Source organism: Callorhinus ursinus, unplaced genomic scaffold, assembly GCF_003265705.2.
Source record: "Callorhinus ursinus isolate GAN/ISIS: 27379988/994484 unplaced genomic scaffold, GSC_fseal_2.0 scaffold95, whole genome shotgun sequence".
Taxonomy (NCBI): Eukaryota; Metazoa; Chordata; class Mammalia; order Carnivora; family Otariidae; genus Callorhinus; species Callorhinus ursinus.
In genome coordinates, this window is record NW_027397157.1 from 71,370 (window position 1) to 143,458 (window position 72,089).

The 72,089-nt window shown below is 37.5% G+C and overlaps 1 protein-coding gene and 1 pseudogene across 11 annotated transcripts; both read right to left on the reverse strand.

The window, feature by feature from the left end:
- Window positions 1-16,221: 16,221 nt before the first annotated feature.
- On the reverse strand, window positions 16,222-42,109 carry LOC112817836 (PWWP domain-containing DNA repair factor 3B). 11 transcript variants are annotated; one of them, XM_073888780.1, is made up of 7 exons: window positions 41,991-42,108; window positions 39,274-39,547; window positions 35,379-35,484; window positions 34,563-34,661; window positions 32,803-32,983; window positions 22,328-22,462; window positions 16,222-19,972 (listed from the first exon to the last, which is right to left on the reverse strand). In XM_073888780.1, the coding sequence occupies exon 7, from the start codon at window positions 19,750-19,752 to the stop codon at window positions 17,650-17,652; it is 2,103 nt and encodes a 700-aa protein (XP_073744881.1). In that variant the 5' UTR covers window positions 19,753-19,972; window positions 22,328-22,462; window positions 32,803-32,983; window positions 34,563-34,661; window positions 35,379-35,484; window positions 39,274-39,547; window positions 41,991-42,108; the 3' UTR covers window positions 16,222-17,649. The 11 variants fall into 11 exon arrangements, with proteins under 11 accessions (XP_073744881.1, XP_073744877.1, XP_073744879.1 ...); XM_073888776.1 differs by having other exon boundaries at window positions 32,803-32,988; XM_073888778.1 differs by having other exon boundaries at window positions 32,803-32,988; window positions 35,379-35,507.
- A 10,166-nt stretch (window positions 42,110-52,275) lies between these two features.
- LOC112817826 (histone acetyltransferase type B catalytic subunit-like) lies at window positions 52,276-53,758 on the reverse strand (annotated as a pseudogene).
- Window positions 53,759-72,089: the final 18,331 nt, after the last annotated feature.

Genomic DNA, 72,089 nt, shown 5'->3' on the forward strand with positions numbered 1-72,089 from the left:
TCTTTCATGTGTCTATTGTCCATCTGGATATCTTCTTTGGAAAAATGTCTGTTAATGTCTTCTGCCCATTTTTAAATTGGATTATTTGTGTGGGGTTTTTTGTTTGTTTTTTTGGTGTTGAGTTGTATAAGTTCTTTATATATTTTGGATGCTAACCCTTTATCAGATATGTCATTTGTAAATATCTTCTCCCATTCAGTAGGTTGCCTTTTAGTTTTATTGATTGTTTCTTTTGCTGTACAGAAATTTTTTTATTTGGATGTAGTTCCAATAGTTTATTTTTGCTTTTATTTTCCAGGGGACCTATCTAGAAAAAATTTGCTATGGCTGATGTCAGAGAAATTACTGCCTGTTCTCTCTTCTAAGACTTTTATGGTTTCAGGTCTCACATTTAGGTCTTTAAACCATTTTGAATTTATTTTTGTGTGTGGTGTAAGAAAATGGTCCAGTTTCATTATTTTGCATGTAGTTGTACAGTTTTCCCAACGCCATTTGTTGAAGAAACTGTCTTTTCCTCATTATATATTCTTGCTTCTTTTGTCAAAGATTAACTGACGATATAATTGTAGGCTTATTTCTGGGTTTTCTATTCTGTTCTGTTGATCTATATGCCTATTTTTGTGCCAGTACCATACTGTTTTGATGACTATAGCTTTGTAATATAACTTGAAGCCTGGAATTATGATGCCTCTAGTTTTGTTTTTCTTTTTCAAGATTGCTTTGGGTATTTGGGGTGTTTTGTGGTTCTATACAAATTTTAAGATTGTTCTAGTTCTGTGAAAAATGCTGGTGTATTTTCATAGTGATTGCATTAAATGTATAGATTGCTTTGGGTAGTATAGATATTTTAACAATATTCGTTCTTTCAATCCATGAGCATGGAATGTCTTTCCATTAGTTTGTGTCATCTTCAGTTTCCTTCATCAGTGTATTATAGTTTTCAGAGTACAGGTCTGCTTTAGGTGTAAGGTTAGGTTGTTGGAGATTTTTCTTGCTTCTTGAGGTATGTATGTATTGCTATAAACTTCCTTCTTAGAACCACTTTTGCTTAGAACCATTTTGGATCATGTGTTTTCATTTTCATTTCTCTCCATGTAATTTTTTTATTTCTTCTTTGATTTTTTGGTTGATTCATTCATTGTTGAGTAGCATGTTATTGAACCTCCATGTATTTCTACTCTTTCCAGATTATTTTTGTGGTTGATTTCTAGTTTTATGGTGTTGTGGTCAGAAAAGATGCATGGTACAATTTCAATCTTTTTTAATTTGTTGAGGATTTTTTCTGGATTAATCTGTGATGTATTCTGGAGAATGTTTCATGTTCACTTCAATAGAGTGTGTATTCTGCTGTTTAAGATGGAGTATTCTGAATATATCTCTTAAATCCATCTGGTCTAGTGTGTCATTCAATGTCACTGTTTCCTTGTTGATTTTCTGTTTGGATGATCTGTCTATTGATGTAAATGTGTTGTTAAAGTCCCCTACAGTTATTGTATTACTATTGATTAGTTCCTTAATATTCGATATTAACTGTTTTATATATTTGTGTGCTCCCATGTTGGGTGCATAAATATTTACAATTGTTATATCTTCTTGTTGGATTGTTCCCTTTATTATTATGCAGTGGCCTTCTTTATCACTTTGTACAGTCTTTGTTTTAAAGTAGTTTGTCTGATATAAGTATTGGTACCCCAGTTTTGTTTTGACAGCCATTCACATGAGAAATGTTTCTCCATCCTTCACTTCAATCTGCATGTGTCTTTAGGTCTGAAATGTGTCTCTTGTAGGCAGCACACACATGATTCTTGTTTTTTTATCCATTCCATCACCCTATGTCTTTTGCTTGGAGTGCTTCATCTATTTACATTCCAATAATTATTTATAGTTATGTATTTTTTCCATTTTGTTACTTTTTTGTGGTTGTTTTTGTAGTTCTTCTCTGATCCTTTCTTCTCTTGCTCTTTTCTCTCACAGTTTGCTGGCTTGCTTTAGTGATATACTTGGATTCCTTTCTCCTTGTTTTGGATATCTATTACTGGTTTTTGATTTGTGGTTACTATTAGGTTTGTATATAACATCTTCTAAATATAGCAGTTTATATTAAGTTGATGGTCGCTTAAGTTTGAACCCATTCATTTTTTTTTAGAGAGGTGGGGAGAGGGGGGAGGGGAAGGGGCAGAGGGAGAGGAAGAGGAAGAATCTTAATCAGGCTCCATGCTCAGTGTGGAGCCTGATGTGGGGTTCAATCTCACAACCCTGAGACCATGACCTGAGCCAAAATCAAGAGTCAGACGCTTAACTGACTGAGCCACTCAGGACCCCCTGGACATTATTCCTCTTCCTCCCAAGTTTTAGATACATGTTGTCATACTTTACATCCTTTTATTTTGGGAGACCCTTGACTAGTTTTTACAGATATACTTATTTTTAGCACTTTTTTTCCTTCCTACTTTTCTTACTCTTACTTATGGTCTTTCCTTTCCCCTCAAAGAATCCCCTTTAACATGTCTTAGAGGGCTGGTTTAGTGGTTATGATTTTCTTTAACCTTTGTTTGTCTGGGAACCTCTATCTCTCCTTCTATTCTGAATGATAGCTTTCCTGGATAGAGTATTTTTTGCTGCAGATTTTTTTCTTTCAGCACCTTGAATATATCATGCCACTTTCTTATGGCCTGCAAAGTTTTGCTGAAAAATCCACCAATAGTCTTATGGGGTTTCCTTTGTCTATAACTTCTCTTTTCTTTCTGCTTTTAAAATTCTCTCTTTATCATTACTTTTTGCCATTTTAATTACTATGTGTCTTGTTGTGCCCTCCTTGGGTTGATTTTGTTAGGAGAGCTGTCTCCTGGATCTGGGTATCTGTTTACTTCCCCAGATTATGGAATTTTTCAGCTATTACTTCTTCAAATAAATTTTCTGCTCCCTTCTCTCTCTCTTCCTCTTCTGGAATCCCTATAATGCAAATGTTATTATGATTGATAGAATTGCTGAGTTCCCTAAATCTATTCTCATTTTGCATATTTTTTTTCTCACCTGCTCAGCTTGATTATTTTCCATTACTCTGTCCTCCAGGTTGCTAATTTGTTCCTCTGCTTCCTCTAGCCAGTTATTTATTCCATCTATTATATTTTTAACTTCATTTATTGTGTTCATCTCTGTTTCTTGTTTATGTTCTCTGTTACCTTGATAAGGGTCTCACTGATGTCTTCCACACTTTTCTCAACTCCAGTGAGTAACTTTATGATCAGTACTTTATTTTTTTTTTTAATTTTTTTTATTGTTATGTTAATCACCATATATTACATCATTAGTTTTTGATGCAGTGTTCCATGATTCATTGTTTGTTCATAACACCCAGTGCACCATGCAAAACGTGCCCTCCTCAATACCCATCACCAGGCTAACCCATCCCGCCACCCCCCTACCCTCTAGAACCCTCAGTTTTTCAGAGTCCATCATCTCTCATGGTTCGTCTCCCCCTCTGACATACTCCCCTTTTCTTCCTCTCCTGTTATCTTCTTCTTTTCCTTTTTTCTTAAAATATGTTGCGTTATTTGTTTCAGAAGTACAGATCTGTGATTCAACAGTCTTGCACAATTCACAGCGCTCACCGTAGCACATACCCTCCCCAATGTCTATCACCCAGCCATCCCATCCCTCCCACCCCCAACCACTCCAGTAACACTCAGTTTGTTTCCTGAGATTAAGAATTCCTCATATCAGTGAGGTCATGTGATACATGTCTTTCTCTGATTGACTTATTTCACTCAGCATAACACCCTCCAGTTCCATCCACGTCGTTGCAAATGGCAAGATCTCATTCCTTTTGATGGCTGCATAATATTCCATTGTGTATATATACCACTTCTTCTTTATCCATTCATCTGTCGATGGGCATCTTGGCTCTTTCCACAGTTTGGCTATTGTGGACATTGCTGCTATAAACATTGGGGTACATGTACCCCTTCGGGTCCCTACATTTGTATCTTTGTGGTAAATACCCAGTAGTGCAATTGCTGGATCGAACGGTAGCTCTAATTTCAACTGTTTGAGGAACCTCCATACTGTTTTCCAGAGGGGTTGCACCAGCTTGCATTCCCACCAACAGTGTAGGAGGGTTCCCCTTTCTCCACATCCCCGCCAACATCTGTCGTTCCCTGACTTGTTAATTTTAGCCATTCTGACGGGTGTGAGGTGGTATCTCATTGAGATTTTGATTTGGATTTCCCTGATGCCGAGTGATGTTGAGCACTTTTTCATGTGCCTGTTGGCCATTTGGATGTCTTCTTTGGAGAAATGTCTGTTCATGTCTTCTGCCCATTTCTTGATTGGATTATTTGTTCTTTGGGTGTTGAGTTTGATAAGTTCTTTATAGATTTTGGATACTAGCCCTTTATCTGATATGTCATTTGCAAATATTTTCTCCCATTCTGTCGGTTGTCTTTTGGTTTTGTGGACTGTTTCTTTTGCTGTGCAAAAGCTTTTTATCTTGATGAAATCCCAATACTTCATTTTTGCCCTGGCTTCCCTTGCATTTGGCGATGTTTCTAGGAAGAAGTTGCTGCGGCTAAGGTCGAAAAGGTTGCTACCTGTGTTCTCCTTTAGGATTTGGATGGACTCCTGTCTCACGTTTAGGTCTTTCAACCATTTGGAGTCTATTCTTGTGTGTGGTGTAAGGAAATGGTCCAGTTTCATTCTTCTGCATGTGGCTGTCCAATTTTCCCAACACCATTTGTTGAAGAGACTGTCTTTTTTCCATTGGACATTCTTTCCTGCTTTGTCAAAGATAAGTTGACCATAGAATTGAGGGTCCATTTCTGGGCTCTCTATTTTGTTCCATTGAACTATGTGTCTGTTTTTGTGCCAGTACCATACTCTTTTCATGATGACAGCTTTGTAATAGAGCTGGAAGTCCGGAATTGTGATGCTGCCAGCTTTGCTTTTCTTTTTCAATATTCCTCTGGCTATTCGGGGTCTCTTCTGGTTTCATACACATTTTAGGATTATTTGTTCCATTTCTTTGAAAAAGGTGGATGGTATTTTGATGGGGATTGCTTTGAACGTGTAGATTGCTCTAGGTAGCACTGACATTTTCACAATGTTTGTTCTTCCAATCCATGAGCATGGAACGTTTTTCCATTTCTTTGTGTCATCTTCAATTTCTTTCATGAGTATTTTATAGTTTTCTGAGTACAGATCCTTTGCCTCTTTGGTTAAATTTATTCCTAGGTATCTTATAGTTTTGTGTGCAATTGTAAATGGGATCGACTCCTTGATTTGTCTCTCTTCTGTCTTGTTGGTGTATAGGAATGCCACTGATTTCTGTGCATTGATTTTATATCCTGCCATTTTACTGAATTCCTGTATGAGTTCTAGCAATTTTGGGGTGGAGTCTTTTGGGTTTTCCACATATAGTATCATATCATCTGCAAAGAGTGAGAGTTTGACTTCCTCTTTGCCGATTTGGATGCCTTTAATTTCTTTCTGTTTTCTGATTGCTGTGGCTAGGACTTCTACTACTATGTTGAATAGCAGTGGTGATAGTGGACATCCCTGCCGCGTTCCTGACCTTAGGGGAAAAGCTCTCAGCTTTTCCCAATTGAGAATGATATTTGCTGTTGGTTTTTCATAGATGGCTTTTATGATCTTGAGGTATGTACCCTCTATCCCTATACTCTGAAGAGTTTTGATCAAGAAAGGATGCTGTACTTTGTCAAATGCTTTTTCTGCATCTATTGAGAGGATCATATGATTCTTGTTCTTTCTTTTGTTAATGTATTGTATCATGTTGATTGATTTGCGGATGTTGAACCAGCCTTGCAGCCCAGGGATAAATCCCACTTGGTCATGGTGAATAATCCTTTTAATGTACTGTTGGATCCTATTGGCTAATGTTTTGGTGAGAATTTTTGCATCTATGTTCATCAAGGATATTGGTCTGTAATTCTCCTTTTTGATGTGGTCTTTGTCTGGTTTTGAGATCAAGGTAATGGTGGCCTCATAAAATGAGTTTGGAAGTTTTCCTTCCATTTCTGTTTTTGGAACAGTTTCAGGAGAATAGGTATTAATTCTTCTTTAAATGTCTGATAGAATTCCCCTGGGAAGCCATCTGGCCCTGAGCTTTTGTTTGTTGGGAGATTTTTGATGACTGCTTCAATTTCCATAGTGGTTGTAGGTCTGTTCAGGTTTTTTCTTTCTTCCTGGTTCAATTTTGGTAGTTGACACATCTCTAGGAATGCACCCATTGCTTCCAGGTTATCTAATTTGCTGGCACAGAGTTGCTCATAATATGTTCTTATAATTGTTTGTATTTCTTTGGTTTTGGTTGTGATCGCTCCTCTTTCATTCATGATTTTGTTGATTTGGGTCATTTCTCTTTCCTTTTTGATAAGTCTGGCCAGGGGTTTATCAATCTTGTTAATTCTTTCAAAGAACCAGCTCCTAGTTTCATTGATCTGTTCTACTGTTCTTTTGGTTTCTAGTTCATTGATTTCTGCTCTGATCTTTATTATTTCTCTTCTCCTGCTGGGTTTAGGCTTTATTTGCTGTTCTTTCTCCAGCTCCTTTAGTTGTACGGTTAGGTTGTGTATTTGAGACCTTTCTTGTTTCTTGAGAAAGGCTTGTATTGCTATATACTTTTCTCTTAGGGCTGCCTTTGCTGTATCCCAAAGATTTTGAACAGTTGTGTTTTCATTTTCATTGGTTTCCATGAATTTTTTTTAATTCTTCTTTAATTTCCTGGTTGACCCATTTATTCTTTAGTAGGATGCTCTTTAGCCTCCATGTATTTGAGTTCTTTCCGACTTTCCTCTTGTGATTGAGTTCTAGTTTCAAAGCATTGTGGCCTGAAAATATGCAGGGAATAATTCCAATCTTTTGGTACCAGTTGAGACCTGATTTGTGACCTAGGATGTGATCAATTCTGGAGAATGTTCCATGGGCACTAGAGAAGAATGTGTATTCCGTTGCTTTGGGATGGAATGTTCTGAATATGTCTGTAAAGTCCATTTGGTCCGATGTTTAATTTAAAGTCTTTATTTCCTTGTTGATCTTTTGCTTAGATGATCTGTCCATTTCAGTCAGGGGGTGTTAAAGTCCCCCACTATTATTGTATTGTTGTCAATGTGTTTCTTTGCTTTTGTTATTAATTGCCTTATATAATTGGCTGCTCCCATGTTCGGGGCATAGATATTTACAATTGTTCGATCTTCTTGTTGGATAGACCCTTTAAGTAGGATATAGTGTCCTTCTTCATCTCTTATTACAGGCTTTGTTTTAAAATCTAATTTGTCTGATATAAGGATTGCCACCCCAGCCTTCTTTTGGTGTCCATTAGCATGGTAAATGGTTTTCCACCCCCTCACTTTCAATCTGGGGGTGTCTTTGGGTCTAAAATGCATCTCTTGCAGACAGCATATTGATGGGTCTTGTTTTTTAATCCAATCTGATAGCCTGTGTCTTTTGATTGGGGCATTGAGCCCATTTACATTCAGGGTAACTATTGAAGGATAGGAATAGTGCCATTGTATTGCCTGTAAGGTGACTGTTACTGCATATTGTCTGTGTTCCTTTCTGATCTATGCTGCTTTTAGGCTCTCTTTTTGCTTAGAGGACCTCTTTCAATATTTCTTGTAGGGCTGGTTTTGTGTTTGCAAATTCCTTTAGGTTTTGTTTTTCCTGGAAGTTTTTAATCTCTCCTTCTATTTTCAATGATAGCCTAGCTGGATGTAGTATTCTTGGCTGCATATTTTTCTCGTTTAGTGCTCTGAAGATATCATGCCAGTCCTTTCCGGCCTGCCAGGTCTCTGTGGATAGGTCTGTTGCCAATCTAATGTTTCTACCATTGTAGGTTACAGATCTCTTCTCCCGAGCTGCTTTCAGGATTTTCTCTTTGTCTCTGAGACTCGTAAGTTTTACTATTAGATGTCGGGGTGTTGACCTATTTTTATTGATTTTGAGAGTGGTTCTCTGTGCCTCCTGGATTTTGATGCCTGTTTCCTTCCCCACATTAGGGTAGTTCTCTGCTATTATTTGCTCCAATATACCTTCTGCCCCTCTCTCTCTTTCTTCTTCTTCTGGGATCCCAATTATTCTATTGTTGTTTCGTCTTATCATATCGCTTATCTCTCGAATTCTGCCCTCGTGATCCTGTAGTTGTTTATCTCTCTTTTTCTCTGCTTCTTTATTTTCCATCATTTGGTCTTCTATATTGCTGATTCTTTCTTCTGCCTCATTTATCCTAGCAGTTAGTGCCCCCATTTTTGATTGCACCTCATTAATAGCCTTTTTGATTTCAACTTGGTTAGATTTTAGTTCTTTTATTTCTCCAGAAAGGGTTTCTCGAATAACTTCCACACTTTTTTCAAGCCCAGCTAGTATCTTTAAAGTCATGATTCTGAACTCTAGGTCCGACATCGTACTAATGTCAGTATTGAGTAGGTCCCTGGCAGACGGTACTACCTCTTGTTCTTTTTGCTGAGGTGATTTTTTTCGTCTTGTCATTTTGAAGAGGAGAACAGATGAATGAGAGAACAGAATGCTAACAGGTTAACAACGTCTCCAGCAAATATACTCTATACAAATCAGAAAAGATCTGAAACCAGGGGAAACGAAAGGGAAAGAAAGAAGAGAAAAAAAAAAAAAGGAAAAAGAAAAAGATAAAAACAAACAAAAACAGAACAAAACAATACAAAGAAACAGAATATGATCAAATATGATCAGGCCAGTGCATAGATCAGTGCCACACACTAGCTTTTGGGCATATTTTGGTCTGTTCGAAGAAAGTGTCTGCTAAAATTTTAAAGAAACAAAGATTTATATATATAAAATTAAGGGTTGATACAATGAAGGGATGGAAGATGACTGTAAAGATGACAATTATAAAAGATTTTATAAACGGAATTGATAAGATAAGAAGCTGTTCTTAAAAAGAAAGAAGAAGATTTGAAAAGAAAAAGAAAAAAGAAAAAAAAGAAAAAAAAAGGAGAGAATGCGATCAGGCAGGAGAATAGAACAAAGCCATACACTAGTGATTTAGGGTATATTTTGATCTGTTAGAAGAAATGGTATCTCAAAATTTTAAAGAGAGAACAACTTATATATATGCCAAAAATAAGGGTAACTACTATGAAGGGATAAAAATATGACTCTAAAAATGAAAAATAAAAAATATTTTTTTTAAAAAAGGATTGATAAGATGTTTGAAAAAGGGAAAAAGAGAAATTAAAAAAAAACAGTTAAAAAATTAACTTTGAAAAACTAATGAATTATGGTAGGAAAGCCATGAATTCTATGTGCAGTGTTCCCCTAGTGCTGGAGTTCTCCCTTTCTCCTTGATCGGTAAACTTGGTCTTGGCTTGCTGGCTGTTCTGCTGATCTTCTGGGGGAGGGGCCTGTTGCCGTGGTTCCCGAATGTCTTTGCCGGAGGCGGAATTGCCCCGCCTTTGTCGGTCCGGGCTAAGGAATCTGCTCGGGTTTGCTCTCAGGAGGTTTTGTTCCCTGCAAGCTCTCGGTACAGCTTTGGAGGACCAGGGTGAAAATGGTGGTCTCCCAATCTCTGTCCGAAGGAGCTGAGAACTCAGGGCCCCGCTCCTCAGTGTGCCCCCAGAGAAAAGCAGTCATTCCCATCTCCCTGGTCTCCGGCCGCACTCCGTGCTCACCCGGCCTGTGATCGAGCGTTTCTATGTCTGTCACCTGACCCCGTGTGGAGTCTCCAAAACCAGCAAATCCCTGCGGTGCAGTTCCGCTCTGCTCCTCCCAGGGGAGGAAGGGGAGTCTCCCTGGCTCCGCCGCTTGTTGGGTCCCTGCTGGAGGAGCAGTAGCCCGACTGGGCCGCGGATCACAGTTTATGGCCACCCCAAGCTGAGAGCCCGCGCCTCAGCTCCGTCTCTGCAGCCGGCTTCCCCGCTCCGATACCTGGGAGCTCGACCGCACTCACGCACCCCTAGTCTTTCTGTGATCCCAAGGGTCCTGAGTCCACACTGTCCTGTGAGGGTTCCACCCCCCGCTTAGCCACTGGAGCGACATCCCTCAGCGAAGCCGACTTCTAAAAGTTCCGATTTTGTGCTCCGCGGCTCTATCACTTGCCAGAAGTGGCCGACGGAGCCCCCTCCCCCCCCGCCATCTATCCTCCCGAATATCGCCTCGGATTCACTTCGCACGTCCTACCTTCCAGTAAGTGGTCGCTTCTCTGTTCACAGAGTTGTTGCTACTCTCTTCTTCGATCTCCTGTTGAGTTCGTAGGTGTTCAGAATGGTTTGATCCCTATTCAGCTGAATTTCTGAGACCAGACGAAATCCAGGTCTCCTACTCCTCCGCCATCTTGCTCCGCCCCCCCTCTTTCTGTGGTTTTGTCCTGTTCTTTCATTTGGGACATATTCCTCTGTCTCTTTTGTCTAAATCTATTTGTTTGTTTCTCTGTTTTAGTAAAGTTAGCTATGTCTCTTGCTCTTGAAAGTAATTACCTTATGACGATGAGGTCTTGTAGTGTCCTGCAATGCAGTGTCCCATTCACTAGAACTTGGCACCACATGAGTGTCTTCTATGTGTGTTGCATGTACCCTACTATTGTGTTTTGGCTGCTTTTTCCTTCAGTCTAGTCAGTTGTAGTGGCTCTCTTTGCCTGTGTGGGCAGTATTTGGTCCCTGTCATGTTAGTGGACAAGTCTGGGGTCACCTTGGGTTTGAGTTGAGTCAGACTAGACTCTTTTGGCAGAGATGCAATAGTACCAAACTGTAGGGCACTTTCCCTGTGTCGTTCCCTGAGAAGTTTTCACTGGTGGGTGGGACTTGCATTCAGACCAGCTGTCTACCTCCTTCCCACTACTGGGGCTATAGTGTGACTGATGTGTGTAGTAGTTATATTTCCTTCTTCCCTGGGCAAGAGTCACTTTGGAGTAGTGCTGGCCCCTGTTGGAGCTGCTTACACATTGCTAGTCTTATGGTACAGCTTTGAATGGGCTGCAGCTGAGCGTGTATTGGAGGGCATGTGCTGCTGCTACTGGGACTGGGCCAGAATGGGGCACACAGTTTTAGCCTGGTGACTGCTGGTCTGCTTACAAAATGATATCTGCCACTATGGTTCCCAGGACCAGGGCTGGCCTGGGCAGTTCTGCACAGCCCATGAGCTTGGGGCACACAATTTCAACAAGGTGCCCATTGGTCTTCAGCAAGACTGGCTTCTGCTGCCCCCACTGCCACCACTGGGACCAAGGCCCTGCAAAATGCATGGGCCAGGAGACATGGTGTCATGGGTCAGGAGACACGGCAAGGTTCGTACTGGTATTTTGGAGGAGGGGACCCACAGTGGTAGGACTGAGGTGAGCAGCACTAGGAAGGGCAGATGAGTGCAAACCGAGGGTGGGTGGGTGCGGCATACTGTTAGTAAGTTCAGTAGTGAATTCCAGTACTGTGCTGGTTCCCACGGGTGGTCATGGGTTTATGCTGGGAGGCAGGGGTGGGAGATGGTGCCTGCCAGCTACTTTTTTTCCTGGAGAGGCCTTCCTGTGATCCCTGGCCCTCTCAGATATGCTCTGGAATGAGTAAACTACTCTTCCTCCCGTATGGCCAGGTGTTTTTCAAACTGCTGTTTCTAGGCTGTATCTCTGTGGGCTATTTGTCCTGCTGTCTCTTTAAGGTTGGGGTCTCAGCTTCCTCTTGTCTTCTAGACTCTCCCAGAGCCAAGTCTGCTGGTTTTTAAAATTCCAGGTTTTAAGTCTTGCTGGTTTTAAGAACTCACGAAAATTTGGCCCCTTTCCCATGGAGATTTGTCTTCCCTGTGTGTGCCCCCTGGTGTGACAGTCTGTTTCTCCCCTTCTCCATGCTTGTGGCTCACTCCCATCACAGATGGCTATGGTCCGTTTAGCTCCCCATGAGTCTCGACCCTTCTTATTCTCTTTGATGTGGCCTCTTCTCTACCTTTAGTTGCGGAGTTTGTTCTGCCAGTCCTCAGATAGTTTTCTGGGTTATTTATACTGATCTGAGTGTTAACTAGTTGTATTCATGGGATGAGATTGGCTTAAAGTCCTCTTACTCTGCCATTTTCCCAGGCTCCCCTGGAACACTTACTTTTAAACTTATTTAATTTATGAATAAGTTTAAAATCTTTAACACATTTTGACATAGCAGCACCTACTTATATTTTATAAACTATATAAATAATTATTGCTGGTTATCTTAGTGTGAGCTCACATAAGAGACAGTGTGATACAACAGTTTCTGCATGAGTAGTTCATTTGGCAAATGGTTTTAGTGAGTCAGAGTGAGGAAAATGAGTGGCGAAACAAGGAGGCTGGAAAAGTCAAACAAAGATGTGTTTTGAAATTTCACACCACTACAGGCAAGTGGAGCTGATCCTATGGGTCCAAAGTTGGTATGCATTTTTGTGAGGATGAATAACTGCCACTACTTATTCTAAGATAGAATGAGTGAGTGCAGTGCATTCAACATGGAATGAGGTAACTGACTGATATCCTTGAAGGGAGGTGCGGAATTGAGGGCCCAGAATCAGATGTTGCTCTTGGGGAATTATACATTCAGCAGTGGCAGTAGCTTAATCACCCTTGGTGAGAGAGATCCAGTGCTATTGAGCTTAAGCTCAGTCTCCATCCCTGCCACCATGACAATTCATCATACCTTGTGCCAAAACTAAGATGACTGAGGACAGAAGCTGTTTCACATCCACAGCATGAGCCATCAGGACCACTTGGTTAAGTGTCTTCTCTACAGCCAATTCCACAGATGACCATTAATATGAGGCACTGAGATGCATATGCTTTGTTTCCATTCCCATAGTCCATCTACATGCCTCTTATCTAAATTTTCTTATCTTCAATTTCCAACTCTTCTCCTTCCAAGACCTTGACATACCAAATCATTCTTCACAGTTCAGGACATCACCTCAAGCTACTACTCCTAACATTCAAAGTGTAGGATCTCATGTAATGCTCACAGCTCTGCCAACTGGGAGGTTTTCCCTTCAACATTATTTTCAGGGCTATTCCAACTGAAGCTGAAGTATAGTGGCAGTTAATTTACAGCTATCATCAATATTTAATGTGCTGACACATCTGTACACTATGCTTGATAATTTCCTCTTCCATTGGCTGGTCATAGATCACCCTATAACTCATGAGAGACATCATTGCAACAGTGATCAATGGCATATTGGTTTGTGAAATCTGCTGATTTATTTGTGCCTTCTCAGGCTGGATCCTGAATGTAGCATTTCCATCATAGGGTGGACTGCTCTTAAACTTGCCAAACTTTATCACTTGGTGAATCTTATAATGTACCATTTATGGTGGGCAGCTCCTGTATATGTCATTTGTTGTCTCTTGGTTAGGCACTCTATAGATACTAAGTTTTTAATAGCATACAAGGAGCTGTTTTTTAAATAACAATAAATAATAAATAACAATAAATAAATAACTTTTTAAAATAACTGGTATAGGGTGTATGGCTTTTGTTCATAACCTCAGGATTCTGTGTTGCAACTCCCATATTATGGCTTAGAATGACTAGATAGCACATCCTTATCCACCATAGATACTGTAAGCACTATTGGATATGCTAAGTCATATGGCCTGAGTAGTGAGACAACTTGCACTATAGATCTGAAAACTTGGTGGGGGACCATGATATTCCACCACAGCTGTTAACATCAGGCTTTGACTTGTCAAGTCTCATGTTTTTCTTTTTATACAAAGGACATAATACCTCAGTCAGCTGTACATACATTTAGCCTTGGAATACTATCTGTAAGGCGTTGCCACAGATTTCTGTCAGTCAAAATAGCCCCACTCCACTCTGACCTTGTTTTCCATTATGGTAATGATACCCAACTTGCCCCTAAAGTTTTGTGTCACCACCTGGGCCCTGTCATTTTTGAATCTTATCGTCTTTATTGCAACATAGTTTACTTCTAATCATGGTTTGCAGAGGAGAGCCAACATTGAGCTTCTAAAAATGTGTTTCCCCAGGGTGCCTGGGTGGTTCAGTCAGTTAAGCATCTGACTCTTGATTTCAGCTCAGGTCATGATCTCAGGGTTGTGAGATGGAGCCCCATGTTGGGCTCCATGCTGAGCATGGCATCTGCTTGCGATTCTCCCCTCCCCTCCTCCCCACCGCTCATGCTCTCTCTCTAAATAAGAAATCTAAAAAATAAAATAAAAAATGTGTTTCCCTTCACCAACAGAGTCATTATAGTAGTCTCTCCTCTGCCCTTTCAAGGAAAATAGGTTAGAGATAGGTCCTCTTGTCTCACAATATAAATCATTTCTAATACCTTCACTCCCTTTGATCTTTTCACCAATTCTTCAGCATCTGTCAAGAAAGTTCCAGTATTACTACCTCATTTATGATAGGTTGTTGTCCACACTTAAAGATGTCACCTGAGTAGTATATTAAGGCAGCTCCAGATCACTGAATTCTGAGTTACAGTTTTGTGTTCCCAAGTCAGTAAGTACTCTCCTATATTTACTTATATTCTGCCTCCTTCCTTGCTAATTTGTCATCCTTAAAGGCAATTTTAAAATATATTATTCCAGTCCATGCTATTACATATTAGCCAGTCCATGTAGTTCATTCTGGATTTTCCACCTACACAGAGACTATTTTGCTCCTTGTGCTGTGTTATACCTTACTCTTCTGAGTTGGAAGCAATGAAAAATATGGATGTTGGGTAAGATTAAATAGTCTTTTGAGGTAGGTCCCTTAGATGAGGTTATTGCCTTGTCTTCATGAACAGGGAAGCTGCTCTCCAATAGCAAGTGTTAGGGGGCTGCTTTTGCCAAGCTGAGGGTTCAGGGGATTGTAGATATTCAAGATTCTCACACTTATTACCATTCCAGTTCTCAGAGTTCTACTCTTTATTAGAATACATACATTGATATAGAGACCTGTAAATGTGAATGGAGTTTCCATGCAGCTCTTCTAAACTTACAATTAGAATCTGTGCCTTATATTCAGCAGTCTGCCTTATGACTGAAGGAGATGAAGGTCTCTTTAACCTAATGGGTTAGCATAGATGACAGGTTGGGCATTTCCACCAGACATACAAACCTAGGTCAGATTCAGATTAACGGAGTCTTAGGGCCTGCCTCTGCAACCACTCAGGCTGAAAGGTAATTCAGAATCCACAGAGTTGGAAGCCAAGCTCATCCACTTCCACACCCCAAATGCCAATTCATTTAAAGAGAATATTCAGGGCGCCTGGGTGGCTCAGTCCATTAAGCGGCTGCCTTCGGCTCGGGTCATGATCTCAGGGTCCTGGGATCAAGCCCCAGGTGGGGCTCCCTGCTCAGTGGGGAGCCTGCTTCTCCCTCTTCTCCCCATTTGTGCTCTCTCACTCTCTCAAATAAATAAAATCTTTAAAAAACCCAAAGAGAATATAGATGCATGTCTGAGGCACATCTCCCTCACTTCAACATGAAATCCCAGGAATAATCATGTACCCCCCCTTTACCCCAAACCATATATCCAGGAACTCACAAATATGGGGAAGCTTCTGGCTCTGGTTTTCAAATACGAGCTGTCCACAAGATTAATAAATATTTCTATTATGATGTAATGCATCCTAGTCATTTTAGAAATTAGATTGTCATCTGGCTCACCCTAAATCTGACCCTGTCATTGGGGTCACCTTAAATGCTCAGACCTGGGCTTTAAACCACACATTGTTTGCTCTCTTGACTCACAATTGTATAAATGAATGAATGAGGTAGTAAAGAAAATATTAGAACCAAGTGATAGGGTTGGCTCCACTGAGAAAACTGAAGGTGGGTAACAGATTGGAATCAAGGGAACACAATTTTATAGAGTAAATACAGTGTTTTCCCAAGGTATAAGATCCACATATAGTGTGGTGATATCTGTTGTCAAATATATCTCAGGATCTTGAGGGAGCTATGTAGATTGGTATAGGCTGTATGCCCAAGGAGACTTGGTCTTTGTCAGGCAGGGTCCAAATAAGGTTCTGTGGAATCTGAAGCTTATACAATTTAGATGGCTCTCTTTTAAAATAATACAAAATCAATCATGGTAATGAATATTTATTTATAATGATAACATATAACAAGTGTTAAACTTATGACAACTACAGCAGGCAAAAATTTCAAACAAATTATAAATATATATATGTGTGTGTATATATATATTTTTTTCCCACAGAAACACCACTTATATAGCTGCACAATCTGAAGTATGACAAAGTGACCATCCAAGGTGAAAGATATAATAGCTTTATTGCAAATCAAAACATCAAACATTTGCAAATTTTACATAAACATGTGGCCATGTAACAAAACCCCAAGAGTGACACTTGCCTCAATCAGTAAAAATGCAGACAGGTTCATGTTAAGCCTTTAGCATTTATATTTATGTCAAGGTTTTAAAATAAAGTAGCTCTCCTAAAATTTATTCTCACTGAAGTCTTGTTTCAAGTTAGAATAAACACTTCATTGGCTTCAAACATTAACTTTTGTTTATTTTGAAACATTCAGATAATTGTCAACTTTGGACAAATGGAGGCTTTTTCTGTGACCCATTTCCAAATTCACAGATTCTGGTCTATCTACTCTTTCTAGTAGCCTGGAATAACTTACCAGTTGGCATTTATATTATTGGAACCAACTTGAACTATTTTACGAATAAGCCAGATGATAAAGATTGCTTGGTTTGAAACAAATGACTATGTATTCAGAGATACAAGACTCAGAACAAAGTGCTTGCATTTTCTATAGTTTATATCAAACTAGATGGGCTCTTAAGCAATCAGCCTGGACTCATCCATCTAGAGTAGCCAGACTGTGAATACAATGATTCTAGCTGCCTTCCACATGTGGTCAGAAGGCTATATTAAGATACAGTCACTGTTAGTAATGAAGACAGCCTGTTTTAAGAAACCATTCAGCTATTGAATAACAGACACTCTCATAAACGGAATTTCAGAGAAACGTAAAATGAACAATCCTGTTCAAGGCTGTCAAAATTATTTTCTGCATGCTGAGATGTTCTTCACACACATATAGACTGCATGCAGGTAATCTATTTATTTTTGAATTCCAGACTGTTTTCTTGCAAAAACAATTGCTGTTAAATATAATATATAGCAAAGCATCTCTCTATCTTTGGTTCCATGTTTCAGAGTTATTTTTTTTCCAAAAATAAATAGGCGTGGCAGGAAAAATAATTCAACTATCTTAAGAGAAAACCTAATATTTTATAAAAATTAAGCAAAAAATATATGTGATGTTCTTTAGACTAGTTTTCTAATTATCTCCCTTAATATCTAACACCAGTGCAATTTTAATATTAAAATGATTGTGCACACTGTATTTAACTATACAGCAGAGACACAAAAAAAGTCAAAAAACAAAACAGTACTTTCCCTTAAAAATAATTTAGGAATTATGCATTCTAAAAATGTATGGGAAAGTAGAACTGCTGATATGTTAATAAAACTGACTGAAGGAGCGTTAAGAAAAGGCAATCAAGATGTAGTAATACTCACAAATCCTAGAGATGGCAAAAAAAAGTGAACACAGTACCCAAACTCTCCCATTTCTGGAAAATATATGTTAGAATTGTTCAGCAACTTTTTAAAACTAATATCTATGAAAGTTTCCAGTTATGGTTTGGACTCTCAAGAGATTTAATGAGCTTCATTTGTTAATGGTTTCCGTCTCTTTTCAAATAAGATTTTTGCATCAAATAATTCTCTTTCCCTGTATCCTAGGGATGGTCCCTTTAGATACTTTGCTTCAGCTGCCTTGTAATCTAATCCATCAACAGCAGAAATTGAACAAATGATTGCTTCTGGCAGAAGAACTTCCAGGATAAATTTAATTTTATCATCTCTTATCAGAGTCAGCATTTTTTTATCTATTTGTTTGTAGATTTCTTGTAAATATTTCACCACCTCATCCAACTGATCTTCATCCTCAAAGTATGTTTCAATACAGGGAGTGAACCTATTTGCATTCAAAAATGACTTCAGCCACCTGGACCCTTTTGTGCCTTTTAAAATGGCTAGAAGATGGTTCTCTGTTCCCTTTGCATTCACAATGAAGTCCACTAGGTTCTTGTTGGCTCGGTCCCGAGCAGCCTTCATTCGGTCAGGAAGAATTTTCTGGAAGGACATTTTCTTGGTCTGGGAAGTCACAACCATCTGTTCTGCAGAATTCTCATTATGCAGCTTTGGGAATAAGTTCCTAAAGGTGTCCTGTTTGATTACTTTTCTAAGTGGATAACTAATATCAGCAGCATAATACTCAAGGAAAGAACCCGCAAAAGAACCACAACCTAGTCTAACTCTGTAGTCACAAATCAGCGAGATGCACCAGTCAATACTTTCACTGTATTCCTCCCTGGCTTTCTCCACTAGTGCTTGTTTCTCTTTACAATCAAATTTCTTTAATCTTCTAAAAGGCACCCTAATGCCTCTCTTTTCAGGATTCATGCTTGCCTCAACAAAAAGCACACTTGCTTTTCTTTCTTTTCGCCTGATGCTTTTCACCACTGCTGGCCAAAATGGATATTTCTGATATTTAAACCAGACTATCATTCCTGTTTCAAATGAACGAGGCTCATAATTAAAAACAAAGCGTGGAAGTTCTTCATCTTCGTCGTTGTCATCTAATACGGAAGTATCAATAGGATTTAGCTGTGCTGACTTATCAGAAGCCTGAAGTTCTTCCCCAAGTTCTTCGAAATCCAGTCTCTGAAGATCTCTTTCATTATTCATAAGAAGGAGTGAATAATCCAGGACACGGTTAGAGGCACTAAGTGAAACCTGACATTCCCATGAACAATGCCTGGGCAATGCCGCAGCACCTGCTTCTGATTCTACAGGTTGATTCTGGCTGGTACTTGAGCACGGATTTGAAGGGCCTTCTCCAGGATCTTCAACATTCTCTGAGAAGGTAGAGCATTCAGAGGAAACACCCAGGGTCTCTGGGCAAATATCCTGTGCCTCCTCTTTCACAGCTTTGGGCACAGTGAAGGTGTCTGATGGCCAAGTTGGAGTGAACTTTTCATCTTTAACGCATACATCCTCTTTTTTGATTGTGGAATACAGAGGCATAACTGCTGAGATATCAATCTTTTTCTTGCTTTCCTTTTCATCCTCATCTTCTGAAAGGGAAGGAAAAGTTTCATACCAGCTGGAGTTTTCTGATGACTTTGTTTCCATTTCAGTTGCAAGAGTATCAATGGTTGCATGCACCTGTGATTTATCATCACACAGGGAATCATTATTCTCTAAATTAGCTCCTAACAGGGATGTTGCGGTTTCACTTTCCTCAAGACACTTTGATAGGTCTCCTTCATCTCCGTCATCTCCTTCATGCTTCCGATACTTTTTATGAGGGGGTGAATCAGAAAGCTTTTGTGGATCATTTTGAGACAGAGTAGTGGTTGCTTCTTCATCTGAACTGCTTGCTTGACTCAAATTTGTTCTTTCATTCAGAATATCCAGTGCCACTTTTAGTGACCTTTCATAGGCTGTTTCCTCTTTAGGTGGAGCACTGACTTCTGACTGTGCTGCTAGTGAGGAGGCAATGGCTTCAATTCGAGATTTACTTAGAATCTTTGTTTCTGTGCTTTCCACTTTAATTTTTTCATCCAGTGAGAGTATTTGAACTTCCAGGGAAAATGTCTTTTTTCTCTTACTGTTTGATGACATCTCAGATCTAGACAAAACTTTTGCTGGCCATAACTGGTCTTTCCAATTGCACAGGACATACCCAGCATCCATTACGATTTAGATATGTGTGCCAAGAGGTTACTATCAGAACTTGAGGTGTCTGGCTATTCTTGACACTGCTAAGGCAGTTTCTACCAAAAGCAATACTCTGACAAAGCCTCTTTTGTCTTAGAACTACAAAAGGTATAAAGCCTGTGTGGCCTGTTCTTCTCCAGCTGAATTTCCCAAGGATGTGTGAACACGTTGTTTGAATGGGACAATATGGAGGATACTAGAATAGGGAAAAGGAAAGAAGAAAAGTATCAGCAAATAAAATTGTTTTGCCAAGGCTGAAGTGAGCAGTTGCAAACAGAGAAGAGAGAAAAGAAAGAACAATGTTTGGTGAGGAGAAAAATGCAACGTAATGTAAGGTGGGGCATGAGAAGTGGAGAAATGGCTTTATAATATCTCAAATTCAAGAACATGCCCTTATTATTGCACATGAGTACTAAGGAGTAAATTTATGTACATACTGACAGAGGTGGAAGAGGCTGCAGTGGTGTGTCAGGGACTCTATGTTATTAGATACCGTGGGACTTTGGTGCCCCTAATGTTTTCCCTAGGGCAGTGGAATTCTACACTAAGATAAAATCTTATCTGCAATTTAGATATCATGTTTTATTTTCCCTTCTTGTTCTTATTATTTTAAATTCTCTGTCTGTGATACTGTTATGCTATCTGGTTCATGTTGAAATAATTGCTCTCAGGAAAACTGTGAGGTGGGGACAAGAGGAAAGAAAATAACAAGTACCCTGTGTCTACTCTGAGCCAGACCGTAGACCTTTGTTTGAATCCTCACATCATCATGTGGATTTTTCCTTCTTTAAATATATAATTTTTCAACAGAATTTCAATTACATTCGATATGCTGTCTCATAGTTCACAAATACAAAATATGTTTCATTGCTTTGTTTGCCTACTTCATAAAAATGGTTGTCTGGAGAAATTCAGGAAACCTGGCAAGTGCCATCTTGTGACCAAGACCAGAACTGCAGCCTCCCCAAGAAGTACGGATGGCCTCAATCAGGATCAGATCCTTCTCAAGGGAGAAGGAAGGGTGGCAACTACATTTAGCCAGCTAGGAGTTGTCCCAGACTTCTATAATAATCTAAGCTCGAGGGTTTTGTTGTGTGGGATTATAACAGGATTATAATGTCTTCAACTACAATATTTCTGGTTATTTTTTACATGTATAAATGAATGCATATCACTTCAAACCAACGTCAGATCTCAAAAGAAGAGTTTGAACATCATTCCACACAAAAAAAGTATTTTCCACATGATTTTTTATGAATTACTTTAAATGAGGTTTTTCCCACATTTGCAACATTTTATGTCAGTATTTTCCCTGGTGATGTAAACCAAGTAAATGAATAAATATATAGTAACAGTATTTTAAAAAGAGAGCCTGTCTCTCCAACCACACAAATAATCCCATTAATACTGTGGCAGACATGTTTTTCCCAGACTTGTTGCAAGTCCAGTAGTAGCATACATATGTGTCACTAACATACATATTTAATTTTAAGAGAGATCATATGATAAATGCTATGCTATAATTTGCTTTGCTCACTTCATCTTATTTCTCACACATTTCAAATCACTAGATGTAGAAGTTCATGTTTCTATTCTCCAGTATTTAATTGTATGATTACACCAAGCTGGATTATCATTTTAAGAAGTGCTTATAGAAACAAACCACTCTATCTCACTGTCAGACCACAGCCCTGCTGACCACAGCCATACCTGTGGTCTGGAAGAATGTGTTGCAAGGAGAACACATGCAGGACTGTAGCCAACACAGCAACCAGGTTACATGGATTTGATCAGGTCTAGGAAAATTTCCACTATTGGCAAAAAACAAGGTATGTTTGCACGTCTGCATGTGTCTATGAATTCTTATGTGTTTGAAACAGAATGGGCATCTTGTTTCAGCTTTATTTTTCTTTCATGATTATAAAAATAATCATGGGGAAATCTCTAAAGAGATGGAAACAGACTGAAAAATAACACTAAAATAGTAACCTGACCACCCAGAAATGCTAATATAGCAGTTTATTTTCTCCCAATTTTTTTTTCTAACCACACATATATATACATGCATGGGGTGTGCAAATGACTTCACTCAACTACATACATGTTCCCCTTTCCATATGCATGTGCAGATGACACATACATAATCTCTCTATATGGCAATCAATTTACAGTATTTTCCCCCAAGCTGTCAAATATTTTTATCTATCATTTTTGTGTATAAATAAATGAATGCTTAAAAAGTCAAAGAGTAACAGAATGTCTAACAATATAAACATGGGATGCCAAGTCAATAAATTAGCATGAACAGCCATGCTGCACAGAAGCCTTAATATAGAGGCTGTAATCTGATCACCCCTTCTCTTATTGTGGACTTTTAAAGCATTGGGAGATACAAAATTTCCAAAGGATCAATTCCTTCAAAACATCAGCAATTCTCTCAAAAGCACACACCCTTCCCACCACTCTAAGACCACCCTCCCTATTTTCCTCATCTATACTCTAGGGCCCTGAGAAGCCCCTAGGAAATAATTAGCTTTCAGACAGCCATTACCTTGAAGCTTCTTGTCAGCTGCAGACTGGTGAAATGCAGCTCCTCCCCCAAGACTGGCCAGGCACAGCTCACTTCCAAGCTTCTCAGAGAACGCTCCACCCCCTCCCTGTGATGGGGATGACAGAAGGCGCCTCCCTGAATTGGGGAAGGGAGAACTGCTAAATTAAACTGCTGAAGTATGAAAGGGTAGAAATGGTTTATTTTCCCAAAAAAGTTTAAAGTGAATGGCAACAAGTGTCTATTTAATTTCCATTCAAGTCTGAGGGAGTGTGATTTTTTGATAAAAAGAGGTTAGCAAACCACTCTATTAAAAAACAAAAATCTAGTTTAAAATATTCCTAACATATTTTTTTCCTTACCTTCTCTGGCACCTTACCTTTGCAGGTAAATTTTACAACCCAGCTGATAAACCTCCATTAAGATAGCTCATTAAGATCTTGATTGGCAATGCACTAAAACTGCACATTATTTTAGAGAGAATGGCTTCTATATAATTTTTTTTCTGTTTCTAGGACATGGTAAGTCTTTCCTTTTATTCAGTTCTTCTAAATACTTTAGGAAAGTTTCAGAGAATTCTTCACAAACATGGATATTTTTGACTAAAGGCAGAAAAATCCCTGGTTTGGCCGGAAAGTACCCATTTCACATACCCTCATCAATAACTGGAAATTCCTCCTTCTTATATTTTGTCGGTGTTTTTCAATTCAGGCAATTCAATGTGGTGATAATTAATTTTTAAGAAAAATTTACATGTCTTTGTTTATTTGTATGTCTGAAATGTATTTTGTAGATTTTGTTCATTAAAATTCTCCTGTCTGAATTTAAATTTGGATTTCTGACTTAACTTAGAAAGCCAATTTTTATATCATTAGTGATAATTTTGGGAATGAAGATATTTAAGGATGAAGTGTTTTATTTGGCCTCTGTATCATGTAGCATAAAACATATATGTTAAAAAATCCACCTTTATATAAGCTTTAATACTGGAACAATAAGTACCAATAAATTAATGAAGATCATCTCTAGACTGGCATATTATTGAGGGCTCTAATAATTAGAATATGTAATGTTCTATACTATAAACAACCCCTAAATCTCTGTGGCTTAGCCACAGAAGTTTATTTTCCTGATGTCAAAGTACAACGTAGGTCATCAAGTGGCTAGAATGGGGAGGGATCGCCATTCCTATCAGTCATTAAGAGATTCAAACTTCTTCCATCTATGACTGTACCATCTTCTTTAGCCTTGAAGTCCTCCACTGCGTTTTTTGCACCTGGCTAGCAATCTTCTGAAGAGGGTGGCTGGAGAATCCTGTGGCAGGTTTTAGGGGCAGGGCTGGCAAACATGACTGCTGGTTGCAGTCAACTAGATAAAACTGCCATAGAGGCCAGGGAAAGCAGTTTCCCTGTGTCCCAGGAGGAAAATGAAACAGTTTGGTGAACCCCGTAGCATTCTCTCTGCCACAGGAAGTTTTCCCTTTCAATCTTTTATAGATTTCCTTTATTCGTTTAATATTTTTTTTTTTTACAACCATGTATCATAGTTATAATGACTGGGACAGAAACTTGAGTTGCTCACCCTAAGTCTACTGTTTCCTCATTAGCAGAACCCCAGTTGCATTCAAGGTGCAGTATAAACTCTTAAAATACTACTTTTCCCAGACTCCTTTACCATATAAGCCACTGTCATATGGAATTTCTTGCCAAAGAATATAAGCAGAAATACTTGTAAAGATTCCAGAGAAGGTACCTCCAAACGGGGTAAAGAACCAACTAGGCCTTTTTTCACTTTGCCTCTCTCTCTTGCTTCCCCCTTAGAATTTGACCATGATAGAATTCAGATAGTCATTCTGGACCAAGTGACTTAGAAAAAGGATGCAACTCACTAGGGATGGAAGATCCTGAACCCCTGAGTGGAGCCAGCTCTTTCCAAACACTTTAACTTAGTGACACAATAAACTTTATCTTATCTAAGTCACTGTGTTTTCCAGTCTCTCTTTCTAGTAGTAGAACAAAATAGTTGATCTTGCAATCATTAACAAAAGTAATATCATTCGTATCACAGAATTAATCTTTTCAAAGCTTTCAAAGTATTACTATATAATTTAAAGAGGATTATCAGGCCATTGTAAATATGTCTTTATTTAAATAAAGAGACATATTCAATTATATAGTTTATAATGAAATATTTCTTATTCTGTCTTCTCATCTCACATGTTTGGAAAAAAACAAATGCAAATAAAGTAAGGTCATTACATAAAAACCATAATTTCTTTGTCTATTTTCTATATTGCACATAAATCAGGAAATGCTCCGCTACCTTACTATTTTCCAAACAAAATGCAAAGGAAAAAACTAATTCCTTGGACAATATTTTATATTTCACTGTTCTTTAGAAAGAAGGGGAGAAGAATGGTAATCAATAATAATAAAGGCTGTTACTACTAGTATTATTATAATGAAAATAGAAAATAATTATAGATCTAATAGTATCTAAACCCATTCCCATCACTTGACATATTATCTCATTTAAAAACCAGAGAGTTATTTCATGGAGGAGAGTTCCATAACTAACTCATTCTGCATAACAACAGTAGTATTATTCATAATAATGACAAAGATTATAGAAGCCAAAACTGTTTCTAACCATGTGCCACATGCTCTGCCAGGGGCTCTGTATACACTATCTCCCTTGACCCTCACAAACTCTTGTTTGTTTGTTTTTTTTTTTAAAGATTTTATTTATTTATTTTAGAGAGAGAGAATGAGAGAGAGCACGAGAGGGAAGAGGGTCAGAGGGAGAAGCAGACTCCCTGCTGAGCAGGGAGCCCGATGTGGGACTCGATCCTGGGACTCCAGGATCATGACCTGAGCCGAAGGCAGTCGCTTAACCAACTGAGCAACCCAGGCGCCCCTCACAAACTCTTGTTAGGTGGGTATTACGAGTATTCCCATTGCATAGATAAGGCTTTAGAGATTAATGAATGTTTACCAGGATATCCAGAGAGCATGTGGTGCACAGAATTTTAATCCAGGTACTCTGACTCCAGAGTCCATGCTCTTAATCACTAAGATACACTGTACCTACCTCATTGCAAATGGAAAAAGGCTCTGTAAATGTGCCTCGATGAATAGGTGAGTTAATTAATGAATTTGAAATAGTTATGTATTGGGAGTCACTGGAACTTAAAATTCTGTACCTGGTTCTGCATCTAATTTAACATAAAATTGTCTTATATAACCTAATATAATTATGGGAATAAGAGACATAACATCACGTTTGCTGAATTCTATTGATTAGAAACAAATCACAGGTTCTATCCACACTTCTCAAGACGGGGAAATTACAGAAGGAGGTGGGCCGCCTAGGTTGTGTCTGCCACAATACTGTATGATTCCATTTATATGAAATTTTCAAAAAGAGGAAAGTATAGTGATGGTGACATGATCATTGGCTGCCAGGAATTATAGGTAGGGGGAGGGTGTGACTATATACAAGTATAGCACAGAAAGATGTGGGGTGATGGAACTTTCTGTATTCTGACTGTGGTAGTGATTATATGAATCTATAGATGTGTAAAATCCAAAGAAGTGTATACAAAGAAGTCATGTATTATATATGATACTATAAAATATGGTTTTAATTGATAATAATTTAAAAAATAAAATTTAAGTAGAAACATTTCATAACCATTATATAAAAATCTACTCTTTATAAATATGCTTTAGAAACCATCTGCTTCTTCCTAAAGCATATTTAATAACAAAGAAAACAAAAATAACCCATACATAACATTATTAGAAAGTACCAGTTCTACTTCCAATTAGGATATGAAAAACCACAAGAGAATATCACCCATAAGCAAACAATGATAAAAATCTAGATAATCTACAAAACTGTAACATTCCTTGAGCCCATCAGAGAACTCTGGTAAACTGACTTACAAAGGGTGACTAGAGGGACACATGCACTCTTTCACTTTTGGCAAAACATGGTACAGAGGTGGCTGTCATGCAAGCAGGTAAAAAGAAATCAGCTGAAATTTTAGTGAATTTTTAATTCTTACTGGGCTAGTGTAGTTTGGAATATCTGGCATCCCAGACACGTATACACTCACTCACTGCCAAGTTCTTTTTCACAGTCCTTAACCAGAAGCACACATACATGACTAGGGACAAAGCAGGAGATCAAAAACAGCCCATGTCAGTGGTTGAGGTATGCAGGGGGCAATAAGCTATTGCTGGCAGACAGACAGCCCCACACACTTATCCAAACCCTTCTATTGTGAGAAGCAAAAGCCTTAAGTCACTAGAAGAGAAGCAACAAACCTTTCCCTGTTGCATACAGGTAAAAATCCACTGCTTCTGGGGGAGGGGTAAAAGCAAAACCCATGTGTCCAGGGAGGGGGAGACAGGAAACCTTCCCATCCCCAGGACAAAAACAGAGATCTTTTGCTGCTGGAGGTGGGTAGGGTGGGGTGTGCAGTAGGAGTGAAAAAACCTCTGCCCTTGAGGTGGGGTATGAAACCCTTAGGCCCACGGTCCTACATGAATAAAAGCAGTGGTTATATCTCTCACCAAAGACCAACTCCAGGTACAAATCAGAGGTTAGCTACCATGCTGAAAGGAAAGAATGCTGAGAAAGGACAAGTCTCAAGGTCCAGTTGCACAGGGCCTCCATAAGGTTGAGTCTGGACAGGACAACAAAGAGCACTCCCTGCCTCACCAAGAGGCTAGCACCTAATAATAAGAGGAAACTACTGCTGCAAAATAGGCAAGAGTGCAGAGAGAACCCCCTAATAGTGGCACAGATGTGAAGAGACTGCTGAATATAGGGTGGAGAAAAATCATTGAAAACATCTTCTGGCACACCAGGCTCCACTCTAAGCAAAATAATGTACCCTATGCAAGCCAGATGATAATAGTGAAAAAAGGATACAATCTCCAACATATTTTGATACCAGCATTAACCTGATACCAAAACTAGAAAAAAAACAACAACAAGTGAACTGCAGATCAATTTCTCTCATAAATAAATACATGGATCCAATGATGTTAGATACAGAAATGATACAGAAAATGATCTAGGAAAAGTCCAATGACTCCAAAACGGAGTTTATCCTGGGAATGTAAAGATAGTTATACATTTGCAAATCAATGTAATTCACCATATCCACAGACTAAAGGGGGAAAAAAAAGATCATCTCAATTGATGCAGAAAAAGCATCTGACATAATTCTATAAACACTCATGATAAAAAAGCTCAGAAAACTGGGAATTAAATGGATCTTTCTCAATCTGATCAAGGGTATCTATTAAAAAGCCTGAAGTTAACATCATACTTAATGGTGACACATGGAATGTTCTTCCCCTAAAATCAGGAACAAGGAAAGGATGTCTGCTCTTACCACTACTATTCAACATTATATTGGAGATACTAGCCAATACAGTAATGCCTGAAAAGTAAATTAAAGGCATACATATTGTAAAGAAGACATAAAACTGTCTTTATTTGCAGACATGATGATCCATGTAGACAATCCCAATGAATTTACCAAAAAAAGGAAGCTATTAGACCTAATAAGGAAGTTTATCAATATCATCAGATGTAAGATCAACATAAAATAATTTATTTCTATATAGTAAAGTTTGGATGTTTTCAAAAATACCACTTATAATATCACCAAAAAACAGGAAACACTAAATTAGAACAAATCTAACAAATATGTACATATTTGTATGCTGAAGACTTCAAAAAACTGACGAAAAATATTAAGGAAGACCTAAATAAATGAAGAAATATATCATGTTCATTGACTGAAAGATTAACTATTTTTAGGATGTAACTTCTCTCCAAACATATCTATAGAATCATTGCAATCTCAACCAAAATCCCAGCAGACTTTTTGTAGAAATTGAAAAGATATCTCTACAGTGTATACGGAAAAATAATGGAACTAGAATAGGCAGACCACTTTTGGGAAGGAAATACCAAAGTGGAAGATTCATGTTATCTGATTTTAAGACAACAGCTATCAAGGGGGGCCTGGGTGGTTCAGCTGGTTAAGTGTCTGACTCTTGATTTCAGCTCAGGTTGTGATCTCAGGGTCATGAGACGAGCCCTGCGTCGGGCTCTGCACTGGGTGTGGAGCGTGCTTAAGATTCTCTCTTTCCCTCTCCCTCTGCTCTTCCCTCTCCTCTAAAAAAAGGACTACAGCAATCAAGTATATTATTAGCTATCAATTATTATTATGGTGTATTATACTATAAAATAGACATACAGATAAATAGAACACAAATAGACCAGCAAATATGGTCAATAGATTTTTGACAATGGTAATTAAATGGAGAAATGATGGTTTTTTTCAACAAATAGTGCTGGAAAAATTGGACATTGTATGTAAAAATATTCATCTTGATTCCTTACCTAAGACCATATACAAAAATTAATTCAAAATGAATTACTGACCTAAATGTAAAAGTGAAAACTATAAAACTTCTAGAAGAAAGCAAAGTAGGAAACCTTTGAGACCTTCATTTAAACAAAGATTTATTAAGACACAGAAAGTATGCACCATAAAAAATTTGACAAATTGAACTTGAAAACTTCTCTTAAAAAATAAAATGAAAATCCACAGGAGGATATATTTACAAAACACATATCTAATAAAGAACTTTTATTCAGAATATACAAAGAAATCTTATAATCCAATAATAAGATTAACCACCTAGTAAAAAATGGGCAACCAATTTAAATAGACCATCATCAAAGAAGATATATGAATATCGAATGAACACACTGAAAGATGCCCAACACTATTATTAATTAGGGATATGCAAGCAAAACCACAGTAAGATATCACTAACACCTTTATAAGAATGGCTAATATTAAAAAGAAAAAACACATGACAGTATCAACTGCTGGCAATGATGCAGAGCTACTAGAATGCATATACTGCTGTTGAAAATACAAGATCTCACAGCTACTTTAGAAAACAGTATGGCAGGTTCTAATTTAGTTGGACATATACTTACCATGTAATCCAGGAATCCCACTCCTAGGTATTTACCGAAGAGAAATAAACACTTATGCAAGACAAAGATCTGTTCTGGAATGTTTATAAGAACCTTAATCATAATTACCAAAAATTATAAATCTACTCATGAGTAGATACACAAATTGTAGAATAACAGAATAACAAACTACTGATACATACATCAATATGGGTAAATACCAGAAACATCATGCTAAGTGAAAGAAGCCAGATGTAAAAAACTATATATTATATGACTCCATGTATAAGATATTTTGGAAAATAAAAACCTATAGGGACAGAAATTAGATCAGTGGTCACCAGGAATCAGGGTAAAAGAGTGAGTACGGACTACAATGGGGCAAGAGAGAACATTTTGAAATTATAATAATATTCTATAGTCTGACTCTATTTGTCATTACATGACTATAGACCTTTGTCAAAACTCATCAAACTAACACCTGAAAGAGTGAATTTAACGCTATGTAAATTACACCTCAATAAACCTGAGCCTTAAAAAGGCATCCAAAATCAGAATATAAGCTATATAAGAAGTTCATATTTTACTATGAGGGTAATGGGAATATATATAGGAGTTTGATTTGTACTTTGGGTCATGAATACCCAAAAAGGTTGTGGGTTACACAAAGTATGTGTAAAAATATCTTCTGGAGGGCGCCTGGGTGGCTCAGTTGGTTAAGCGACTGCCTTCAGCTCAGGTCATGATCCTGGAGTCCGGGGATCGAGTCCCGCATTGGGCTTCCTGCTCAGCGGGGAGTCTGCTTCTCCCTCTGACCCTCTTTCCCTCTCGTGCTTTCTATCTCTCATTCTCTCTCTCTCTCAAATAAGTAAATAAAATCTTAAAAAAATAAAAAAATAAAAAAATAAAAATATCTTCTGGAGTGTACAAAGAATATGTCAAAAATTCAATTTTTTAAAATATCTTTAATTTTTGCTAACTTTATTTCTGAACTTACTTTAAAATGTTGGGGGGTCACCTAAGACACATGACTTTTAATGCAGTTATGTATCTCTTTCTATAAATTTATATACTCACTAAATAGCTCTTTCATTAGAAGTTAGTTAACACAGGACAAATGTCAAGAATCTAGATGACATCAGCACCTTACAGTTTGTGAAACTTACCCTCATTGGTAGAGCCTTTAACTACACTGAAGTTCTCACATACCACTCAACTATGTGAATGGAAAGAAAGGAAGGAGTAGAAGCCAAAGTGTCATAATCTGTGATTAACATAACAATAAAAAATAAAAATAAAAAACAAAGTGTCATAATCTGCAGATAGAGATCCAGTTAAGAATTATGTCCCCAGTGAGAAAGCAGAAGCCAAATAACATATGAGAGACAATGTGGTTATAGAACAAACAAATATCAATATCTTTAGTGTATAAAGTTCATATAAAAGGGTGGAAATGGTTCAGTTAGAAGACTCGTAAAAACCACGAGGGGGACATGAGCACTGGTAAAGCAAGGAATTATAGATACTTAATGGATATAAAAAATATTGAATGACCCCTAAAGCATAGGTACAAACAAATAACTGAAACCAGCTATAAACAAAGTTAAAATCTTATTATTAATGTTCTCTGGCTGAATGTCAGCCCACCTGAAGAGGAAGAACATCAGAAGAAAGCTTACTAAGAATGAATATCCCAGGTAAAAAAAAAATGCTAGCCAGAGAGTGAATTATTGCCAGAGCCAAAGGGACTCCATAGTCTCTGGCCAAATGTATGTGAGCATGATAGAGAGGGGAAAAAAGAAAAAAAATACCAAATAGTAACCTAGAGGTCACATGAAGATAAACCTGCCATGTCTGGGGATTTTGTGTTTGCCAGGTAATGCTAACACCTACGTAGTGCCAATGGTTGCAGTTGCTAGGAAATTAAGATTCAGGATGATGGAATGGGAAATATATTAAAAGAAATAAAATAAAGTTGATGAGGACCTCACAATTTCATCATTAGAGCACATAGCAAACAAAGCTAGACTACAATCTAAGTATTGAAGTAGAGAGACTGAGCTATAGTGTTCTTGGGATTAACAAGAAAAGAGAAGGACCAGTTAAAATAATTTGTAAAAGTTCAGTAACAGTCTAAGTGTGCAGCAAGGAGTAGATAAGAACATAAGAAAGGCAAAATAAAAGAAGTTCAAAATGAATCACTGAAGATCTGAATGTGTGTGTGAATGATTGGTACATCTGGATATAGAGTAGAAATCAATCAGTGAACTCTGAATCATTTAGAAAAATCCTTAGGTCATTGGGCTGTGTCTGACTGCCCAGGTAACCACAAAAACTGCGATTTTAGAGACTTCTATTGCCTTAGGGCTACAAAATAGTTTTCTCATTCAGTGTTTATACAGATCCTCCTGAAAACTTGTGAGGAAGCTTGAGTAAGTAATTTGAATGGGAGATAAATATTCACTTAAGTGAGGGAGTAAGAAAATAATCACTTAAAGAGAAGTCAAAGAGGAAAGAGAATAAGCAAAGGAAATTCTTCTGTCAAAGGAGAAGGAAGGTGGACAATGAAAACGAAGAAGACATACAAAAAGATGAATATATACCTGGCACCAAAGAAACACTGCGGTTGGGGAAAAATATTTGAAAATTCAGAAAAAGAGAAGTAGTTCTATAATGCCCCACTATGTAATCCTTACTATAGCTATTACATATAAGAAATGAATGAGGGTGGGTATGGTAGGAGATGGGGGGGATGTTGGGGAATGTGTCAGGGACACCATTTCTATTATTGGATATCTTGATACTTTGGGGCCTCTTGAGGTTTATTCTAGGGTAATCTTAACTTTATAAAAAAGATTTATTTATTTAGTTTATATTTAGAGAGAGGGCACACGACTGGGGGGAGGGGTAGAGGGAGAGAAGCAGATGCCCCACTGAGCAGAGCCTGATGCAGGGCTCGAGCTCATGACCCTGAGGTCACGACCCTGAGATCATGACCTGAGCTGAAATCAAGAGTTGGACACTTAACCGACTGAGCCACCCAGGTGCCCCTAGGGTAATCTTAACTTTTTAAAGCTGCCAGTGCTGCCCTATCTACACAAGGCAGTCAGACACAGATACTGGGGTTTGTGTCTCCTGGACTCAGACAACAGCACAATGACCTCATTAAGAAGATGAGCTTAAGAGTTAGATATTTGGAATGGCTGCCATAGCTACCTACTGATTAGGGTAGTTTTCAAGGACTTCTTGAGAGTCAGGCAGTTGGCAGAGACCTGCAAGTCTTCCATAAGTAGATTTCCATTTATATAATTCCTTCCTAGAAGTTTAAGATAATTCTTTCCTAACACTAGAATCTGTGATTTAAAATTTAAAATGTTATGGCTACTGAGTCAGAAAAAATAAAATTGTACTGTACATTCTCAACTGAACCATGTTTTAATATGAAATGGGAAGAGCCTTACCCAATGTCACGTGGATTGTGGATGATCTGGTCCTGTGATGTGGTTGTCTTGATTCTCACTCCAGCTGCTCGTCCTGCAGAGCCTTCTCCCTGCTCAGCACTTCTGAGGTCGCACTGCCTTTCTGGGGCTCAATTGGTATCACATTCAGATTCCCCAGGTCACGTGTATCTTTGATATTAACCTAGGCTGTCCCAAAGGAAACAGGGAATCAAACAAATTCAATGGAAAAGGTGTAAAGAAACTTCCCTACCAAAACTTTAGCAGGCATGTCACTCTGAAACCGAGGAATAAGACAAAATCTCATCTGTGATATAGGTGCCATGCTTATATTCCTTTTTTGTTCTTATTTGAAAGGCTGTCTGTGATACACTTGTTATTTGGTTCAGGCTGATATCATCTTTATGAGGAAAAGGTGAGGTGAGGACAGAAGAGTAGGGAAATAACAATTGCCTTGTGTTTTCTATAGGCCGAGTTCTATGTAGTTACTTTATTTATTATTTTTTTAAAGATTTTATTTATTTATTCATGAGAGACAGAGGGAGAGAGAGAGAGAGAAGCAGAGGGAGAAGCAGGCTCCCAAGGAGCAGGGAGCCCGATGCGGGACTCAATCTTAGGACCCTGGGATCATGACCTGAGTTGAAGGCAGACGCTTAACCATCTGAGCCACCCAGGCGCCCGTCTATGTAGTTACTTTTAAAAAAAATGCTTTCTGTTTGAGTTCTCACATCAGTCCTCATGTGGGGCTTTTTTTCTAGACACGTAGTTTTCTTCAATGAAACTATAATCACACTCTACATGTTGTCTTATAGTCTGGTAATACAAAATACGTTTCATGGCTTTGTTTGCACACTTCATAAAAATAGTTGCCTGGTTGAGAAAATTTGGAAAATCTGGCAAGCGCCATCTTGTGACCAGTACCAGAACTGCACTTTATTACTACCAGATACTTATGGAAGGGTGGGAACTACATGCTGCCAAGCCAGCAGTTTTCTCAGGCTTCTAGAATATACCATGCTCAAATTTAGAGTTTTGTTATGCATTATGCAAAACATGGAATGCCAATGTCTTTACTTCCAATGGTCTGATAAAAAATTGCATACCTACTGAAAATTGAAAAGACATGATTTATAAAAAGAAAGTATAATTCTAGAAAAATAATTAATATTATTGTTTCCTGAATATTTTTCCATCTTTATTTACAAATACACATGAATGCATATAATTTCAGACCAGCTTTTCACCATGCTCAAGCGCATGGTTTGAAAGTTTTCCCCTATCAGTAAGTATTTTCATTGACTATGAATCACTTCAAATGTAATTTCCCCCCTAATTTGTAACATTTTATTTCAAACTTTTTTCTGCTACCATTAAAAAATGACTAAATATATATTAATGATTATTTTTACATAGAGATAGTAGACTGTCTTATGTCTCCAACCACACAATCCCATTAGCAAACAGCCTTATATTTTTTGTGATTCTGTTAGACATATAGTATTAAGGCAGTCTTTTATCTTTAAATAATATAGTGCTTGCCATTCTGCAATTTCCATTTTTCGCCTAATACTACTTCTCAGACATTTTTTCAAATCACTACATGTTCATACTTCCCATATGTCAGCTATATAACATTCAATTGTATGGATGCACCATGCCACATGATATTTCTAAAACTGCTAATAGAAATAAACCAAATCCCCTGTCTCACTAACAAACTTTAAAAGATATAGAAAAATAGTTCTTGCTGACCACAGCCATACCTGTGTTCTGAAAGAATGAGTTGTAAGGAGGACACATGCAGGGCGGTATCCAACACAGCAACCAGGCTACGCGCTTGATCAGGTCCAGGAAAATTTCCACTATCGGCAAAAGACAAGGGGGGTATGTTTGCATGTCTGTCGTGTCTGTGAATGTTTATGTGTCTGAAACCAAACAGGTACACTGTTGCAGCTTAGTTGTGCTCTTCTCATAAAAATAATCACGGAATAAAACAATTCTAAAAATGCTGAAACCAAATAAAAATGTATTTTGAAATCCCAGTAATCTGAACACTTCAGAGATGCTGACTGTTAACATGGGAGTCTAGTTCTCTTTAAGGAAAATGCATGTATTTTTCACAAATGTTATCACTCAACAGCATATCTGAATCTCTTCCACATTCATTCGTGTACATTTATACTTGTGTTTGTACATGTCAATCACTTTTTATGCTTACATTTTTCTATCAGTTACTTTTTGTGTAGAATAATAAATGTTCACAGCAAAATATAATACAATCTGTAACAAAAATAGAAACATGGAATGCCATGTAAAAATTAACATGAACAGCATGCCTCACTGAAGTCTTAATTTAGAAGCTGTAATCTGATCGCCCATTCCCACATTGTGGACTTCATAAAATATCGAGAGAAACTAAATTTTCATGGGATTGATTCTGTAACAATAACAACAATTCTCCCCAAACCGTATTCCATTCCCACCTCTCCCAGGCAACAACGTCTTTTTTTTTTCTCCCACTGTAACACCCAAACCCGAAGAAATTCCCAGAAAATAACTAGCTTTAAGACAGCCATTACCTTGAAGCTTCTTGTCAGCTGCAGCCTCGTGAAATGCAGCCCCTCCCCCAAGACTGCCCAGGCACAGCTCACTTCCAAGCTTCTCAGAGAATGCTCCGCCCCCTCCCTGTGATGGGGAAAGTAGGGGGCCTGTCCCTCAATTAGAGGGAGGAGAATCGCCAAGTTAACTGAAATTCACTTAAAGGGGAAAAACGTTCATTTTTAAAAGACTTGAAAGTGAAATGGCAACATGTGTCTCTTTAATTTCCATTCAAACCACAGGGGTAAGGTGATTTCCTGAAAAGACCTAGCAAATTCATTTATCATAAAATAAAGACCCAGTTAAAAATAGCTCTTGCATATTTTTCTTGCCTTTTCTGGCAACTTATTTCTACAAGATTTTAAGACACAGCTGGTCATTGTCCATTAAAAAGACCTGTTAGGTCCTTGTTTCTGATCACAGTGAATGAATACATTAATTTGTGAGGAATTATATCTCTACAGTTTTATTCCTCTGGCCCTGGGACATGGTGTGTCTCTTTACTCAGGTTGTCTCATTTATCCTTCAGAATGTTTTCTAGTTTTTTCAAGTACAGTCATTCCTTAAACATAAAACATCAATCAAAATCCTTAAAGAAAAGAGATCTGTATCTGAATAAACTGAAATACAAAAATATGGTAAAAATACAACAAACCAAAGTTGAAAAAAGAACAAACTTCACAAAACCGTTTTCAATTAAAAAAATCTCTAAAGTAGAGCTTCCAAATTAATAAGAAATAAACAGCAAAGTGGAAAAAATTGAGCAAAGGCTATAAATAGGTAATTCACAATATTCTGAGGGAATAGTTTTTCCCTGCTCCTATTTACTTCCTGTGAGCAAGCTCAAGTAATTCAACTACAGGTATCTCTCTCCTTTTTGTGCAGCTGCAAGCCTCTAGGTTGTTTGGTAGATTTGTTTAAATGTGATGTTATAAGGCCCACTTGATTCTCACAATAATCAATGCCCTGCCACTTACCTTGACTGCAACTTATCTTAAGCTGACATTTTGGCTCCCATCTGCAACTCTTTTTGTTTTATATCAATTTGTTCAGTGGAGAAAGGAAAGTGCTATTCAGTGGGGCTTTTCAAAACCCAAACATTCAAAATAAAAATTAAAAGTGAACGATACATGAAGGATACTCACCTTCCCTAATAATCAGAGATGCAAATGTAAACAGCAATGAGATTTTTCTACCTAGTTTCACTTACAAAGAAATGAAAAAATGATACAATGGACAGTTGACCAGAAAATGAGGAAATGGGTACTTTGGCTCACGTGCAAGGTCATGAAGCTGGGAAGAGGGCAAAAAAGAATTAAAGCCAAAGTCTATCTGACTCCCAAACAAAAGAATGTGTTCTTTCTCCACCAGTATTCACTGCCTCCTGGGCTTGGAATACTGACTCTTTGGTTGAACCAAGGATGATGTCATTTACCTTCAGACTGTGAAGAAATTGGTGAATATAAGCCCAGAGTAAGCATTGCTTAATTTCATGTCCCTTCTGGTGAACTACAACCACCTTCAGTAACTACCATACTTATCTATGAACACTCCATCTTTGATGTACATTCACACTTCCACACAAATTAAAAAATATATTTCTGCACTATGTTCTCACACTGATCATATCTGCATGATAGCATTCACTTGGCCATGGAGTAGTTATGACATATCTCTTTTGTGTTGCAGGGCCTGGCAGTACCTTCTCCTAAAGATATAGCTATCCCTGGGCAGTGGCTGAAAAATCAGTCGTTTGTTAGGTAGAGAAATGCCCCAGTTCATTCCATCCTCATTTACATTTGGCAACTCTTTGTTCTTGTGCTTTTGTTGTTTGCAACTTCTAATTCAATATGAGAAAATAGTTCTTCTATCCTCTCTTACTGAGCTTTTGTGTTCACAAAACATTCCAGAAAGTAAGATTTAAATTTAGATTTTTAACTTAGAGGTGTTGTTTCCCAGGAAGTGCTGAAACCTACACAGTGCCAATGGATCATTCAGAGGGTTAGTTCTCTTAAGAAAATGTTATGCTAGGTTTAAAAACAACAACGAAATAAAACATAAGTCATCTTGGTGAGACCCTCACAACCCCACCCTTTATCCCAGTGAACAAGTAAACTCAACTGCTGCCTCCTGCCCCCTCTGACTATCCAGGTTGGAGAAACAGAACTGCAGTATGACACAGCTCTTCCTGTAATTAGCAAACAAGAGAAAAAAAGCTGTCTGCACTGGGGACTCTAAAGGAAGAAGAAACCATCATTCTTCCATTCTTCCAGAGACACATAATGCAGGGTCAGACTGGGTCAAAATTATTCTGTTAGCCAATCTGAATAAAGGACATCAAGGGGTCTTTGGGGAGGAGATATGGATTTCTACTGGCACACTCCAATGTCCAGCTTTTAAGAATTTGTCATGGAGGCATTATGACAGAGTCACGTTTTTGAAGGGGTCGAATAGGCAGGCAGGCAGGCAGACAGGTGTGGGTTTGAGACCTTTATTAGTTCAGTGGAGAGAAACATCAAATCCTTGACAACTGTGCTGAGTTGTCATCTCCCCACATAGTTAAGAAAGACGCATGAGTCACATGTAACCTAGGTTGTCTAAATATTAAATCGTATTTAATGGTACGTAAAAAAGAGTTTATTACCTGTCTAAGTGTGTAGTAAGAGACAGATGAGACAGGAAGTACGGGAAAAGGGAGCAAAAGAAGTCCTAATTTAACCACAGAGAAATTGAATTTGCGCATCCTCAATCAGTGCAGCCAGATAGACAAGAAACCAATCAACAGATACACAATACGCTAGGGAAATCCTTATGTCACTCAGCTAGTTGTGGCTGCCTGGTTTTCTAGAAAGCAGTGTTTTTAATGAACCCTTAGCTCTTCTTATTAGGGCTAGTGAGTGGTTCTCGCCTGCTTGTAGATTCTTATTCTTCTGAAACTTCACAAAAGAGCCTGAATAAAATATGTTCAATGGGTGACAACTGAATTAGATGAAAACATGGCAGAAAAGAAAAGGGATCAGATACAAAGTTTACTTTGCTAAGAAGAAAGAATGTGGACAATGAGAGTGAAGATAAGATAAAAATCAAAAGAATAAATAGTGAGTATCAGCTGAGGTTAGAGACACGGAACATGTTTCAGGGGAGAGGAACAAAAACAGAGAAGAAAGATTATGATAACAAACCCAATATCCTGTCTTTATTATTTCTATTGTACTGTAAGAAGGGAATGTGTGCCGGAGAGGCTTTGGCAGTGTCAGGGACATCATTTGTGTTCCTGGATAATTTGGGCCTTTTGGACCCCATTAGGTTATCATGAGGGAATGTGTGGCTTTGTGTTTTCTATACTGCTAGTGCTGCCCCATCTGTCCAAAGCAACCAAAGATCTCATGGACCCAGACAGTAGGGTTCAGCACCAACCTCATTAAGAGTATGACTTCAAGAGTGAGAGATTCCTGATGGTTGCTGGGAAAGAATTAAATGTGTTAAACCACTATAAAATACTATTCAAGAGAGTATACAGATGTCTGTGTAAGGAGGGTCAGAAGACCTTAAGCAGGTTTTAAGGTATCTTTGTAACCCTGTTATCTAGTATGTGGTGATGACAACCTAGCTGTCAAGGAATGGAGAGTCAGGCCATTGGCTGAAACCTCAGGTAGATACCCGAATAGACTCTTGCACAATTTTCTTCACAGTAGTTTAACACATGAGATTTTTTTCCTCCCAAATGAGAAACTATGACTCTTAATTACAGGATGGGGAACAAAATAAATTGTACCGCTAATTCTCAACCTAACATAATTTTAGTATGAATGCAGCTTTTAAGGTTCTCAATGCATTTTCAACGTGAAATATTTCATGAAATGGGAAGAACTTTACCCAGTATCATGTGGATTATGGAAGGTCTGGTCCTGTGATCTGGTTGTCTTGATTCTCACTCCAGCTGCTTGTCCTGTAGAGCCTTCTCCCTGCTCAGCACTTCCAAGGTTGCACTGCCTTTCTGGGGCTCAACTGGTATCACGTGCAGATTCCCCAGGTCATGTATATCTTTGATATTAACCTAGGCTGTCCCAAAGGAGACAGGGAATTGAACCAATTCAATGGAAAAGGTGTAAAGAAACTTCCCTACCAAAACTTTAGCAGGCGTATCATTCTGAAACACAAGAAGGAGGTGAAATTTCATCTGTGATGTAGATGCCACGTTTATCACCCTTTTGGTTTTTATTTGAAATGCTGTCTGTGATATAGTTGTTACTTGCTTCATACTGAAATGAGCTCTCTCATGAAAAGTATGATCTGGGTACAGGAAAGAAGGGAAATAACAGTTGCCTTGTGTCTTCTATATCTAAATCTCTGTAGTTACCTTTCAAAAAATGTGTTCTGTTTGAATTTCATATCAGTCCTGGTGTGGGTGCTTTTTCTGTTACACATGTGAAAAATTTCAGCAGAACTGCATTCACACTCCGCATACTGTCTCATAATCTGCTAATGAAAAATATGTTTCATTGCTTTGTTTGTCCACTTCATAAAAATGGTTGTCTGGAGAAAATTTAGGACACCTGGCAAGCTCCATCCTGTGACTAGAAACAGAACTGCAGATACCCTGGTCCTTAGTGGGGAAGGGTGGGAACTACAGTTATCCAGACAGTAGCCTTCTTAGGCTTCTATACTTTTTCATTCTCAATTTAAGAATTGTGTTGGACAAAAACGGAATAATAATTCCTCATTTTACTGTCTTTATTAGAATATCTCTCATGCATATTGTATATCTTATGTCATCTTTTATTTTTCAAAGAAAGCAAGTCTCCACAATAATGGTCAAAATATAAGGGTTTGCTCTCCATATTTCTAGATTTTTCCTACAGGTTTTATAAGTGTGCATGGTTTTTAAACAAGAATACGCTTTATCACCTCTCCACATCAATAAATATTTTCTTACATCATCTTTTTGTGAATTACTTTTACAAGAGTTGTCTATATTTCTAAAATTTGATCTCATTTTCTCATAATGAAAATTATTCAAACTTACTCTTTTCAAAGTAAGATTTTTTAAATGGAGAAATATGATATACAGAACACTGAAGTGTTCTGTCTCTCCGACTACATCTATATCCCCAATTAATAAAGTAGCATACAAATTTCCAGATTTTTCTGGCATATATTGTATTAATATAATACAGGTCATTCTGCAATTTGCTTATTTTTGGAATATACCATGGACACCTTTTCTTATTATTATTTAGTTCATTGCATTAACTTATTCTTTTTACAGCTGCATAGTATTCAACATTATGGATGCACTATCCTATGTGGCTATTCTATAATATGTTTAAAACATTTTTTGAATTATTTCTCAGGAATACATCAATATACAAATACATACCTTCTCCTTGAACCAAAGTCTGGACAATAGTCTAAATATCTGATTTGCAAGAAAAGCCCAAGCAACCAGATAACCAGCCTTCTCAGATCCACCTCCAGGTAAAGGCAATGGAGTGTGTGTGGTGTCTATTTAAATATCTGTAACAAAATGGATTGCTCCCTCTCAGCTCCATTATGTGCTTCCAAAAACCTCTAAAGATACATAAAATCTAAAGAAGAAAATACACGCCATCATTACTTCAACCACTGAGTTGTTTACTGCTTACGTTTGAGTCTAATCCCTTTGATTGTAAGCCTTATCATAGATATACTAGAATGAACTATCTGAGATTACATTTATTCACCCATATATTTGAAGATTCTTCCATGTTTGTATATATTTACACATTTTGGAGAAGGTAGTTTTCTCCCCCATGTTTTAAAATTCTTTTCTTCATGCTGACACAGGTACTACATGCTAAGTGAAATGTGGAAGAAAGAAGTGGAAAATTTCCTCTCTTTTATCCCCTAGATATCTTTTACTACTAGACATACTGTTTGTTGTGTTTTATTATATTAACATATATCCATTATTCCTTAGCTTATGATTTTTCAGATATTTTTCTGATTATAGTAAAAATAGGAATACATATTCTTCTGATAGACAGGTAGAGATGTAGACAAAGATAGCCCTCTGAACATCCATAAAAAAAGCAATTCCTCTAAGGCACTGAGTATCCCCCTGACAAATAACCAAACTCCTAATTTTCAGAAGTATTTAAATCTGCACAGTTATACATTACTTCAGATTATTACCATATAAACTCCTTCACAACAGTAAGATTTGTTAGAAACACAATACAACCAAACTAATATGAAAAGCCAACAGCCCCAACTAACTTCATTTTTCATTTGGGATTATCCCAATCTTTTTTTTTTTTCAAAATAAGAAAGATTAATTTCTTAACTTTTGTTTCATCATTTATCCCTTGTTACCACTGCTTTTTATCTGAAACCTAAAATGCCCTATTCAGAAGTTAGCTTTGGCCACCTCATGAAGTATTTTTTACTCAGGTGTAATCTGATCACCACCTCCCCCACTTTCAAAATGTGGACTTTTAAAATATCTGAAGGAATACAAAATCCAGACATTAAGTCCCTCATAGAAACAACGACCCCCACGAAACGGCACTCCTTTCCCTTTACTCCAAAGCAACAGTTCCTTCTTTTCTCACCTTTACTTGAAAGTTTCCAGAAATCACCGAAAATAACTAGCTGTTACGACAGCCATTACCTCCAAGCTTCTTCTCTTCGGCGGAAGCCTCCAAGTCTGTATGTAATGCGGCTCCTCCCTCAGGACTGGCCAGGCACAGCTCACATCCAAGCTTCTAGAGAATGCTCCGCCCCCTCCCTGTGATGGAGAAAGCAGGAGGTCCTTCCCTCATTTAGAGGGAGGAGAATCACAAGTTAAACAGAAATACAGTTAGAACTGGTTTTCTAAAAGAATTTTAAAGCGTAATGGCAAAATATGTCTGTTCAATTTCCATCCAAACCCCTAAGGTGGGTGATTTCCTGAAAAGAAAAAAGAAAAAAGAAAAGAAATAGAAGTAGCAAATTTCTTTTTCATATAATAAAGATGCAGTAAAATTTTCCTTACGTGTCTGTTCAATTTCCATTCAAACCCCTAAGGTGGGTGATTTCCTGAAAAGAAAAAAGAAAAAAAGAAAAGAAATATAAGTAGCAAATTTCTCTTTCATATCATAAAGATGCAGTAAAATTTTCCTTACTTTTTTTCAGGCCTTCTCTTATACTTTGTCTCTGGTAAATTTGAAACCTGCTAGTCAAGCTCCACTACAAAAAAATGCTAAGTGTCTTGATTGGGATTGTTATGAATGAGTACTTTATTTTAGGTAGAATTAATTATTTACAATTTTGAATCTGAACCTGGGACATGATATATCTATCTCTCCTTTCACTTAGGTCTAATACTTCCTTCCTTAAGTCATTTCTAAACAAAAATCCTGAAACAAAATCTGGCTATATGGAAATTGATAAAAAATATATATATATATGTGTCAATAGTAAAATCACAATAAGCCAAAGTAAAAAATCAACCACAAACATAGAAATATTTTTCAATGCATATGACTGGATAAACAAAAATATCCCTAAACTGGTTCTCATATTTCCATAAGAAAGAAATGAACACCAGAGTAAAGAAACTGGTAAAAGACACAAGCAATTCACAATGTTCTTTCCTATCCCTGATATTCATTTCCTTGTGAAGAAAGCATGAATAGTGCAACTTGAAGGTTCTGCTTCTAGAGTAGAAAGGCCTCCAGGCTGATGGATAGTTTGCTTAAATCTTGGGTTCTGTTAGTATAATTTCACTCTCATAATGAGCAATTCACTTTCCCCCTGAATAAAGCTGACATCTTGGCTTCATCTACTATTTCATTTATTTTGTTGTTGTTGTTGCAATTTGCTCATTATTTCCAAGATGTGACAATTGTAGAGACTTTTATGTATCTGCTAATTAACACCAAAATTATAATAATGCCAAAATGGATAGGAATACATTGTTGAACAAATAAGAAAATTTTGTTTAGCTCTAATAGAAGTGGGAAAAAATGCTGGTCAGCTCTTCCTGAGGCTCTTTTAGCATACAAAGCATTTTGATCTCTCCCAGATTAAAGTCTATTTATTTTGGTCTTATACTATCTGATATGATTTCTAACAGCACATTCTCTCAAGGGCTCTAATATAGTTTCAGAAACCAAAGCTTCTCAATACTGCAATTCTATAAAAACAGTTTCTGTTCGTGAGAATTTTTGCAAAATTGCAGAATCAGTTCTGCTGTTTATCAAGGACATAATACTAAGAAATATTGTTCTTTGAAACGTGGCAACATTGACAACAGAGAACTGATAAACTTTGTTCTTTAAAATGGGAAGACCTTGAGAAATTGTTATTAAAAACAAAAAGGTTCTACTCTGAGGGTTGCTCTTTTATTGTTTTTGATATTATTGTAATTTTCTTCAGTATCGAAAAATGTTTTAAAAAGAAACCAGTGGAACATAAAAAGTAAACATACCAAAATATAAAATATTGAATATACCAACTATTGGTGAAGATGAGGAGAAACTAAAGGTTTGTACGCTGCTGGAGTATAAATTGGAACTAATGTTTTGGGAAATGTTTGACATGATCCCCTAAAGTTGAACATTACAGAGGTTAACAGAGAACATTTAGGACTTTTCATAGCAGAGTGGCATGACTAAACAGATAGTGGAGAAATGATCTCCACAGAGAGAGATACGTATACTCCAGAGCACATATAAGACTATCTAGTCTGGCCTAGGAAGTAAATACCCAAAATTCATTTCTTTTCATTTTATTTATAAACATTTATTTATAAATACTTTTAAATGCTTCTAATAAATCACTTATACTCTAACATATTATATATTTTATAAAAATACAGGGTATCAACAAATTTTTCACAGTAGTGACAATAAAAAATAGAAATCTCTGCTTTATGGGACTCATAACCTACCTAAGTTCTCCCACTTGTCTTCGCCTTGATTTGCATTGTTTGGGATTATAATATTATGAAAGACTAATCTGAACTTCCTAGATTGCCTATATAACTAATTTTGCTGCTCATAGAAGTTGCCATTGCTCATTAAATGTTTAAGATAATAATGAGAAACTGAACTGTAGTAAGCCAAGTTTTTATACTTTTATAAAATTGTATTGGTTCTTGCCAACTTCAGACAATGCTACAAAATATGTGGGCCTACAATTATTCCATTTGGATTATATTATAATATAGGTTTTCACTGAAATATTACAAAGCCAAAATTTTAATGACAATGATTGTGTTTTTTTTAATATCGACTTAATTTCTAAGTTCTCTAATTGACTTTGAGACTTCAAAAATAATGAGTGAATATTTTTTGGATACCTGGAAAATTCCTAAGAAAATCAGAATCCATAAACACAAAGCATCAAACATATCAAGTTGCAATGCAATAATTTTTATTTAGAGTTTTACATATAAAAGTATTTATTTTTTTACAAAGTTCAAATTAAAATGGTAAAATCAATATGGTATATGCATCACCTTATATTTTGAGAAGTTAATTATATTTTAAAGCTTAAGGTTAAACCTTTCTATAATATGAATACATTTGTGTGTATCTGGGTCTGTATGTTTAAATATATACATATAATGATACATTAACATAAAGAAGAGCAACCTAGGAATAATAGAAAGGAGAGGACTAAACAGTTAAAATGAAAAATGATCTTAGAATATATAATTTGCCTTCACAATGATATTATATAGACTTATTATTTATTTTTCATATATTCTATCCAGATTGCAAAAAGATTTAATATGTCTCACGTGTATGTATATTTTCAACTCAAAATAGTTACTCTGTGTCCTTTTACACTGTCTCATCATATTCATAGATTCTGCATTTAAGGAAAAGCTAAAATTTTTAGTTATTGCTGTGCTTTTTTGTTATTTTTTAAATTTTATTTTATAGTTCTTTTTTATTGAAGTGTAGTTGACATACAATATTCTATTAACTTCAGGTGCTATGTTTATTTTAAACTTTGTGTTGTCATTCTGGTTAACAAGGTAGCCAATAATAAAACCCTTCCTTGTTCTTTGGTAGCTATGTTCTAATTTTAATTGAGCAGCCAGTTTCCCCTAACAGACAGACCCTTTTGTTATTTTCTTCTCCAAAATCTAACCCTAAATTTAGAGTAATAAAACTGTCAAGATGTCTCTTACACACAAATCATTTTTGGCAGTTTCTAGATGGCTAGAACATAATACAAAAGGCTTATTCCCTCACCTTATAAAAGGAGGAATGAAAAACAGACTAAACTATATTTGGTGTGTTCTTTTATTTTGTAACTGGATTCACAGTGTTGGAAGAACCATTATTTTTTTTTTCAGATATGCATTATAGAAAAACTGTCAAATCAAAGAGAGAAAATCAACTCCTACATTAATTTTGTGTAGCTAAAGTACTATTGATATAAATATGTTTCAGCAACTGCCTCTTCAGGATATGTAGAAGCATGCTCTTATGTGCATGGGCAGACAAAAACTTTTTACAAATTTATGTATAAGATTTTATACTAGGTCATTATTCCTTGCTTATTAGTGATGATTGTGGTCCACACTTTATAGGAAAGTTTTTATAGCCCTGGAGATTTGTCAATCATAATTCATAAAATGTTTTACACTAACTTTTAACAAATATTGCCTAAGTCTCTAAGAAAATGTCATGGTTAGGTCCATATATTTACATATTTTACTCAATAGGGAAATCCAAGCTCCTATCCTGATATATTCAATCACTCTAATAAATTAACCAAAGCCTGTCATTCTTGTATCTTTCTCCCCTGCACACATGAACCTAAGGGTTCTTGCCATAAGCTACTGACTGATGGTTGGGTATAATGGAATAAAGTCCCAAGAAAGTTAGCCTTAGAGCTGCAATGAAATGGATTGTATAAAAGACAGGAAATTCAAGTTTTCCAAGACTGTATCAGCTCAGAAGCAAACTTCAAGAGGTAGACTGCTGATCCAAGAGGAATGGAAAAAGAATTAGTTAGTGACTATTGGAGGACCAAATGAAATTAATAAGAAAAATCTAACTGTGATTGTTTGCATTGGGATGTTTTAGGTATTGTGCTTGATATTTTCTATTCGGACAGTCTTATACTACAGCGTTTTTATCTTTTCCTGTTTTCTTCTCTTCTTCATCCTCCTCTTTAAAATTCTAACTGTGAGGGCGCCTGGGTGGCTCAGTTGGTTAAGCGACTGCCTTCGGCTCAGGTCATGATCCTGGAGTCCCAGGATCGAGTCCCGCATCGGGCTCCCTGCTCAGCGGGGATTCTGCTTCTCCCTCTGACCTTCCCCCTCTCCTGCTCTCTCTCTCTCTCAAATAAATAAATACAATTCTTTAAAAAAATAAAATTCTAACTGTGATAAATAAAGTCTTTAAAAAAATCTGTCAAAATCATAAGGTAACGGAAGTATCACACTGTTTAAGTGGTATGAAATTCAAGTGATTCTCCAAAAACTCCATGTTAAGAATGTTATGTTTTGCTCATGTCATCAAACTTTGGGATTCAACAGGATAAATTCTTCAGAATATTTCAATATGGAGTATAGTCCATTAGAATTCAGAAACATAAAATTTCCTATATGTTTATGACATTTTAATGTAAAAACAGGCCATAAATGTGAATTTTCAGGGGAATAAAAAGACTTAAAGATGGTGACTCTAGATATATGGGAGACTGTTCAAAATGCCCACTCTTTATATATTGCCAGGGAGGCATATGGCAAGATGGTTACATGTTTGATATTTCCATTATGACAAACAGACTGTTAGATATGAATTTATTTCTCAGTTCTGCTACTTATTAGTTGTATAATCTTAAATAAGTTCCTTAACTTTGGGGTACCTCATTTTCCTCATCTATAAAGTGTGTGTAATCTTAATTTCTATATCTAAAGTTGACAAAAGTAATTGAAACAATACTGCAGTTTATCAGATATCAAATCAAATTTGTAACTGCAACCATATAAGAAATGTCACATTTGAAGGTAAAATCACCTAATTAGAATTAACAAGCTTACCATCAAGAAACAAATATTATTCTTGATAACAATGCCTAAAGAGACCTTTCAGGAAACTGGTGCTTGTTTTGTTGTCTAAAGGGTCTCTGCCTCACAGATAGGAAAGAGTATCTTTGCTGGCAGGTCAGGAACCTTGGAAATTTGGGGGCAACTCTGGGGACTGCTGCACAGTAAGGTATTGCAAACAGATGGACATGAATTTTTTGGTCCTCATTCTTTAGCTTTGGATAAGGTAAAAATGGTAAAGTGCATTTCTGAAATAATAGGAACCATTTAAAACAGAGCTTTGGGGGCACTTAGGTGGCTCAGTTGGTTAAGCGTCTGACTCTTGGTTTTGGCTCAGGTCATGATCTCAGGGTCGTGAGATTGAGCCCTGCATAAGGCTCCATGCTCAGTCAGGAGACTGCTTGGAGATTTTCTCCCTCTGCCCCTCCACCCATGTGCTCTCTCTTTCTCCCTCAAATAAATAAATAAATCTTTTAAAAAAAATAGAACAGAGCTTTGTATTCCTTTCATAATCTTCCAGCAAAAGTTATCAGGTCTTGGTAGCTTCTCACCCTGAAAGTTGTTAATTATACAATAAGAAGGAATGTGTATATTTAGTGATGTTTTTGATGCACTTATGTGACTATCTGAGGTTGTGTGTAAAAAGAACACACTCTGAAAGCCCGGGTTCATAAACAAAATTAATTTGTTACCATTAAGATTGATTTACTTTGGAATTTTATTTAGAAAATTTTCCTAGATGTTGGAAACTGATTTAAAGGAATAATGTAAGTAAAAACCTTTCTGATAATCATGATGGTAATAGTGGTATATAAAGTAAGACTATGTCTACTTTTTGCTATATTCAAAAGTTGCATAGAAAATGATTATGCAAACAGTAAGTTAAAGTGAGAATGATAATTGCTTTTTGGAGGAGGAAACCAGAGGAGTGACAGTCAAAAAAAAGAAATTGTCCCCAAACTAAGAAATGGGCAAACTATATATTCTGTATCTTTGTTTCAGCTTGAAAAAAATTACTGGCACTAACATTACTTAGTGATTTGTTTCCAATCTCTGTTGACTATGTTTCATGCTTTCCTGATAGATGTCCCTATTTACACACTATTGCTGGAAGATAAAACCAAGCCCCAATATCAGGCAGATATATTTTGAACATTTGCTACTTAAATGCACCTGCCTTTTATCTTCTGACTGATAGCATGTACCATCTTGTTACAAACTTCCTTGATAATAATTGGAACATTATGTGTTTAAGGACATTATGTGTTTAAAACTTTGTGAAAGGAAATGTTAATTAGTATAAAAATCTACTTGTTTATGTAAGCATTTCTAGTTCCCACATTTGTAATCATTTCATTTCAAAATCCTTTCTGACCTGGCACAATCTCTTTCAAATGACTTTGTCATCTTCTTGGTTCCCTTGCTGGTGAGTTAATAAAATTTGACACCTTAGAGATAAATTTATTTAAAGCAAATTTTTTATCAGATAATATACAAAGCATGTAACAATTGTTAAGACATAGGTCTAGACCAATAACAAACACTGGCTATAAGCAAATAGTATGGCCATAAGAATGTATACTGGCTGCCCACCTTTAGTGCAAGAACAGGAGAAAAGAGCTTCCTGGAGTTGAGCACTCAGATATAGAGAAAAACAAACTAGTCAGTGAGTCACTGCCAGGGCCAAAGGGGGCTGAGAAATTGCTGGTCAAATGTGTGGGAACATGGTGGTGAAGGACAGAGTGTTTCTAGGGGAGAGAATTGAACTCCCTCTGACAAATCTCTGGTCAAACGTGTGGGAACAAGGTGGTAAAGGACAAAGTGTTTCTAGTGGAGAGAAATGAACTCCCTCTGACAAATCTCTGGTCAAATGTGTGGGAACATGGTGGTAAAGGACAAAGTGTTTCCAGTGGAGAGAAATGAACTCCCTCTGACACATTGCACACAGGGATACAAGTATGAGTTTGCTTCATTTGGGGGATTTTGTGTTCCTGAGTTGATACTAAAAGCCTACTTAAAACAAATGGCTAGTGAAACTGTGAGGTAGACTACCTAGAGTGATTTAATAGTAAGATTTAAAAAAAACAGTAAAATTGCTGAAGATCTGACAACTGCATTATCACAGTGCACAGGAATTAAAAACAACAACAACAACAACAAGCAGCTCTTGTCCCACTCTGAGATAGCAGGTTCGATTTGCAGTATAGACACAGCTCTTCTTGGGATTAACAAGCCAAGAGCAGGACCCTTTGTGGTCTTTCTTGAGGACTCTAAAGTGACAAGGAGCCATCTGACTCTCTAGGAGACCCATAAAAGAAGGACTAGGTTGTATCAGAATTATTCTTATATGTACATTAGAGGTTATCATCATTTTCTCATAAAAATATATGTGTGAGACTATTCACAAGGCCCACTGTCAAGCCTTTATAAATTGTCAAGGAGGTTTATTCCAGGATGGTTACATATTTGATATTCTCAATATAATAGGCAATTTGATAGATAAGAATTTATTTCTCTGCTCTGCCACTTATTAGTCATGTGATTGTAAGTAAGTTCCTTAACTTGTATACTACCTTAGTTTCCTGAGTACATAAATATAAAATGTGAGTAATCTTAATATCTACCTCTAGGGTTGATACAAGTAATCAAAACAATATTGTAGTTCACTTGAAATGAAAACATCTGAGAATTTCCAGGAAACTTCTGAAAAAGAAGTATAAGTGGGGAAGACTAATGCCATCATATATGAAGCCATATAAACAAAGTGACAATGATTAAAAGTGTTTAGTACTAACCTACCTAGGTATATAGTAAGAGGCTAATGAAGGCATAACAAGAGTAGAAGAAAGAGAAAACAAAGCCCCAAATGAACTACAGAGTATCTGAAGGTACACATAGTTTATTAATGTATGTGGATAGAGATGAGAAATCCAGCATGGATTTTCTATGCTCTGGAAAAAGTCCTTGGGGTATTTGTCTGTGCTTAATTCCTGGTTTCCTACTAAAGCAGTGCTTTTAATAAGACTCTTTTGTTTCAGGATTACTAATTGCTCTCACCTTTGTTGGCCTTGTCATTTCCTCCTATAACTCCAAGGAGGCTTGAAACCTTATTTTGAAAGGGCAATATTTGAAGATACTGGATTAAGGACAGGACAGAGCAGAAGAATCAGCAAAGAAATGTTTATATCAAAGAAGGAACTTTTTAAAAAGTTTTTATTTAAATTCCAGTTAGTTAACAAACAGCATAATATTAGTTTCAGGTGTACAATTTAGTGATTCAACACTTGCATACAACAGTGGGTGCTCATTACAGTAAGTGCACTCCTTAATCTCTATGACCTATTTCACCCATCCTCCCCACCCGCCTCCCCTCTGGTAACAATCAGTTCCCTATAGTTAAGAGTCTGTTTCTTGGTTTGCCTCTCTCTTTTCCCCCTCTTTGTTCATTTCTTTTGTTTCTTAAATTCTGTATATGAGTGAAATCATATGATATTTGTCTTTCTCTGACTGACTTATTTCACTTAGCATAATACTCTCTGGCTCCATTCACATCATTGCAAATGTCAAGAAATCATTCTTTTTTATGGCTGAGTAATATTCCATAATACCACATCTTTTTTATCCATTCATCAGTCAATGGACACTTGAGCTGTATCCATAATTTGGCTAATGTAGATAATACTGCTATAAACATTGGGGTGTGTGTATCCCTTTGAATTAGTATTTTTTTTTATTCTTTGGGTAGATACTTAGTAGTGCAATTGCTGGATTGTAGGGTAGTTCTATTTTTAACTTTTTGAGAAACCTCCATACTGTTTTCCAGAGTGGCTGCACCAGTTTGTATTCCCACCAACAGTGCAAGAGGATTCCTTTTTCTCCACATCCTCACCAACACTTGTTTCTTGTGTTATTGATTTTAGCCATTCTATGATGTGATACCTCATTGTGGTTTTGATTTGTATTTCCCTGATGATGAGTGATATTGAGCATCTTTTCACGTGTCTGTTGGCCATCTGGATGTCTTCTTTGGAAAAATATCTATTCATGACGTCTGCCCATTTTTTAAGTGGATAATTCATTTTTTGGTGTTGAATTCTGTAAGTTCTTTTTTATCACAACTAAACATTTATTATACCATTAAGAAGGAAAGCAATTACAGTGGTATATCAGGAGCTATATATATTTTTAAATGTGATATATGTGCATAGACTCTAAGCAGTATTTTAAATATACAATCTCTCCAAAAGAAAATATTCAACCAAAGATAAGATAGATAACTTTTAATATAAGTAAATGTTACAAGATTTTAAATGGCCAAACTTTGGAAAGAGCCAAGATGACCTTCAGTACATGAATGGATAAAGAATATGTGGTCCATATATACAATAGAATATTACTCAGCCATCAGAAAAGATGAATACCCAACTTTTGCATCAACATGGATGGGACTGGAGGAGATTATGTTAAGTGAAATAAGTAAAGCAGAGAAAGTCAATTATCATATGGTTTCACTTATTTGTGGAACACTAAGGAATAGAATGGAGGGCATTAAGGGAAGGAAGGGAAAAATGAAGGGGGGGAATCAGAGGAGGAGATGAACGATGAGAGACTATGGACTCTGAGAAACAAACTGAATGTTTTAGAGGAGTGGGGGGTGGGAGAATGGGTTAGCCCAGTGATGGGTATTAAGGAGGGCATGTATTGCACGGAACACTGGGTGTTATATGCAAACAATGAATCATGAAACACTACATCAAAAACTAATGATGTAATGTATGGTGACTAACATATAATAAAAAAGAAGATTTTAAAATTAAACTCATCATTAGCTTTTCCACAACACAATGTACAGAAATTTGCAAACTTCCTGTACAGAGCAGAATAATCTTTACTCTTGAATGAGGTATTCAATAACACATTGGTAATCTTTCACAAGTTCCTGAAAGCTTTCTTCCAGCTGTTCATGTTGCATGCTTATTTCTATTTGGTTCATCTGGTTTGTCAGTTCTTCTGGTGTGAGACATTTTCTCATTTTAACAAGATCTCTCTGCCTTTTCTTATATGGGCTAATTAGTCTTCTTTTAAAGTCCAGTCTATAGCTTCTGTATTGTTCAGCATCACTCATGTCAGTTAACAGTAGTCAAAAGAATTTCATAAACCCGTCTAGTATGTTGCTTCTTTATTTTGAACTTCTGTTGTGCCTCTACTGCCATATGTTTGTTGAATCCTTGCATCAACTTTTCCTGAGAAAAACAGGGCAAATCTTGACAAAGCTTCACAAGCACAAAGTCTCTTAATTTCACATGCCATTTGGATGGATCTTCCTCTGTAATATCAAGAAGAGAAGAAGATGCAATTGTGTTCCTATAAACTGTTTCAAAAAGTTGAACACCATGGCCTAGACCTTGAAATGGCGTTAGTACCAGCATCTAACTTACACTGGGTTGAGTTTTGTCTGGGTACACATAGTACTTACAGACTGTCATGTAGCCTATGGTCACAAAAAGCATAGCTCCATCCTTATTATACTTCTCAAATACTAGAAAGCAGTGCTGTCTTTCATCATCCATGTCAATAAAACTGGCAGTTTCAATAAACCACATCAAAAAGGTCTGAGGCCTATCATGATATTCTTGGAAGCCTCTACATGTCATGTCAGCCTTGTATATCTGAAAGGTAAAGTTCCCCTCCTGTTGGACTGAGAACAGAATATATAAGGTTCCAAATGGCGTGAAATCAACTTCTTTTTCCAGTAAAGAGAGAAAAATCATTCATGTTTGTACAAAATCCAGGTAGAATTATTTGTCTAGTTTTGCCCTCTACATCATTAGCTTCTACACAAAGTTTTCATCAACTTTAGATGCATACTCAACACAGAACATTGTTGACAGGCTACCAGCATTAGAGTATAACAGGATCTTTAGACTTTTTTTAATTAAGGTTTTATTTATTTGACAGAGACACAGTGAGAGAGGGAACACAAGCAGGATAAGTGGGAGAGGGAGAAACAGGCTTCCTGCTGAGCAGGGAGCCCGATGAGGAGCTCAATCCCAGGACCCTGGGATCATGACCTGAGCCGAAGGCAGATGCTTAACGACTGAGCCACCCAGGTGCCCTGGATCTTTAGACGCTTGTAACCAAAAGCAGTTTCATCATCTCCAAAGAGTTGATGGGTATATTCAAGAAAGAAAACTCTAATGTCATTCTCAAGATCTTCAAGCAAATGAACTAATTTTAGTTGGTGTCACATTTTTATTCTGCCAGTTTTTTCACGACACTCTCGTATAAAAACAAAAATTTCTCCATAGTACCATATCTGACCATTTCTGAGCTACAAGCGCTTATGGCTGAAGAAGGATGGATCTATAAGTTCTTCATATATTTTGGATACTAACCCTTTATCAGATATGTCATTTGCAAATATCTTTTCCCAGTCTGTAGGTTGCCTTTTAGTTTTGTTGACTGTTTCCTTCACTATGCAAAAGGTTTTTCTTTTTTTACTCCTATATTGTTTAATTTTTTAATTTAAATTCAATTTATTAACATATAATGTATTATTAGTTTCAGAGGTGGAGGTCAGTGATTCAGCAGTCTGATATAATACCCAGTGCTCATTACATCAAGTGCCTTCCTTAATGTCCATCACCCAGTTATCCCATCCCCCACCCCTTCCCATTCAACAACCCTCATTTTGTTCCCTATGATTTTTTAAAATTTTATTTTATTATGTTATGTTACTCACCATACAAAACATCATTAGTTTTTGATGTGGTGATCCACGATTCATTGTTTTCGTATAACACCCAATTCTCCATGCAGTACGTGCCCTCCTTAATACCCATCACCGGGCTAACCCATCCCCCCACCCCTCCCCTCTAAAACCCTCAGTTTGTTTCTCAGAGTCCATAGTCTCTCATGGTCCATCTCCCCTTCCGATTCCCCCCCCCTTCATTTTTCCCTTCCTTCTCCTAATGTCCTCCAGGCTATTCCTTATGTTCCACAAATAAGTGAAACCATATGATAATTGACTTCTCTGCTTGACTTATTTCACTTAGCATAATCTCCTCCAGTCCCATCCATGTTGATGCAAAAGTTGGGTATTCATGCTTTCTGATGGCTGAGTAATAGTCCATTGTATATATGGACCACATCTTCTTTATCCATTCATCTGTTGAAGGGCATCTCGGCTCTTTCCACAGTTTGGCTATTGTGGACATTGCTGCCTATGAACATTAGGGTGCATATGGCCCTTCTTTTCACTACATCTGTGTCTTTGAGGTAAATACCTAGTAGAGCAATTGCTAGGTCATAGGGTAGCTCTATTTTGAATTTTCTGAGGCACCTCCACACTGTTTTCCAAAGTGGCTTGTACCAACTTGCATTCCCACCAACAGTGTAAGAGGGTTCCCCTTTCTCCACAAACTCTCCAACATTTGTTGTTTCTTGCCTTGTCAATTTTTGCCATTCTAACTGGTGTAAGGTGATATCTCAATGTGGTTGTGATTTGAACTTCCCTGATGGCTAATGATGATGAACATTTTTTTCATGTGTCTGTTAGCCATTTGTATGTCTTCTTTGGAGAAGTCTCTGTTCATGTGTTCTGCCCATTTTTTGACTTGATTATTTGTTTTTTGGGTGTTGAGTTTGAGAAGTTCTTTATAGATCTTGGATACCAGCCCTTTGTCTGTAGTGTCATTTGCAAATATCTTCTCCCATTTTGTGGGTTGCCTCTTTGTTTTCTTGACTGTTTCCTTTGCTGTCCAGAAGCTTTTTATCTTGATGAAGTCCCAAAAGTTCATTTTTGCTTTTGTTTCACTAGCCTTTGGAGATGTATCTTGAAAGATGTTGCTGGGGCCGATGTCAGAGAGGTTACTGCCTATGTTCTCCTCTAGGATGTTGATGGATTCCTGTCTCCCATTCAGGTCTTTCATCCATTTTGAGTTTATCTTTGTGTATGGTGTTAGAGAATGGCGAGTTTCATTCTTCTGCATGTGGCTGTCCAATTTTCCCAGCACCATTTATTGAAGAGACTGTCTTTTTTCCATTGCATATTTTTTTTCTGCTTTGTCAAAGATTATTGACCATAGAGTTGAGGGTCCATATCCGGGCTCTCTATTCTGTTCCACTGGTCAATATGTCTGTTTTTGTGCCAGTACCATGCTGTCTTGGTGATCACTGCTTTGTAATATAGCTTGAAATCGGGCAATGTGATGCCCCAGCTTTGTTTTTCTTTTTCAACATTTCCTTGGCGATTCGGGGTCTTTTCTGATTCCATACAAATTTTAGGATTGTTTGTTCCAGCACTTTGAAAAATGTCATTGGAATTTTGATCGGGATGGCATTGAAGGTATAGATTGCTCTGGGTAGCATAGACATTTTAACAATGTTTATTCTTCCGAACCACGAGCATGGAATATTTTTCCATCTTTTTGTGTCTTCTTCAATTTCTTTCATGAGTGTTCTGTAGTTCCTAGAGTATAGATCCTTTACCTCTTTGGTTAGGTTTATTCCAAGGTATCTTATGGTTTTTGGTGCTATTGTAAATGGAATCGATTCTCTAATTTCTCTTTCTACAAATGCATTGTTAGTGTATAAGAAAGCTACTGATTTCTGTGCATTGATTTTTTTATCCTGCCACATTACTGAATTGCTGGATGAGTTCTAGTAATTTGGGGGTGGAGTCTTTTGGGTTTTCCACATAAAGTATCATGTCATCTGCGAAAAGAGAGAGTTTGACTTCTTTGCCAATTTGAATACCTTTTATTTTATTTTATTTTTGTTGTTGTTGTTGTCTGATTGCTGTTGCTAGGACTTCTAGCACTATGTTGAACAATAGTGGCGAGAGTGGGCATCCTGGACGTGTTCCTGATCTTAAGGGAAAGGCTCTCAGCTTTTCCCCATTGAGGATGATATTCGCTGTGGGTTTTTCATAGATGGATTTTATGAACTTGAGGAATGTTCCCTCTATCCCTATACTCTGAAGAGTTTTAATCAGAAAAGGATGCTGTAGTTTGTCAAATGCTTTTTCTGCATCAATTGAGAGGACCCTATGGTTCTTCTTTCTCCTTTTATTAATGTGTTCTATCACATTGATTGATTTGCGAATGTTGAATCACTCTAGCATCCTGGGGATAAATCCCACTTGGTCGTGGTGGATGATCCTTTTAATGTATTGTTGGATCCTATTAGCTAGGATTTTGTTGAGGATTTTGGAATTCATATTCATCAAGGATATCGGTCTGAAATTCTCCTTTTTGTTGGAGTCTTTGCCTGGTTTGGGGATTAAGGTAATGCTGGCCTCATATAATGAGCCTGGAAGCTTTCCTTCTGTTTCTGTTAATTAATTAATTAATTAATTTCTATTAATTTCTATTAATTTGGGCCCTTTCTATTTTCTTTTGGATAAGTCTGGCCAGCAGTTTATCAATCATATTAATTCTTTCAGAGAACCAGCTTGTAGTTTCTTTGATCTTATCTACAGTGTTTCTGGTTTCTAATTCATTGATCTCTGCTCTAATCTTATTTACTTACCACCATAGCTGGGACCCTTCTGTCTGAGAAGGAACCAGGAAGATTCCACTTCCATTGACGAGCCTGTGTTCCTGCTCCCCACCACTGCTGCTGCAATTTCAGGAAGTGTGGCAAGTAAACAACAGAAAAGAAAAGAAAAAGGAAAGGAAAATGAAGGAAAGGTAAAGAACAGAAAGAAAAGAGAAGAAAGCAATGTCTTCTCTCTTTCTCCTACCTTCTAAACTCCTAAAAGCGCCTCCCATTGACATAACCTAATAGATACCAAACAGTAAAGGGGACCTGGGAAAATTAGTCTATGGGTTTCCATCACCTATAATACAGAAGGATGGAAAGAAGGAGCTGAAAGCACAAGATACAATAGGATTATAATGTCTTTATTGACAACATTTTTCTGTAAAATAATTATATATGCTTATAGAAAAAAATATTTAGATTTCCTGTGTCTTAGAACAACTTTATTTTCCCTTCATTCATAAAGGGATATATTTCTTTATATACGCACAGAGATAGAATTCACAGCTGACAGTTCTTTTCTTTCAGTGCTTGGAAAATGTTGTGCCACTTCTTTTTAGCCGCCAGTCGTCTCAGATCAGAAATCCATTGTCACTGTATTTTCTCTGGCTTCTTTCAATATTTTTCATTCTTTAGTTTTCCATGTTTAATTATGATGTGTCTTGTTGTGAAGTTATTAGTTTATCTTATTTGGGATTCTTTCAGCATCTTGGGTTTATGTAAGTTTGTCTTTCACAGAATTGGGAATTTTTCAGTATTATTTCTTTGAATAGCTTCTCAGTTCCACTCTCCTCTCCTTCTGAGACTCCAATATTATGGATGTTGGCTTTTTTTTTTTTTTGAATGCTGGATCATTTTCTGCTGTCCCCCACATAGTTAAAACTCATCATTTTACTCATCCTATTTTCACTCTTGTTCAGATTAGGCATGTTCTATTGACCTGTCTGAACATTAATTGATTCTGCCCTCTATAAACTTGTCTCTGCTATCAAGCCCACTCAATGTGATTTTTATTTCAATTATTGCATTTTCATTTCTAAAATTTATATTTTGTTCTATTATGTAACTTCTATTTTTTTTTACTGGGATTCTTTTTATTTTCATTTGTTTTATGATAACTTTTAGTTGCTTGTTCAAGCACTTTTATGATGGCTACTTTAAATCCTTGTCAGATAATTCCAAGAGCTCATTTGTCTTGGTGTTGGCATCTGTGTATTGTCTATTATCATTCATTTTGTGTTTTTTCTGATTCTTGGTATGTTTGGAATGATTTCCAGTTGTATCCTGGACATCTTACATATTATGAGACTTTGTATCCTGTTTCATCTTAATTTTTAGTAAGCTTTCCCCCTGTTGAGGTGTAGTGTAAGGCCCAGGCAATGTGTATATTCAGCTTCTATCTCAACTTTGCCAACACCACTCAGGCAAAAATGGGGCACTGACTCACACTTCCTTATTGCAGGAAGACATAGAAACACAGATCTACTCTGGGCCCCACTGACACCAGAGAGGAGGACAGGTTGCTCTGCTTTATACCTCCTTGTTCTCTCTTATTGCTGCTGGGTGGGTATGGAGGTTCAGCTCCCCAATGGACCTCACTGTCAACAGGGATGGGGAGAGAATAATGCTTACTACCCTTGACTTACACTGCCTTGTTCAGCATTGTTGATGCTAGGTGGGGTTGGAGACCCAGGTCACCATTTGTTGCCAGTGTGCTCTGGCAGATTTACTAGAGCACTGCCTGTTTCTGCAGGGAATGAAGATAGAAGATTAGCTGCCAGCTAGACCCTCCACCAACTGGCTGAGGAATCATAGTGCTGCCTGCTTCTGCCAGGTAGAGCATGGATTAGCTTCTTGATTAGCCTCACTGACACCACCAGGTGGGGAAATCAGAGTACAACTGATTCCATGGGGTAGGTATGTAGGATGGACAATCCACTTCCTGTTCACCCCACTGAAACTGTGGGAGTGAGTGTGGTTTCTCATCGTGTTTCACTGATATAGGGTAGGTATTGTCAAAAAATTTTTCTGTTAAGCCACACTTACCTATGACCTGGCCAGGTCTTTATAATAGTCTTTTCTTTGAACTTGTGTTTATTTAATTTTGTGTGTGCCTGTTGGTATTTCTGAGTTGGATGCTTTTGCAATGACTGGGGTGTATGGGAGGCAATAAGGAAACCAAAGTACCTCACTTCTTTGTCCTTTAAATCTCAAGGTCCCTAGTCAATATGTCTTCTACTCCCCAATGATCAGCTTTTTTTTTTCTTGTTTGCTATGTTATGTCCAAGGTTTTTCTTTAGTTATAAGTATAAAAGGAGGGAGATGATCATCCTCATTGAATCTCTAAATATGCATATGCAAATACTGATATAAAGTTTAGTGTTTCCCTATCACTTTTACTGATGTTAAATATAAACTTAGTGAAGGGGGGGAAAGATGGCAGAGGAGTAGGGGACCTTATTCCAACCGGTGTCCAGAATTGAGCTGGATATCTACCAGACCACTCTGAACACCTGTGAAATCAGCCTGAGATGTAAGGAGATAGATCTGGAGCTCTACAAACAGAATATCCCCAGTGGTTGGTTTGGAGGTATGAAGTTGGGAGCCATGATTCTGCAGGGAGATATTGGAGGATAAATGGAAGGGGGAGGGAGCTGAGCCGTTGGGATCCTACATCACCAGTGAGCAATAGCCTCCTGCACTGGGGACAGGGTACAGACTCCCAGACATTTAGCAGCAGGGAAAGAACTTTAGGGCAGCCCCACAGATGGAAACATGGAGCGGAGGGGCGGCACTTGCCAACTGGGGCCTCCTGGCGAATTTAGAAGCACAAAGGGCAGAGATGTGCCCTGACCTGGAGGCGAGGACTGGGAGCACTTTTGTGGGGTGCACAACCCAGGACGCTGCAGTTTATAACAGCACAAATAGAAATGGAGATAGTGTGGCCTGGAGAGCTCACTGAAGAACAGACTGCGATCTCTCTGCTCTGAGGCAGAGGGTTGGAAATGGTCTCTTCTGCTCTGACTCTTGGAAGAGACAGGGAAAGATGCCAGGGAAAGCCACCAGAGAACAGAAGCCCCCCAAAACCGGTTTTCACTGAGGCCATCCCCCGCCACAGGGGGCAGGGCAACTCTGCCCAAACAGGGTTTCCTGAGTAACAGTGCGGCAGGCTCTTCCCCCAGAAGACAGGCTGGGAAAACAAGAGGCCAGCAACCATAAGGTCCCTAAAAACAGGTGCATTTTGCTTGGTTTGTGGTCAAAAATTTGGACTCTATACATTCCCTCAACCACCCCTCATAAAAATGACTAGGAGGAAGAACACCCAAAATAGGAAAGACTCAGAGATTATGATTTATGCCACAGATATACAAATGGATTGAAATATAACCAAGATTTTGGAGATGGAATTCAGGTTAGTAATTGTGAAGACAATAGCTAGAATGGAGAAATTGATTAATGGCTACATGGAGTCTCTAAGGGCAGAAATGAAAGCTGAGTTGGCAGAACTTAAAAATGCTATCAGTGAGATCCAATCTAATCTAGATAATCTAACAGCTAGGGTAGGTGAGGCAGAAGAATGAATTAGTGACCTAGAAGACCAAATAATAGACAAAAAGGGAAAAGAGGAGGCCAGGGAAAAACAACTCAGAATCCATGAAAATAGAATCAGAGAAATAACTGACACCATGAAAAGTTCCAATGTCAGAATTATTGGAATCCTGGAGGGGGTGGAGAGAGAGAGAGGACTAGAAGATATATTTGAGCAAATCGTAGCTGAGAAGTTCCTTAGTCTGGGGAATGAAACAAAGATTCATGTCCTAGAGGCAAAGAGGACCCCTCCCAAGATCAGGGAAAACAGACCAATACACCAGCATGTAATAGTAAAACTAACAAATCTTAGAACCAAGGAAACCATCTTAAGAGCAGTTAGGGGAAGAGATTCCTTATGTACAGAGGCAGGAACATCAGAATAATGTCAGACCTATCCACAGAGGCCTGGCAGGCCAGAAAGGCCTGGCAAGACATATTCAAGGCACTAAACAAGAAGAACAGGCAGCCAAGAATACTTTATCCGGCAACACTGTCATTTAGAATGGATGGAGATATGTAGAGCTTCCAAGACCAGCAGAAATTGAAAGAATATGTGACCACTAAGGGGGCCCTGCAAGAAATATTAAAGGGGGTTCTATAAAAGGAGAAAGACCCCAAGAGTGATATAGCAAAGGAATTTATAGGAACAATCTATAAAAAAAAGGTCTTCACACACAACATAATGACAATAAATTCATATCTTTCAATATTACTCTCAGCCTGAACGACATAAATGCTCCTATAAAATGGCACAGGGTTGCAGATTGGATAAAAAGACAGGTCCCACCCATATGCTGTCTACAAGAGACTCGTTTTGAACCTAAAGTTACATCCAGACTGAAAGTGAAGGGATGGAGATCCATCTTCCATGACAACAGACCTCAAAAGAAACCTGGGGTAGCAATTCTTATATCAGACAAATTAGATTTTAAACTAAAGACTGTAGTTAGAGACACAGAGGGACACTATATCATTCTTAAAGGATCTATCCAACAAGAAGATCTAACAATTGTGGATTTCTATGGCCCCAACATGGGAGCAGCCATCTACATAAGCCAACTGTTAACCAAAATAAAGAATCATATTGATAACAATATGTTAATTGCTGGAGACCTCAAGCAGATGAGCAAGTTGGCAGAGGAGTAGGAGACCTAAATTTCGTCTGGTCCCAGGAATTCAGCTAGATAGAGATCAAAACATTCTGAACACCTATGAACTCAACAGGAGATAGAAGTAAAGAATAGCAGCAACTCTCTGAACAGAAAACTGACCATTTTCTGGAAGGTAGGATGTGCAGAGAAATGAATTTGAGGCGATATTCGGGAGGATAGACGGAGGGGGAGGGGGCCTCCGTCCGCCGCTTCTGGCAAGTGATAGAGCCGCAGAGCACAGAATTGGAACTTTTAGAAGTTGGCTCTGCTGAGGGACATCACTCCAGTGGCTAAGCAGGGGGTGGAACTCTTGTGGGACAGTGTGGTCTCAGGACCAGCAAGGGCGGGGCAATTCCGTCCCTGGCAAAGACATTTGAGAACCACGGCAACAGGCCCCTCTCCCAGAAGATCAGCAACAACAACAAGCCAAGACCAAGTTTACCAAATAATGAGAACGGCAGAACTCCAGCACTAGGGGAATACTGCACATAGAATTCATGACTTTCTTCCCATGATTCATTAGTCCTTCAAAGTTAATTTTTTAATTTTCTTTCTTCTTTCTCTCTTTTTTTTTAAATTTTTCTTTTTTCCTTTTTCAACCAACACTTATCAATCCCTTTTTTAAAAAATCTTTTTTATTTTTCACTTTTAGAGTCATATTCTATCCCTACATAGCAGTTAACCTTATTTTTGGTATACATAAATATATAAGTTGTTCTCTCTTTAAAATTTTGGGATACAGTTTCTTCTAACAGACCAAAATATACCCTCAATATCTAGTGTATGGCTTTGTTCTGGTCAACTGCCGGATCACATTCTCTCCCTTTCCTTTTATTTTTTAATTCCTCTTCTTTCTTTTTACAACCAGCTTCTTATCAATTCCTTTTATAAAATCCTTTATAATTTTCGTCATTACAGTCATATTTCTTCCCTTCATTGTATTTACCCTTATTTTTGTACATACATAAGTTTCTCTTTCTTTAAAAATTTGGGAGGCACTTTCTTCTAACAGACCAAAATATGCCCACAATCTAGTGTGTGGCACTGATCTATGCAGCAGCCAGATCATATTTGATCATATTCTGTTTTGTTTTGTTTTTGTTTATTTTTTCTTTTTCTTTTTCTATTTCTTTATTCTTAATTTCCCTTTCTTTTCTCCCACTTTCAGGTCTTTTCTGATTTGATTAGTGTATATTTTCTGGGGTTGTTGTTTCCCTGTTAGCATTTTGTTCTCTCATTCATCTATTCTCCCCTAGACAAATGACAAGACAGAAAAAATCACATCAACAACAACAACAACAAAAAAAACAAGAGGCAGTACCGACTGCCAGGGACCTACTCAATACGGACATTAGTCAGATGTCAAAACTAGAGTTCAGAATGACGATTTTAAAGATACTAGCTGGGCTTGAAAAAACCTGGAAAATATTAGAGTAACCCATTCTGGAGAAATAAAAGAACTAAAATCTAACCAAGTCGAAATCAAAAAGGCTATTAATGAGGTGTAATAAAAAATGAAGGCTCTAACTGCTAGGATAAGTGAGACAGAAGAGAGACTTAGTGATATAGAAAACCAAATGATGGAAAACAAAGAAGCTAAGAAAAAGAGAGATAAACAACTACTGGATCATGAGGGCAGAATTTGAGAGATAAGTGACACCATAAGACAAAACAATATTAGAATAATTGGGATCCCAGAAGAAGAAGAAAGCGAGAGGGGCAGAAGGTATATTGGAGCAAATTATAGCAGAGAACTTCCCTAATTTGGGGAAGGAAACAGCCATCAAAATCCAGGAGGCACAGAGAACCCCTCTCAAAATCAATAAAAATAGGTCAACAACCCGACATCAAGTAGTAAAATTTATGAGTCTCAGAGACAAAGAGAAAATTCTGAAAGCAGCTTGGGAGAAGAGATCTTTAAGCTACAATGGTAGAAACATTAGATTGGCAACAGAACTATCCACAGAGACCAGGGAGGCCAGAAAGGAGTGGCATGATATATTCAGAGCACTAAATGAGAAAAATATGCAGCCAAGAATACTATATCCAGCTAGGCTGTCATTGAAAATAGAAGGAGAGATAAAAAGTTTCCAGGACAAACCAAAACTAAAGGAATTTGCAAACACAAAACCAGCCCTACAAGAAATATTGAAAGGGGTCCTTTAAGCAAATAGAGAGCCTAAAAGTAACATAGACCAGAAAGGAACAGAGACAACATACAGTAATAGTCACCTTACAGGAAATACAATGGCACTAAATTCATATCTTTCTATAGTTACCCTGAATGTAGATGGGTAAATGCTCCAATCAAAAGACAAAGAGTATAACATTGGAAAAAAAAAACAAACAAGACCCATCGATATACTGTTGCAAAAGATTCATTATAGAACCAAAGACACCCCCAGATTGAAAGTGAGGGGGTGGAAAACAATTTACAATGCTAATGGACACCAAAAGAAAGCTAAGGTAGCAATCCTTATATCAGACAAATTAGATTTTAAAACAAAGCCTGTAATAAGAGATGAAGAAGGACACTATATCCTACTTAAAGGGTCTATCCAACAAGAAGATCTAACAATTGTAAATATCTATGCCCTAACATGGGAACAGCAAATTATATAAGCCAATTAATAAGAAAAGCAAAGAAACACATTGATAACGATACAATAATAGTGGGGGATTTTAACACCCCCCTCACTGAAATGGACCGATCATCTAAGCAAAAGATCAACAAGGAAATAAAGACTTTAAATGACACACAGGACCAAATGGACTTCACGGATGTATTCAGAACATTCCATCCCGAAGCAGCAGAATACACATTCTTCTCTAGTGCCCATGGAACATTCTCCGGAATAGATCACATCCTAGGTCACAAATCAGGTCTCAACCGGTACCAAAAGATTGGGATCATTCCCTGCATATTTTCAGACCACAGTGCTTTGAAACTAGAACTCAATCACAAGAGGAAAGTCAGAAAAAGCTCAAATACATGGAGGCTAAAGAGCATCCTACTAAAGAATGAATGGGTCAACCAGGAAATTAAAGAAGAGTTTAAAAAATTCATGGAAACCAATGAAAATGAAAACACAACTGTTCAAAATCTTTGGGATGCAGCAAAGGCAATCCTAAGAGGAAAGTATATAGCAATACAAGCCTTTCTGAAGAAACAAGAAAGTCTCAAATACACAACCTAACCCTACACCTAAAGGAGCTGGAGAAAGAACAGCAAATAAAGCCTAAACCCAGCAGGAGAAGAGAAATAATAAAGATCAGAGCAGAAATCAATGAAATGGAAACCCAAAGAACAGTAGAAAAGATCAATGAAACTAGGAGCTGGTTCTTTGAAAGATTTAACAAGATTGATAAACCCCTGGCCAGACTTATGAAAAAGATAAGAGAAATGACCCAAATAAATAAAATCATGAATGTAAGAGGAGAGATCACAACCAACACCAAAGAAACACTAACAATTATAAGGATATATTATAAGCAATGATATGCCAACAAATTAAGAAATCTGGAAGAAATAGATGCATTCTTAGAGATGTATCAACTACCAAAACTGAACCAGGAAGAAATAGAATATCTGAACAACCTATAACCACTAGAAATTGAAGCAGTCATCAAAAATATCCCAACCAACAAAAGCCCAAAGCCAGATGGCTTCCCAGGGGAATTCTAGCAAACATTTAAAAAGAATTAATACCTATCCTTCTCAAACTCGTTCAAAAAATAGAAATGGAAGGAAAACTTCCTAACTTGTTTTATGAGGCCACCATTACTTTATCCCAAAAACAAAGACCCCATCAAAAAGGAGAATTACAGACCAATATCCTTGATGGACATGGATACAAAAATTCTCACCAAAATACTAGCCAATAGGATCCAACAGTACATTAACAGGATTAATTACCACAACCAAGTGGGATTTATCCCTGGGAGGCAAGGTTGGTTCAACATCCACAAATCATTCAATGTGATACAAAACATTAATAAAAGAAAGAAGGACCATACAATCTGCTCAATAGATGCAGAAAAAGCATTTGACAAAATACAGCATCGTTTCTTGATCAAAACTCCTCAGAATATAGGGATAGAGGGTACATACATCAGTATCATAAAAGCCATCTATGAAAAAACCACAGCAAATATCTTTCTCAATGGGGAAAAACTGAGAGCTTTCCCCCTAAGGTCAGGAACGTGGCAAGGATGTCCACTATCACCACTGCTATTCAACATAGAACTATAAGTCCTAGCCACAGCAATCAGATATCAAAAAGAAATAAAAGGCATCTGAATCGGCAAAGAAGAAGTCAAACTCTCACTGTTTCCAGATGATATGATACTTTATGTGGAAAACCCAAAAGACTCCACCCCAAGACTGCTAGAACTCATACAGGATTTCAGTCAAGAGGCAGGATATAAAATCAGTGCACAGAAATCAGTGTCATTCCCATACATCAACAACAAGACAAAAAAAAAAAAAGAAAGAGAAGTTAAGAAGTCGATTCCATTTACAATTGCACCCAAAACCATAAGATACTTAGGAATAAATCTAACCAAAGAAGCAAAGAATCTGTACTCAGAAAACTATAAAATACTCATGAAAAAATTTGAGGAAGGCACAAAGAAATGGAAAAACATTCCATGCTCATGGATTGGAAGAACAAATATTGTGAAGATGTCAATGCTACTGAGAGCAATCTACACATTCAGTGCAATCCCTATCAAAATACCATCCACTTTTTTCAAAGAAAAGGAACAAAGAATCCTAAAATTTGTATGGAACCAGAAAAGACCCCAAATAGCCAGAGGAACGTTGAAAAAGAAAAGCAAAGCTGGTGGCATCATAATTTCGGACTTCAAGCTGTATCACAAAGCTGTCATCATCAAGACAGTATGGTACTGGCACAAAAACAGACACATAGATCAATGGAACAGAATAGAGAGCCCAGAAATGAACCCTCAACTCTATGGTCAACTAATCTTCGACAAAGCAGGAAAGAATGTCCAATGGAAAAAAGAGAGTCTCTTCAACAAGTGGTGTTGGGAAAATTGGACAGCCATATGCAGAAGAATGAAACTGGACCATTTCCTTATACCACACACAAAAATAGACTCAAAATGGTTGAAAGACCTAAACATGAGATAGGAGTCCATCAAAATCCTAAAGGAGAACACAGGCAGCAACCTCTTCGACCTCAGCCACAGCAACTTCTTCCTAGAAACATCGCCAAAGGCAAGGGAAACCAGGGCAAAAATGAACTATTGGGACTTCATCAGGCTAAAAAACTTTTGCACAGCAAAAGAAACAGTCAACAAAACCAAAAGACAACTGACAGAATGAAAGAAGATATTTGCAAATGACATATCAGATAAAGGGCTAGTATCCAAAATCTATAAAGAATTATCAAACTCAACACCCAAAGAACAATGACACAGCCAAGAAACAGACGGAAGGCATCAACAGACATTTTTCCAAAGAAGACATCCAAATGGCCAACAGATACTTGAAAATTTGCTCAACATCACTCAGCGTCAGGGAAATCCAAATCAAAACCTCAATGAGATACCACCTCACACCAGTCAGAATGGCTAAAATTAAGAAGTCAGGAAATGACAGATGTTGGTGGGGATACAGAGATAAAGGGGAACCCTCCTACACTGTTGGTGGGAGTGCAAGCTGGTGCAACCACTCTGGAAAACAGTATGGAGGTTCCTCAAAAAGTTGAAAATGGAGCTACCCTACAATCCAGCAATTGCACTACTGGGTATTGACACCAAAGATACAAATGTAGGGATCTGAAGGGGTACGTGCACCCTGTGTTTACAGCAGCAATGTCCACAATACCAAACTAAGGAAAGAACCAAGACGTCCATCAACAGATGAATGGATAAAGAAGAAGTGGTATATATATGCAATGGAATATTATACAGGTCTCAAAAGGAATGAAATCTTGCCATTTGCAACAAGGAATTGGATGGAACTCGAGGGTATTATGCTGAGTGAAATTAGTCAATCAGAGAAAGACATATATCATATGATCTTACTGATATGAGGAATTCTTAATCTCAGGAAACAAACTGAGTGTTACCTGAGTGGTGGGGGGTGGGAGCGATGGGGTGGCTGGGTGATAGACATTGGGGAAGGTATGTGCTATGGTGAGCACTGTGAATTGTGTGAGACTGTTGAATCACAGACCTGTACCTCTGAAACAAATAATACACTATATGTTTAAAAAAAAAAAGAAGATAGCAGGAAGGGAAAAATGATGAGGGGGTGGATAAGAGGGGCAGAAGAACCATGAGAGATTATGGACTCTGAGAAACAAAATGAGGGTTCTATAGGGGAGGAGATGGGGGGATGGGTTAGCCTAGGATGGGTATTAAAGAGGGCACTGGGTGTTATATGCAAACAATGAATCATGGAACACTACATCAAAAACTAATGATGTAATGTATGGTGATTAACATAACATAATAAAATAAAAAATATTGAGGGGACCTCAATACTCCACTCTCAGCAATAGACAGATCATCTAAGCAGAAAATCAAAAAAGAAACAAGAGCTTTGAATGACACACTGCACTAGAGGGACCTCATAGATATATACGAACATTCCACCCTAAAACAACAGAATACTCATTCTTCTTGAGGGCATATGGAACTTTCTCCAGAATAGACCACATACTGTGTCACAAATCAGGTCTCAACCGATACCAAAAGACTGAGATGGTTCCTTGCATATTCTCAGACCATAATGCTTTAAAACTGGAACTCAATCAAAAGAAAAAATTTGGAAGAAATTCAAACACTTGGAAGCTAAAGACCACTCTGCTCAAGAATATTTAGGTGAACCAGGAAATCAAAGAAGAACTTAAACGATTCAAGGAAACCAGTGAGAACAAAAACAGATTGGTCCAAATCCTATGGGATACTGCAAAAGTGGTCCTAAGAGGGAAATACATAACCATCCAAGCCTCACTCAAAAAATAGAAAAATCCCGAATTCACCAACTAACTCTACGCCTTAAAGAACTATAGAAAAAGCAACAAACAATGCCTAAGCCATGCATTAGAAGGAAAATAATTAAGATTAGAGCAGAGATCAATGAATTAGAAACCAGAAACACAGTAGATCAGATCAATGAAACTAGAAGCTGGTTCTTTGAAAGAATTAATACGATCGATAAACCGCTGGCCAGACTTATCCAAAAGAAGAGAGAAAGGACCCAAATTAATAAAATTATGATGAAAGGGGAGAGATCACAACTAACACCAAGAAAATACAAACAATTTTTAGAAATTATTACCAACAACTATACGCCAAGAAACTGAGCAATCTGAATGAAATGGACGCCTTCCTGTAAACCTATAAACTGCCAAGACTGAAACAGGAAGAAACTGACAACCTGAATAGGCCAATAACCAGTAATGACATTGAAGCAATGATCAAAAACCTCCCAAAAAACAAGAGTCCAGGGCCTGATGGATTCCCTGGGGAATTCTACCAATCATTCAAAGAAGAAATAATACCTATTCTTCTGAAGCTGTTTCAAAAAACAGAAACAGAAGGGAAGTTTACAGGTTCATTATATGAGGCCAGCATTACCTTAATCCCCAAACCAGGCAAAGACCCCATCAAAAAGGAGAATTTCAGACCGATATCCTTGATGAATATGAATTTCAAAATCCTCAACAAAATCCTAGCTAATAGGATCCAACAATACATTAAAAGGATCATCCACCACGACCAAGTGGGATTTATCCCCGGGATGCAAGGTTGTTCAACATTCGCAAATCAATCAATGTGATAGAACACATTAATAAGAGGAGAAAGAAGAACCATAGGGTCCTCTCAATTGATGCAGAAAAAGCATTTGACAAACTACAGCATCCTTTTCTGATTAAAACTCTTCAGAGTATAGGGATAGAGGGAACATTCCTCAAGTTCATAAAATCCATCTATGAAAAACCCACAGCGAATATCATCCTCAATGGGGAAAAGCTGAGAGCCTTTCCCTTAAGATCAGGAACACATCCAGGATGCCCACTCTCGCCACTATTGTTCAACATAGTGCTAGAAGTCCTAGCAACAGCAATCAGACAACAACAACAACAAAAATAAAATAAAATAAAAGGTATTCAAATTGGCAAAGAAGTCAAACTCTCTCTTTTCGCAGATGACATGATACTTTATGTGGAAAACCCAAAAGACTCCACCCCCAAATTACTAGAACTCATCCAGCAATTCAGTAATGTGGCAGGATAAAAAAATCAATGCACAGAAATCAGTAGCTTTCTTATACACTAACAATGCATTTGTAGAAAGAGAAATTAGAGAATCGATTCCATTTACAATAGCACCAAAAACCATAAGATACCTTGGAATAAACCTAACCAAAGAGGTAAAGGATCTATACTCTAGGAACTACAGAACACTCATGAAAGAAATTGAAGAAGACACAAAAAGATGGAAAAATATTCCATGCTCGTGGTTCGGAAGAATAAACATTGTTAAAATGTCTATGCTACCCAGAGCAATCTATACCTTCAATGCCATCCCGATCAAAATTCCAATGACATTTTTCAAAGTGCTGGAACAAACAATCCTAAAATTTGTATGGAATCAGAAAAGACCCCGAATCGCCAAGGAAATGTTGAAAAAGAAAAACAAAGCTGGGGCATCACATTGCCCGATTTCAAGCTATATTACAAAGCAGTGATCACCAAGACAGCATGGTACTGGCACAAAAACAGACATATTGACCAATGGAACAGAATAGAGAGCCCGGATATGGACCCTCAACTCTATGGTCAAATAATCTTTGACAAAGCAGAAAAAAAATATGCAATGGAAAAAAGACAGTCTCTTCAATAAATGGTGCTGGGAAAATTGGACAGCCACATGCAGAAGAATGAAACTCGCCATTCTCTAACACCATACACAAAGATAAACTCAAAATGGATGAAAGACCTGAATGGGAGACAGGAATCCATCAACATCCTAGAGGAGAACATAGGCAGTAACCTCTCTGACATCGGCCCCAGCAACATCTTTCAAGATACATCTCCAAAGGCTAGTGAAACAAAAGCAAAAATGAACTTTTGGGACTTCATCAAGATAAAAAGCTTCTGGACAGCAAAGGAAACAGTCAAGAAAACAAAGAGGCAACCCACAAAATGGGAGAAGATATTTGCAAATGACACTACAGACAAAGGGCTGGTATCCAAGATCTATAAAGAACTTCTCAAACTCAACACCCAAAAAACAAATAATCAAGTCAAAAAATGGGCAGAACACATGAACAGAGACTTCTCCAAAGAAGACATACAAATGGCTAACAGACACATGAAAAAAATGTTCATCATCATTAGCCATCAGGGAAGTTCAAATCACAACCACACTGAGATATCACCTTACACCAGTTAGAATGGCAAAAATTGACAAGGCAAGAAACAACAAATGTTGGAGAGTTTGTGGAGAAAGGAGAACCCTCTTACACTGTTGGTGGGAATGCAAGTTGGTATAAGCCACTTTGGAAAACAGTGTGGAGGTGCCTCAGAAAATTCAAAATAGAGCTACCCTATGACCTAGCAATTGCTCTACTGGGTATTTACCTCAAAGACACAGATGTAGTGAAAAGAAGGGCCATATGCACCCTAATGTTCATAGGCAGCAATGTCCACAATAACCAAACTGAAAAGAGCTGAGATGCCCTTCAACAGATGAACAGATAAAGAAGATGTGGTCCATATATACAATGGACTATTACTCAGCCATCAGAAAGGATGAATACCCAACTTTTACATCAACATGGATGGGACTGGAGGAGATTATGCTAAGTGAAATAAGTCAAGCAGAGAAAGTCAATTATCATATGGTTTCACTTATTTGTGGAATATAAGGAATAGCCTGGAGGACATTAGGAGAAGGAAGGGGAAAACGAATGCGGAGGGAATCGGAGGGAGAGATGGACCGTGAGACACTATGGACTCTGAGAAACAAACTGAGGGTTTTAGAGGGGCGGTGGTGGGGGGATGCGTTAGCCCGGTGATGGGTATTAAGGAGGGCACGTACCTCATGGAGGATTGGGTGTTATATGAAAACAATGAATCGTGTATCACTACATCAAAAACTAATGATATATTGTATGGTGACTAACATAACATAATAAAATAAAAAAATAATAATAATTAAACTTAATACCCTGACTTAATTTATGTAGAGAAAAGCACACTGCTGGTGGTATTATGCACTGTTACAATACTTTAACGGTAAATGTCTTTTAAACTTTAAAATACCTTTTATAGATATCCCTATATAATGGTTTTAATTTTATTACAGTTGATATATTTATAGATTAC

Coding starts and splice junctions, on each gene's coding strand:
- LOC112817836 (XM_073888774.1), bottom strand. CDS start 19,752: ATGGATGCTGGGTATGTCCTGTGCAATTGGAAAGACCAGTTATGGCCA.